This window comes from Hibiscus syriacus, unplaced genomic scaffold (assembly GCF_006381635.1).
Source record: "Hibiscus syriacus cultivar Baekdansim isolate YM2019G1 unplaced genomic scaffold, ASM638163v2 tig00111715_pilon, whole genome shotgun sequence".
Classification (NCBI taxonomy): Eukaryota; Viridiplantae; Streptophyta; class Magnoliopsida; order Malvales; family Malvaceae; genus Hibiscus; species Hibiscus syriacus.
The window spans coordinates 146023-216191 of NW_024063160.1; the positions used below are offsets into that span (position 1 = coordinate 146023).

Sequence of the window (70169 nt, forward strand, 5' to 3'; positions counted from 1 at the left end):
GTTTCTTTGTTCCAGCAGACACTCCTTTGAAACTTGCGGACTATTTCAAAATCGATGGAGTTTATCGTATCGGAAGCATATCCGATAGACCTACCGGTGGAGCGATATACCTTGACACTTCGGTTTTGAACACAGACTACAGGGCTTTCATTGAGATTGTATTTCAGAATGACGAGGATATTGTACAGAGCTGGCATCTCGACGGCTACAATTTTTTCCTTGTTGGGTAAGTTAGACACATCATTTTCAAAATGTGTGCTTTGAATTTGTGATGAATTCATTGATTTCTATTCTTTTGTGAAACGCAGTATGGACGGAGGGCAATGGACACCGGCTAGTAGGAACGGATACAACCTCCGTGATGCCGTTTCCCGTTGTACTACTCAGGTAAAAAAAAATCTCTACAGCTTCGATGTTTCTTCATTTAAGCGATGAACAAGGTTTTTGAGATAATTGGTACAATTGGGAATGCAGGTGTACCCCAAGTCATGGACGGCCGTTTATGTTGCACTTGACAATGTGGGAATGTGGAACTTAAGGTCTGAGAATTGGGCAAGACAATACCTCGGACAACAGTTGTATTTGCGCGTGTTCACAACCTCAACTTCGTTGAGGGATGAGTACCCGATCCCCAAGAATGCACTGCTCTGCGGCAGGGCAAGCGGCAGAATAACCCGACCCCTTTAAGAAGCCACCCACAGAGTATACGATACTACATTGAACGTTAGAGTTTTGGCTTATAAACTTAAATTTATCCCCCTGCTAATCTGAACGGCGTAAAGAACTTGATGGTTACGGGTTTAAAAATTATTTGACCTTTACTCGAGGTCGCATTCTTTCCTTCTTTACATTTGCATTCCCATTGTATTATTATTCAACTTTTCTTCCATTAATTGTTCAGATCATATATATCAATATTATTGTTTATGTTAGAGTTGTATGATCTGAATTTCGTTCGACTCTATTCGAAAGTTTGCGTTACAATTCGTTAGATAAATAAATAAAATAGGAAGAAAATATAGGATATTTGGGGCTGAAAAAGTGAATTTGCATGCATGATATTATCATTCAAAAAGTGAGTTTTATAGACATGGGATAAATCAAAATGAATTGTAGCAAATTGTTGATAATGCCAGTATTCGACTTGAAAAACTACCACTTTGTTATATATGAATGCCTTTAGTTTAAGAAGACGAGATTGTAAAGCTTTGATAGAGAGAATTACCAAGAGCATCATGTAATATTGGTATGTTAAACATGGAGGCTCCAGTTGCTCCTATCATTGATTTTTAGTATGAAGAATTTTGGTGTAGAATATTGTTGTTATCTATGTCTTGGAACAATGCTTAAATATTACAGAATTTATGAGATGCTTGGATTCAAACAGGTCCTTATAAATAGCATAGGTGCAAGCCATATCATGGAGGCAATTGTGAGATCATGACATAGTTGTACTTTGAAATTAATTGATGAAACTTAGGAACTTTAATTGTCCATGATAGACTTATTGTTCATGATCAAGGATGAACTCAAAATTGAACTAAATTGTTTAACTTTATAACAATTAGGGTCTTTAAAATTGGATAAATCATAAAATTTAAAGGAGTTAAAATTTAATTTTACTCCTTTAAATTTTAAAATTAAAGGGTCTTAGAGGTAATTAAATCAAAAAATTAGAGGCAAATATATAATTTTATTTTAAAATTGAAAGAGTCATAAAAAATAATAATATCTTGGAAGGGGACAAAAGATAATTATAACAATTTAAAAAATATTAATGATCTAAAAATAATCAAACCATCAAAATTTAGGCAACAATTACCTTTCAACTTTCATTGAAAGGAAAATAATTAAAGGTAAGTACATAATTTTTATTTTGAAATTAAAAAGATCATAGAAAATAATAAAACTTAAAAGAGACAAAGGCTACTTATAAAAATTTCAAAAATATTAATGATCTAAAAGTAATTAAATCATCAAAATTTAAACAACAACTTTCTTCCAATTTTCATTGAAATAAAATGATTTTGATTTCTTTTGGTGAATTAAATGATTTTGATATTTGTATTCTATGTAATGTAGATTTTGAGGATAAAGAACACTCGTTCATTTATTGTCCTTACTCTAGTGCGTAATGTATATTACAAGCGCCTTAGGTATTTTCCAATTGAGTAAACTACACATTTAGTACTTAAACTATTACTTTTGTACATTTTGGTATCTAAATTTTCAATTTTTTAAACCAAACTTAATGTTTAGTTTTTGTTTAATTTTAGTACCCACCGTTAAAAACTTAACATGTTAGTACCTAAATTATCGGTTTTGATCCATTTTAGTATATAAACTTCCAAAAAAAAATCAAAGCTTAACATTATATTTTGAACATGATACTAAAATGAAACAAAAACTAATTTTTATGTATGGTTTTAAAAAAATAAAAGTTTAAATACTAAAACGAATCAATATTAATAATTTAGGTACTAAACATATAATTTACCCTATCCAATTATATTGTTTGATTGTGTAATTTTATTTGTCTAAGTCTAATAAATTTTTATATTCGTATTCATTTATTTTTGTAAATTACTCGTATTTAGCTTCGGACTTAATTAATAAGATAAATAAACTAAACTAACAACCACATTTAAGCATACCAACAATCAACTAAATAGTCCCTTCCACCTAAATTATTTATTTTGTTTGTGTTTTTTATTAATTTAATACTTTTATTTTTACTTTTAAATTTAAATTTAAAACGTTAACAATTATAACTGTTAAATTAAATTTTACTATTAATCTTTTTATGATATATAATATATATTTAATTATTATTATTTAATTTAATTATATTAAGTCTTTATATTATACAAGTTAAAATTTTAAATATATAATGATTGAAATAAATTAAATAAGAGTTCAAAGACTAGATTGAATGTTATATATATAAGGAAAGGTCTAATAACGAATTTAACCTTAAAAACAAACCTTGAGAGTTTATAGCGTGGATCAAGTAGCGAAGCCCCACGGCCGAAACCCAAACCCAAACCCTGCTTCTGTTATCTGTTCTGTCATCTGTGCTCTCGACGGGATTCGTATTTCCATTTTCTCTCAAACATCGCGCATAAGATCAGGTGATAACCTAGTCAGTTCCACGGTTTCTGAATCGTTTGACCTTTTTTTTTGTTCCTTTTCACTTTCAGTTTTTTCAGTTAGATTGCGGTTTTTCTTGTAAAATTTACTTCGATTAGATTCCCTCTGAAATGAAATAAAAAGTACAGAAGACAAACTTCGACTGTTCATTTTTTGCTAAACTGGGGCTTATTTCGCAGTTCTGTAGATTCGATCTTCTAGGTTTATTTCATTTATGTTGTTGATTAAAGATACTTTTTTTCTTGCTTCAGGCTTGTTACGTGCACTGAAACTCCGAGCAACTCTTGTCATATTTATTTTCCATGGCGGTGCGTTATTTGCCTAATAGAGCTTGTTTTCAGTTTGTTAGATTTACTTCTCGCATTCTTTTTTATTCCCAGCCTTTGAAGTTGTATCTTGCGTATGCTTTTCTTGGTAAATGTGATAGATTGAGAAAATCCTTAAAGATGATGCGAGTGAAGAGAAGGGGGAACGTGCCAGAATGGTAAGTCGTTATAAGATATATGAAAATATATATTATATAATGCTGATAGTCTGATTTAAAGGGGGAAAAGCCTACTTGTTTGGAATTCTATGATTATACTTTCATTGAATTCTTGCGATTTTGAGTATCTTATTTTCAGTAATTTAAGATATATTTGTCCTTTATTATTTTCAGGCATCGTTTGTTGGAGCAATTGCAATTTCTGACTTGGTTAAGACAACCCTTGGACCAAAGGGAATGGTAAATATTCCACTTTGTCTATTCAAATTAGAAGAATATTAATGTTTCTTTTTCTCCTCTACTTTAAATTGTGACTTTTATTGTTGATGAATTATCTGGCAGGATAAAATTTTACAGTCAACAGGCAGAGGACATGGAGTCACTGTTACAAATGATGGAGCTACCATCTTAAAGTCCCTGCATATTGACAACCCGGCAGCAAAAGTCTTAATTGGTATCCTTACAGTTGCTTTTTTATCTTGATTACTCTACGGCTAACATGCTTACTTCTTTATTTTTTAAAAATCAGTTTGATGAATTGTTTTTTGTTGCAAAGATAGCTGTTATGTTTTTATATAATGATCATTGATGCAAAATCCAGATATCTCGAAAGTTCAAGATGATGAAGTTGGAGATGGGACAACCTCTGTTGTGGTTTTGGCTGGAGAGCTTTTAAGGGAGGCAGAAAAGCTAGTGGCTGCCAAGATTCACCCTATGACAATAATATCAGGTTATTTTGGATTCGTGTAGTACATTGCTTCCTATTATTCTTCTTTTATATCGACTTTTGGCTCTTGCATGCTTTTCTTTCCCCTAAGTGTTGTATTACTGCAATGGCGTGAAACTGCTGGAAATCTAAATTTGTTATCTAATTTCCAGTTTCCACACTTGTGTGTATATATATATATATAGCATTATAAAAGGATTCAGGGATGTTACCAGTGAATTCTTTTGTGTAATATTTTTCAACTTGCTTCTATCTTGGAGTAATATTTCCTGAGAGTTCTGGAGGAAAAAAAGAGATGAACCTGACAAAATCTGTTAAACTTTGATACTTCTCTAGCTTTCCTTTTGATAGTAGTCAATTTCTCCTCATTACATTTTCTTTATTATTTATAGAAATCTTCTCTGACTTAATAGCAGTGTAGCTGCATTTGTCTATGGAGTATGGAATATGTTTGGTTTTATCTTTTATTTTGTCGGTGTGCCAATAACCAAATAAATTCTGTTTCAGTGTGTGTAACAATATTTGCTGGTTTTGTAGGTTATCGAATGGCAGCTGAATGTGCTCGCAATGCTTTGTTGCAGGGGGTTGTAGATAACAAAGAGAATGCAGGTTAAGATTGCTGGATATAAGATCATTCATTTTATTTGTTGATTGTATAAGACCTCTTTCTTTTGCATTCTGCTCAGGGATGGCAGCGGGTCGGGTTTTTGGTCATCCCAACCCGACTCAAAAATATGTATCCTCCACCCAACCCTGACCCGACCCTAAAATTTTATATCATTCATCCCACCTGACCCCATTTTTTAGAGTATAAATCTGACCCGAACTAGAATAAAATAAGGATTTAATAAAAATAATAATAAATTTTTAAGGAAATTACATTATTATCTTCGGGTCGAGTCGAGTAATTTTTTCACCCTCTACTGGAACCCGACCTGGACCTGATTTTTTTTATTCAGGTTAAATTGTCATCCCTAATTATGCTTGATGTTTTATGTTTCTTGTTCCTTATTGAACTCGACTCTTTAATAAGCCTGCCTTGATGAAATTTGTAATGGAGTAGCTCTTGTTATTGGGCCGTCTTTTTACTCATGCAAGTTGCATTTCTGAATATTGCAGAGAAATTCAAGTCAGATTTGATGAAAATTGCAATGACCACTTTGAGTTCCAAAATTCTCTCTCAGGATAAGGAGCATTTTGCACAACTAGCCGTGGATGCTGTTATGAGGTTAAAGGTGATGACTTTTTTCGTCTAACATTTTACAGAAGTTTTCCAATGCTGTTTGATTAATATAGGAATGTTGAAGGAAGTCTCCTGTTATCTGTTTTATCACTTAAATTGAATTTCTTCTTCCATTTTTATTTATCAAGTTTTTATGGCATGCTATTTGTTATTCCAGGGGAGCACAAATTTAGAGGCCATCCAAATTATCAAGAAGCCTGGAGGATCTTTGAAGGATTCTTTCTTAGATGAAGGGTGAGTTCTTATGAGCTTCTTATACTGTTCAATATTTATTATAATAGTTTCTTGGTTGAATCAGCTGGGTCTCTTGTACACCATCCTTCCCCTTTGTTCTCTGTATTCTGCAAAAGTTTATCTTCCATTTTATCACACTTGTTGATAAAAATATATTGCGACTACAAGTACTTGTCATTGAATGGTTTAAGGCATTACTTAGGATTAGGAGTGTAATTGAGCCGATCTTGAGTTCAAATAGTAGCAAGCTTGAGCTAGATTCAAAACTCGGATCTTGATACTTAGCTTGAGCTCGATCAAACATCAATTTTCAACCTCGGGCCCGGGTTGAGATATAATCTAGCTACTTGGACTCAAGCTTGATTAAACTCATTTACTAATTTTTGTACTAAAGCTCAAACTTGAGCTCACTTAAGCTCATTCGTATTCAGTGATAATGATGTGGAAATTAAAGTTAATATTATAAAAGTATAATTAAAATTGAAAACCTCGACTAGACCCATGAGTCCGAGTCATGTATTATGGTGCTCGAGTTTGGCTTGATCAATTACTCGAGCTCGTTTTGATAATTACCTAATCGAATTCAAGTTTTTTCCAAGTTGAACTTGAATAGCTTGCGAGAGTAGGTGTCTCATTTACACCTCTACTTTGTTTTGTTAATTTAAGCATAATTTTTATGCTTTCAGATTCATTCTTGACAAGAAAATAGGCCTTGGACAACCAAAGCGAATAGAGAATGCAAAGATTTTGGTGGCAAATACTGCAATGGATACAGATAAAGTGAAGATATATGGTGCACGAGTTCGTGTTGATTCGATGTCTAAGGTGGCTGAAATTGAAGGGGCTGAAAAGGAAAAGATGAGAGAGAAAGTGCAAAAGATCTTAGCACATGGGATTAACTGCTTTGTTAACAGGCAGTTGATTTATAATTTCCCCGAGGAACTCTTTGCGGATGCAGGCATACTTGCTATTGAGCATGCTGATTTTGACGGGATAGAGCGTCTGGCTTTGGTAACAGGTGGTGAAATCGCTTCAACCTTTGACAACCCAGAGTCTGTTAAGATTGGACATTGCAAGCTTATTGAAGAAATTATGATTGGTGAGGATAAGTTGATCCACTTTTCTGGTGTTGAAATGGGTCAGGCTTGTACTATTGTGTTGAGAGGGGCAAGGTATATTACTGCAGTATCTCCTAGTTTTCTTTTGACATGTTTGCATTCTCCATAACGTGCTTCTGTTTGTGGCAGCCACCATGTTCTGGATGAAGCTGAAAGGTCTTTGCATGATGCCTTGTGCGTGCTGTCTCAGACTGTCAATGACACTAGGGTACTGCTTGGAGGTGGATGGCCTGAGATGGTAATGGCAAAGGAAGTAGATGAACTGGCACGGAAGACTCCTGGGAAGAAATCTCATGCTATTGAAGCTTTCTCACGTGCGCTTGTGGCCATCCCAACAATTATTGCTGACAATGCGGGTCTGGATAGTGCTGACTTGGTAGCTCAGCTTCGTGCAGCGCACCACAAGGAGGGATGCAATGCGGGGATTGATGTTATCACTGGATATGTAAGTGCTGAAATTGAATTATCAAAAATTTTTAAGTAGGATCAAATATCTTTATCTTTTGTTGGTTTTTTCTTTCTTTAATTTATTTTTATAGTAGCTGTAGATTTGTTAAAGGATTTTATTATTAGATTAAGTTACACTAGCTAAAATATGGCTGCTAAACATTGTTACAGATACATGAATGCCTTTTCAAGAGTATTATTCATCCTAATGTTATAGATTCCAAACAACATGAAATGCTTGTAACCTTTTAACAGGTAGGAGATATGGCTGAGCGAGGAATCTCTGAGTCCTTCAAAGTCAAGCAAGCTGTATTGCTCTCCGCAACTGAGGCTGCTGAGATGATTCTTAGAGTTGATGAAATTATTACATGTGCTCCCAGGCAGAGAGAAGACAGAATGTGAAAATGACATAGTTGACGGCACATTTGTTGCAACGGATTTGACATTTGCTTTGTGGGTTTTGATTTTTTTCCTCACTGCAGTATGGTTGAATCATAGAACTGAAGTTTTATGGATTGCTTCTGTTTTGACTGAAAACGAAATCTAATTCTAGCAATGATAATTTCTCCATAGTATGTTTTTTTGGTTGCTGTTTCATAAAAAAATGACAATAACATAAGGGAGAACTGGTTACACAATTCTGATGTTTATTCGTGGAGGGGAACAAAGCCCGACAGAACAGTGAGCAATGTGGCATCAGCATCGGGTCTCTGTTCATCTGAATCATCGGTTTCACCAAGTGTCCACTGAGAAAAGAATGGCAACTTACGCCATGAAGCCACATCTCAGTGATTAATGTCGAACCAGATACACATGCAACAGGAATTGTCCGGATATGGTTTTGATCATGTCTGGATCTCCCCTGCAAATACGTTTGATTATCGCTCGAACTGCAAAAACAAAGGGTGCAAAATCCAATGGCCTTGGGCCTTGGGAATCTATCAACATGGGACAATTAAGAATACATCATCGGTATACTATACAATTTAGGCCTTGGGTATCCAACAAATGAACCAAACAACTTTAATAACAAGTGTGCATGAGGGCACACACACAGTTTAGTTGCACTAACTCAGCGACTTTGGCAGCCATAGGGTCCGAATGCGGAGGATTATAGTCACCAGACTATCTATACAACAATGCCTGCCAAAGCAGATAAGAAGTTCAAAATACTTGCCATTAATTAAAAAAAAGCATCTTATAGGCCATTGAAGGAAGTTAATGTCAGATCAAGCTCGATTACAGCATAATGTACAAATTAGGCTTATTTAGGATAATATTAAGAAAAAAAGGAAATAGAGCAAAGACAAATTATTTAGAAAAATTTGATACAATGTTTAATAAAATCATTCCAAATGAATATGATTTTATCAAAATTATTTCAGTAATTCTTTATTAGTGACCTTCAATTTTGTCAATTATGTAATCAAATTGTTCTCAACGTCAGATCCTAAGGGTTATTGTGTGATGTCTTAACGTGGAGAGATAAATTGCAGTAAACGTCACGTGCTTTTCTCTCCTTCAAGGCCCTCTTGAGACGATTAAGGATAGAAAAACAAAACCCATATATTTTAAGATAGTGTTATGCCAAGAATATAATACTTTACTATTAAAAATTCAACCGATCATATAATTAAAAAAAATCCTTAAACAATATTGATTTTTAAAGTTTAACCTGAAAATTGGATAGAAGCAGAACAAGGTGTTTTGTTAAGGAGGAAAACGATGGATAATATATAGGAAAATCTAAAAATTGAAAAGAGAATGGAGAGGTGAAGAATGGGGGCCTTCGTTGTTTATTTTGGTGTACTAAGCTTTCAAGCAATTATGGCTGGTCTGGGCTTTAGGCTTTCAGCTGTTCAGACAGGTTTTATTATTAGTTATCCAGAAATAGGTTGTTGAGCATTTTTTTTTTGCTTGAGTTTGGACTATGGAGGTCTATTGGCCCATGGATTTGATTGTCATTGAACTACTTGTCATTACGGGATTAATGGGCATGACCACCTCTCTTGTTCAAATCAAATTCATCTAAACTAAAAACTCCGCTTCTTAACTGCCGCCGTCTACACTAAACACTTAAACCCCTCCTTTCTAGCACACCGGCTGTTCGAAAATGTCCAACGAGGTCGAATCCGCGCAGGTTAGCGACGCCACGGAGGTGACGCTGCTGAGTAGCTCGGCAGAAATAGAGAGCCACGCCGGTTCCTGCGACGAGGAGATGACGTTACAGCTTCTAAAGGACGCCGTCCAGTCATTGCCCCATCACGTGGTCAAGGACCTTTTGTCTGTCGGCGTAAATTTCTCTTTTCTTTTTTATAGTCAAATTACCTAATCAGAACCGTTTTTATTATTGCATCGACATTTGAATTTGATAAACTAAATGAAAAGCAATCAAATTCGGCCTGTGTGTGTTTGTTTTAGGTTTGTTCGAGATGCGTCCTACGGATACTCGGCTCCGAGGACCGTATTTATTGTCATCCATTGTTACCACAATCTATACTCCGTTCAATTCTTGAAGAAGTAGCTGGTTTTAAATCAGAAGGCAATTTTCAATTGTGCAGCGTTTGCTTGGGTATATTACAGTTAAGTTATTGCGATGACAAAGAAACAATGGTGAAAATGGAGAGTCCAAATGATATGGCTTCCACCATTGCGGAGTTAGTGAAAACAGAGGGCCATCAAATTGATGGATTTTCTCTAGAAGTTTCCGTTCCACAACTTATATTGGAAAACGAATCCTCGCTGTTGTAAGCCTTATTTTTTGCTCGTTTTGGTGGGTTTTATGTTAGGATTTATAGTTTGGCCATTAATATCAACCCCCCCCCCCCTTTAGGTCAGGTATGAAAAAGATAAATGAATCAGAGCTATGGTTTCAAGAAAGAATGCTTTCCAAATGTGTCTCCGTGAAGGATGTTCTGAAATTTGCTATAACGAAACCCCTTGAAACATTGTTGGTAAGTAAAATTTTCCTGGAATTGGTTTATTGTTTCGAAATATTGCTGGTTTGAATCCATTTTAGGAAGATAGTTGTTTTTCTATTCATGTTGAATTATACACTGAATGAGATAACTGCACAAGATGTCCCCCAAATTATGACCTCATTCTGAATTGGTCCCTAAACTTTATAACACTCTATATCAGTCCTCAAACATTCTTTACTGAATGAGATTATTGCAAAAATCACCTTAATGGAATGATGAAAATGGAATGATACCAATAGTTTGAGGATTCATATAGAATGTAAGTTTAGGTACTAATTTAGAATGGGTCATAGTTTGGGGATGGATATAGAAAGTTTTAAAGTTTATGGCCAATTTGGAATGGTTGATCATTGTTTAGGGACCACTTGTGCAATTAACTTATACTGAATTAAATTAAAGTTTTGCAGGATGTTAAATCTACTAGTGCAGGCTGTTTCCGGATCCGTCTGACTTACACTCATAAAAGAGCATCCGATAACTCTGTTGAGAGGAATCAGGGATTCAAAAGGCGGAGAATAAGTATTTTACATCCATTGAAACTACCTAAGACTTGGTTGAATCTAGATGGCCATAATATTCAGATTGATTTCATTGATGATACAGGCACAGGGAATGGGTTGCACAATGTATATGACAAAGCAGTGATTACGAGTAAAGTTTGTTCTGATTATTCTACCAATGAAACAATTTCCGTTACTGGAAGATCTTCTAATATTTTGCAAGATCAAGAAACTTTTGAACACTTGAGAATCCCCATAGATAAGGTTGTTATCTATAATAATCTTTTGATTGCAGTTTCCTTGCTTGCAAAGCTTTTTATTAGCCTTGATGATCTTGAAATTCAATACTGTTGCTTATGTTGATGCTTATTATATATTTTGGAATGTGCCTTTCAGGTCAGTGAACCCTGCCATTTGGTATACCTTTGCTACAGGACACATATTTACCTGTGTGGTAGATATCTGAAGGTAAGTCAATACATTAGAGTGTATTTTACATCAATATTCAAGCATTATAACTTGTGAGATTGCAAGAAGGCAATTGTTTGTTTTAAACCATTGCTTTTTCTAGGATCTCCTTCAACCGTCTTTGTGGAAAAAGGCAAAAATATACTATTATTTGGAGTTATTTAGATCTTGAACAAACCTTGTATTTTGTTTTGATTTCCGGTATTTTGTGTGCTTCTTTTATTGCAGTACTCAAGGAATGTGAGCCAAACACGCTGGATAATTGATGAGGAAAGGATGGGAGAAGCATCTGTCGAGGTATTGGATATTGCTTTGTTTTTCTTTATAGTCCCTAAAGAGGCTACTTTGCTTATGTATTAATATCTGAAACTAACAAATCTAATTGTCTGTTATTCAGGAGATTATAGGTAGCAACATCCTCCCTATGTGTCGGGGTGATAATTACAAGTTTCACGCTGCTGGCAGAGAAGATATTGATGTGATGAAGTTCTGCTTTTTTCAATTGTTCGTTTAAACTTGATACATTTTGGGGCCTAAAAAAATCAATGGATGTTTTGCTTATCTACGGAACTTATTGCAGGTTCGAATGTTGGGTTCAGGCAGGCCCTTTCTGCTTGAGATACAAAATTCCTGCCAAATTCCATCCGAGGAAACCATTAAGGAAATCGAATCAAAGATAAATGGCTTGGAGAATAAACTCGTGAGTTCTAATGCAATGTTATACGGATGTTTCCCTTCAAACACCCTTTAGTGTTTCAAACGATTTAGAGAATTAGTTGCATATAACACATTCTTGCAGGTTGGAGTTAAAAAACTTAAAGTAGTAAGCAGTCAGGGTTGGACACTGATGCGTGAAGGAGAAGCTGAGAAGCAGGTTGCTTTGGATTTTATATTTGTATATTGTAGTTAATTCTCTTATCATTTGGATTGAAATATGAAGTTTCAATAAAGTTAGACTTGACAATATCCTCCTCCTCCATGCAGAAGCAGTATTGTGCATTAGTGTGGATTTCTCGTCCACTTGAGGATGAGGATGTGCAATCAATATCATTGCTTAATGACATGGTTAGCTGTTCTTTGAGATTTATTTTTCCTTCTTCACAACATAACCATCGTCTTAGTGAGGGTTTTCTGCTGTCCTCCTGCAGCAAATTCTGCAAAAGACCCCAATACGGGTGCTTCATCGTAGAAGTCCATTGGAACGCCAGAAAATTATACATTGGTTGGCACCAGTCCTTTGTACATCTTTTTTCCACAGTTGTGTATTTTGTAAATTCGAAAGGCTTAACAATGTTTCTGTTTTCCTTTCTGAATCATGTATAGGATGAAGATTGAGAGGATTTCTGGAAGCCCTCAATATTTTCTTTTGCATCTTTGCACACAGGTAATGATGTTTTCACCTGAAACATGGTCAAATATATCCAGTTTGTTTAGAGGGGTGTGGAGGGTCCTCAAATAGGTGAAATTCGTAATTTTTTCGCCTTCTTGCTTTGTTTTATGAGGACCATGCCTTGGTACTCAGTAGTCACACACCCACTGTATGAAATTTAATACTGACTAGACTACTCCATGTTGCATTCTTCTGCAATATGTTCTTGTTAGACAAAGATTTGGGCCATGATATACTGAGTTACAAATGGCGTCTGAATAAATGCTGGTCAGACCGGGTCAGGAGAGGGGTTAGCATAGTATCAAGATGCCTTTTGCTTGTGTATGGTGCTTTTTTTTTGTTGGGGAATGTGCAACACACTGACATATTTGGAATGCAGGCTGGAACTTATATCAAGGAATTTGTTCACGGTGATCTTGGGCGCACCCAGCCTAGGTACTTTGCTAAACTGAAAATAGAGAGGGTTGCACCATCAGTTTTTGACGATAGCTGAATGATTTGAGCCTTTGAGCTGGGATACGTTTGTGATCATGTGTGTACTTGCAGTCATGGAAATCTAACAATTCTACTCTTTTTGCAGTATCGGATCAATCCTGGGATGCAGAGCAGAGATTATGCAGCTCGATGTTACAGACGTGAAAATGGATTCTTTCTGACTGAAAGAAGCGGAAGTGTACAAACTCCCATATCCAGGGTCCAGTGATGTACCACACTACACTACACATCAAGTTTGTTATATAGTGTGTGGAATACCATTGCGTGTTACTGTTTTCCCTCCTCTCCTTTGAAGTGAATTATTCCGAGTCTTTCGGTTTCTCTTTGATCCCTTACGTTTTGACTTAATGTGAAACATACGTTATTATAGAAGGTTGGCATTCAAACTTCAAAGGCCAATGTTTTCAAGTTGCTTCTCTCTGAGGGCAAGTAATGCCTTAGGTTGGGTTGTAGGAAGGTGTTAGTTCCAGAGATTGCTTCCTCTATTTTCTGGGCAAATAATGGTGTTGTAGTTATTTTATCACTCTGCCCTCAGGTGTTAGTTTATGTTATGTCCTTATGGTCAAGGCAGTGGCTGTTAAAGATTTGTCCTCATCTCATCTCTCGTTTGCTGTTTTCATTATATATTCAACAAAAGCTTTAATAGGCCAACATTTTCTTTTTAAAAAACATTATATATTAATTTCCAAACTCAGAAGGCTAAATATGTGCATGAAAAACTGCTCTTATGCACCTCATGGCTCAACCGTGTTGCAATCAGTTCATAATGTGCCAATTCCCACTTGACGAAAGAGCCGCAGTTAAGTATAGTAATTGTACCAGACTCATCATAATGGACCAAATTAAAAGCAGTCGTAAAGTTGGTGGGGGATCCATAAATTTTAATATAAAATGATGATCTCGCTAACCAGCTCTACATGTGCCATCCCATTAACACATCAACCCAACTCCATACGGTAATTAAACAGCGGCACTTTAACATTTCTAACCAATCGAGTGAAACAAATATTCTTCGCAACCCTACACGCGCGTGTTTCTCACGCCCATGATCACCCGCCAACTAATAGGGGAAACCGCGACTGGCTTCCATTGCAAACGGCAATATGCACTCTAAAGCCAGTTGAAGAAACTGCGAATGCAGTATCGTTTGAATCTTTATTTCTTCGTTATTTTACTTTTCTTCTTTTCAACTCGACTGTACGGCCCCATAATGCTGGCTAGAATCCCGTTTAACTTGGGAAGTTTGTTGAGCATTTGATCTTTGATTTGAAGAATGGGGAGCGTTTCGTCTGAGGAATGTTTCGATCAAATAAGTGAGCGGTTCGAGAGTTACAGCTTGAGCGCCGACGTGAGCGAATCCGAGAGCTCGTGTGGGTTTTCCTGTCGTCGTTTTGACCGAGGTGGTTCGAGTTTTTTGACCTCTTCGCCGCCCGTTGGTTCAGAGTTCGTTGACGTTTCTAGTTTATCGACGCAAGTTCCCGTGATGTTACCGGTTGTCGGTGGTAGACACGAGGACATTCCGTCGAAGAAGGTGGAGGAACCAGAGGCCGTCATGGCGGGTGCGTTCACTACACTTTTGCTGTATGTTCTTTTTAGCACTTAGAAATTGGGAGTTGACTTTGTTTCTTCATTGAAGGTTTTGCCGGCAATTTTAGTTTATATTTATAATGGTGAAGATCGAAGACTTATGGACGAATATTTTGCTGCATTTTTAACGTACTTAGTGACGGTTGTTTAGATCTGTTATATGCATTTATCCCTTAAAGATCTGTTATTTCGTTTCAGTCTTTAACTCGGCACCTAGTTCTCTTTTAGTTCTTTCCGTTTTTTGGGTACAAATTAGACTTCAACCTTAAATATTTTTTCCACGGAGTCTGGGTTGATATCCCTATTCGTCTTGCTTAGGATTAGTTGTGTTTTAATTTCTATCGATCTGTTTGCAGAAGTAGATATGATGAAGGAAAGGTTCGCTAAACTTTTGCTTGGAGAAGATATGTCAGGTGGAGGAAATGGAGTCTGTACTGCTCTTGCCATATCCAATGCCATTACAAATCTTTCTGGTTAGTTTCTTGTACTTGATTTTCATTTTTGTTTTTCTTGGTTCATCATTAACAAGAGGTTGAAATCCGAATCTTTTTTTTTATTTCCTTCAGCTTCTGTGTTTGGGGAACTATGGAAGTTACAGCCATTATCACCACAAAGGAAGCTGATGTGGCGTAGAGAGATGGATTGGCTTTTGTGTGTAAGTGATTCCATAGTGGAGCTTAAACCATCTTTGCAAGAGTTTCCAGGTGGGGGAACCTTTGAGGTTATGGTGGCCCGGCCACGCTCGGATCTCCATGTTAGCCTCCCAGCACTCAAGAAACTTGATGCAATGCTGATAAGCATTCTTGATGGCTTTCATAATTCTGAATTTTATTATGCGGATCGTGGAGTAGTTATCAACGATACTGACGGAATTGAGGCATTTCCTTCATCTTCGCCATCTGGTAGTTCATCTGTTAGACTGGAAGAGAAGTGGTGGCTCCCATTTCCCAAGGTTCCCCCCTCTGGTTTATCCGAAGATTCAAGGAAGAGATTGCAGCAGTGTAGGGAATGCACAAACCAGATCCTCAAGGCTGTTAAGGCAATAAACAACAATGTGTTGGCTGAGATGGAAATCCCAGATGCTTACCTCAAAAGCTTGCCCAAGGTTTGGAGACTGCTCCATACTATACAAAATTGTTCTATGTGGCATGAGAAAGTATAAATTTACTTTTAGACGGAGCATCCATGAGGCGAATTGCATCAAATATTCATGCATCCCTTTTTCTTCTTTCTAGGGAGCATATTGTTCACTATGCCTTTTTTTGCTTGTGTTCCAGTGTGGAAAGGATTGTTTGGGTGAGGTCATGTACCGTTACTTAACCGCTGACCAATTCTCGCCCGAGTGTCTTCTTGATTACTTAGACCTATCATCGGAATACACTGCTCTGGAAATGGCCAACAGGGTTGAAGCTTCTGTGCGTATTTGGAAACACAAATACTTGAAAAGGCACTCACTGCTTGCAAAAGTGGGAAAGACAGCATGGGGTGGCAAAGTTAAGGGTTTTGTCGGTGAGATAGAAAAGACGAAGATTTTAGCTGAGCGAGCCGAGACACTCCTACAGAACTTACGGCTACGGTTTCCAGGCCTTCGTCAGACTTCTTTAGACATGAGTAAGATTCAGCATAACAAGGTACTTCATCTTATTAGCATGAATCAGTTCTTAAAGCAGTATATAGTTCATATGCACATGTTTCCATCGATAACATTTGTCTTTCTATTCTTTAAAATGTAATCATGATTTTTTTTTATCTAGAACTCGGAAAAACAGCAATCTGTTTGAAATTTAAACATATAAAGAATTGTTGAAATATGCTAAAGGGCAAAGAGATGAGATTAAAATTGTTGGTTTTTGTAGGATGTAGGACAATCAATCCTTGAGAGCTACTCGAGAGTGATGGAAAGCCTAGCATTCAACATAACGGCAAGGATTGATGATCTTCTATATGTGGACGATGCCACAAGGAAACGAGCGATTGAGACAGCAGAGTCAGTGTCTGTTTATGAGGCGGGGCGGTTTGATGTTGGTCTTCCTAAACAAAGTCGGATATCAACCGATCCTCTCTCGTTCCAACGTCCTCCATGTGGGATGACAGCATCCTACGATTCAGATGAAATAAGTGAAAGCTCTGATAGGAGAGTTTATCAACAATAAACAATGGCAATCTTAGAGAGCCATTGGATGGCTCACGGGTAAGGTTAGCTTTTTGAGTAATGAATGCAATAACGTCATGCACCACAAACCTGGCAAAGATTGACTTCATCACATGCGAATTTAGTTGTACTGAATCTTGTATATAATCCCTTTATGGTCAGACATTCAACGTAGACAAATTTTTTTGAAGGGATATTGGTTTAGTTGGATCTCTTTAAATTGTCGCCATTGTAACAGGAACTATTGGCATTTTTCTTCTTTCTCAAGATTAGAGAAGCACTGCGATCAACCGAATCCTAGATTTCGGGCAATGATTAACGGCGTTAAAAGAAACTTGAACGATATGTTAACCATAAATTAATAACATGTTGTCAACCACCATTATCACCGTGGAAGCTGGCTTCAATGTAAGCAAACCATCCTTCTGATGGGCTAGCTGCTATGACACGTGGTGATTCCATTGGTGTTACCGAGTTTACGGAGCCCCCGGACGAACAACTGACTGGTATTCTAAACAAGGATCGTTTGGAGTCTAGTTAATTCTAGCTGGTTCAGTATTACAAAATATATATATTAGCATTCAAAGTGAATACGATGTATATCTCTTTTGGTTTCAAATCCTTTGTTATATTTCTCATAGAAAAAGACATTCAATTAACTCCGTCTGAATCAGAAAGTGAACAGATATGATTGCCCCTTGTTTGAGGTCCCTGAGCTGCAACCAAATGAGAAGAGGCCATTACGGTCGATAAAACAAAAACCCTATATATTTTTGCAGTACCAATTATTCACCAGAACTAACCGGAAGCAAAAAGGTAAGGTAAAAAGGGAACTACATGGCAATGAAAATATATGGGTATGGTCCCCCATTAAATTTGTTTTAGCATCATTATAACCAATCTTTTCATCCCCAGTACTGCTCTTGACCAAAATTCTTTGACGCATTGACCCTAAGCAACGGCAAGGCAAGACGATGGTCCGCTAACTCCACCCCCTCAAAATCCAAGGTTCCTGCTCCGGGGCAGCCACCGACTTGACTAACGCCCTCCATTTAGTACACTTTCAAAGGCCATTATAACCTATACAACATAGATCTAATGAAAACACATCGTCATCCACATTTATTTAAAAAGAAATTGTTCGTAGTTACAGTTGAAACTTGAAACCCCATTTCTTTTTTGTTTTGAGTTTTTAAAAATTGTTAATATTTTTGTCAGTATTCAATCATGAGGCTAAGAATAAGGTGCTTTAAGAGAGCGTAGATGCATCCACTACTAGGGCTAACCGCCCTGTGCCCCTCATATAAGAGACCCTTCCCTACAGATTCATTAGTGTACTGTATATGATTTTTATTAATATACATAATATATTATATAACTAAGCAAAATAAAATATATAAAATGTCTTCACTGACATTTTGAAATTGGTGGCGAATCATGCATGAGAGGCCTTTGAACATGAAATATCTTTTTTAAAGTGGCAATCTAATATCTGATGACAATCAGCGTGGATATAAACAATATTTACAGTATCAGATTAGTATTAATTCAAACACCTACACCGGAGTCATCATTTGCGTCTGATGCAACTCTGACAACATCTTCTTGTTCCTGTCCTTTGGTTTTTTAGGGTTACTATGCAAATTCCACCCTTTCGCTTTTGCCTTTGAAGGGAGTTTACTTGAACTTGGATATCAAATTCACAGATCCATCATTAACATATCTTTCTCATAAAACCTTAGATGGAACACATGATAATAGTTCCGCAACTGTTAAAAAAAGTATTTGATTTCTGGGACAGGAGAAGTGCAGAAAACAAATATGAAAAGATTAGTTAGGGTTATCAGTTGACAGTCAAAACCTCAAAGAAGATCTCAAATAGGACAAGTTTAGAAACATAAGTTTGCTCATCATGTTGCTAGCACGAACCCTCAGGCCTCAGTTGAGCGGTCAATACATACGATCAAACCCTGCAAATAGCAGAAGCATGATGAAAGTACCAACAAAATAGTAAAATGTAATTTACTCCCTTTTCGTATAAAATTGTAGAGTTAGAAGTTACCTAACCAAAAAGGTTGAGACTGAGAAGCCACCAAATATAGTATCATCTCATTGATGTAAAAACTGCAGAAATATTGATGAAGATAACGGGAGGATATGAATGTTTGGTAGTTACCTGGAACTTTAAAGAGGGAGAGGAAAGCTGGAAGAAATGCATCACGAGGATTTTACAAAGAGATGCCAAAAGAGCCCAGTTGGCAGTATTCCCACCTCCATGAAAAATCAAATAAGGAAAAAAACTGGGTTTTTTTTTTTGCTATGATGAGGAGGTGGACAGAATGCCAATGAACTCTGTAAGAATCCCTTTGCCAAACCCCCATGCGAGCAAACAAAAACATTAATAACAGTCCTTGTATTTCACCATAGAGAGACATGCAGAGGAGGCAAGTGAAGGGAGGAGAAGAGTGTTAATGACAAGAAGGAAAACAGGAGAGTAGAGTAGATGCTGACGGTGTTCTCCTATTTAAGATGCAATGAAGGAACAACGGTGAATAAGTGAGAGAAATGGGTGTGTAATTAATTAAAGAGGGAGGTGGATGAGAAACAAAATACAACTAAGATTGGATGGGTTCATTCGGAAGGGCATATTTAGAAGGATCATCATCACCATCGTTGTTATTCTCTCCTCTCTTCCCTCGTTATTGGTGTAAAAACGGCCCCGCACACCCTGTAAAGATTAGCAAATGATATCTAAACTATGAGAGCAAGAACGAGAAACAAAACTAAAGAGAGAAATCATTCTGAATTTTATCATCTTCAAGGGTTGAGTTTTACGAGTCTTAAAGAGTGTATTTATAGTGAGTACTATAGCTGTAACTAATGATGTAACTAATGATGTAACTAACTTCAACATACTAACTGCTCCAATTGATTAGTTGCAATGTATCAGTTGTAGGCGCAACCATCATGCACAGTTGTCCATCATGCACAGCAATAGTACGTGTGCTCATGTCCCATGCACAACATGTAAAGATTAGCAAATGATATCTAAACTATGAGAGCAAGAACGAGAAACAAAACTAAAGATAAACCATTCTGAACTTTATTATCTTCAAGGGGTTGAGTTTTACAAGTCTTAAGGAGTGTATTTATAGTGAGCACTATAGCTGTAACTAATGATGTAACTAACTTCAACAAACTAACTGCTCCAACTGATTATCTACAATGTATCAGCTGTAGGCACAACCATCATGCACAGCAGTCCATCATGCACAGCAGTCCATCATGCAAAGCAGTCCATCATGCACAACAGTCCATCATGCACAGCAGTAGTACGTGTGCTCATGTCCCATGCACAACAACTTCATTCATTCATTTACACTAACATTCCCCTTGCAACTTCAACTTCAAACCTCCTTCAAAACTCAAATTGAACTAATGTTCATTTACACTAACATTCCCCTTGCAACCTTCAACTTCAAACCTCCTTGAAAACTCAAGTTGATATATTTTAAGTTGTACCACCAGCAGTCGTTGTCTGTGTTTGAAAAATAAAGGCGATGATAAAGGCTTGGTCAGCACATCAACAACTTGCTCGACTGTAGGTACTTCATGTACTTGTAGTTGCCCCATAGCCACCATTTATCGAACGAAAAACAAGTCTAGCTCAACATGTTTGAACTTGGAAAGCAGTACGGGATTAGCACATACAGCGACTGCACTTGTATTATCATACCACAATATGGCCTTGCCATGTGAAACTACATGCAATTCCCCTAAAAACGATCGAAGCCACACCATCTCAGCAGTTGCACATGCCACACTTCTGTATTCAGCCTCAACAGTTGAACGTGCAACAACATGTTGCTTTTGAGAGCTCCACGAGACCAGGTTTACCATAAAAATATATACAGAACCCTGAGGTCGATCGCCTATCATCAATATCTGAACCCCAATTCGCATCTACAAAACCAGTCAAAGCCATTCTTGAGGAAGGTGTGAACCGTAATCCAAAGTCAACGGTGCCTTGTAGGTAACGAAGTATTTGCTTGACTACCTGAAAGTGAACATCCAGTAGGGCTTGCATGAATTGACACACCCTATTCACGGCAAACGCCACATCAGGTCGAGTGATCACAATGTACTACAGGGCATCTACCTACGATGGTTCTGTATCGTGCAACATCTTCAAGTGGTGTTCCTTCCTTGGCTGACAGCTTGATGTTAAAGACCATAGGAGTGGGAAAACTTTTCACTTCACCAAAACCATGCTTTTGTAGAAGGTCTTGAATATACTTTTTTTGAATCAAAACAACATCACAACCTTCATAATTGACTTCCAGTCCTAGGAAAAACTCAATGGTCCAAGATCCTTCAACTAAAATTGAGCATTCAGTTTGTCTATAACACTTTGAACAACCACCTCTTTATTCCCTATTAAGATGATAACGTACACCAAGCTATCCGAGGTCTTTCGAACATAAAGAGACATCCGACTTAGCTAGGCAAAAACCTTCAGACTCCAGGTACGCCTTCAGTCGTTCAAACCAGGCCCTCGGTGCTTGTTTCAGCCCATAAATCGCCTTGTGTAACTTGCATACCAGCTCACCATTTCCTTGCTCATACCCTGGTGGTTGAGTCATGTACACCTCTTTAGTGAGCAGCCCATTCAAGAAGGCATTGTTGACATCGATCTGTCTCAGCTTCCACCCTCGTGACAACGCCAAGGAAATGATTACCCTGATCGTTGCAGGCTTGACCACCGGGCTGAAAAATTCATCAAAGTCAATTCATGGTTTTTGAAGAAAACCTTTCGCCACCAAGTGTGCTTTATACCTTGATATCGAGCCATCATCATTTCGATTTACTCGAAAGATCCATTTACAATTTACTGGCTTCCTATCTCTAGGAAGAGGAACTAGAGTCCACGTGTTATTCCTTACCAAGGCATCAAATTCAGCTTGTGCAGCTTTTTTCCAATGAGGACTCATGAAGGCCTCTGTGATATTTGTTGTCTCTCGATCTGAATTTGCAACATTATAAACTTTTGGCTTCCAGATTTCATGCTTACTCTTGGTAATCATAGGATGTACATCGGAGACAGCTCGTGGTGGAGACAGCTCGTGGTACACCACTCTCCACATTGCATTGAACTTCAACACACGGCTCTGTTGTACCATTTTCTTCTTGAACCCCACGTGAGTTGCCATCAAAATTATTCCCATTATTCATGTTTGTCGCACCTTGGTCTCCATGTGAGCTGTCACCACCATTATTATTTATGTTTTTCGCACCACTATCTTCTTCTTGGACCAATGTGTTTGTTGAAGTATCAACGTGGGTGGGCACCATGCCATGCGTATTACCATTAATTAATTCTTGAACTTGAGTGGGCACCATGTCATGCGCATCAATATTTAAATCTTCAACATGAGTGGGCGCATTATTGTTTAATTCACGTGTGCATTCAACAATCTTATTCTTGGACTATACGGTGTGCTTGTACTATGCGCACTAGCACCATTATCATGGGCGGCCCCATTGCTTGGACTTTGAGCACCACCATGCGCATTATTGTGAGTAGTTATTAATTTAAATGGTGTGACCCCATGTCCATGCGCAATATCTTGCATAGCTCCAGGCGGCGTGGTCTCATGGTCATGAGCATTGTCTCGCATAGCTCCAAGTTGTGTGGTCCCAAGGTTATCACCATGTGCAAAAGGCGATGTGGCTCCATGTGCGTCATTACAAGTATCCCCAACCCCATGCACATTATTATGATTGCCAAACGGTGTGGCTCCACGCTTATTATAAACTACTGGTAACTGTCCAGCCGTGATAAATTCTTGTCTATGACATTTGCATGCGAGTTGGCTCTTATCAAAAGGAAATATTTGCTCATCAAACCTTACATGTCGAGACACAAAAACTCTACCATCACTGTCTAAACATTTGTACCCATGATGTAAGGTGATGGCCCAAGAAACACACACTGCCTTGACCGAAAATCCAATTTATGTTGATTAAACGGCCTCAAGAAAGGGAAACAAGCACACCCAAAAACTTTCATACCCGAGTAGTCAGGAGCTTTCTGATAAAGAACTTCAAACGGGGACTTGCTTGAAACGGTCTCAAATGGTAGTCTATTTATGATAAATACTACCATAGTGAAAGCATGACTCCAGAACTTTGTTGGCAGTGATGCTTGAGCTAACATGGCTAGTCTCATCTCAACAATGTGGCGATGTTTATGCTCAGCCTTCCCATTTTGCTTTGACGTGCTGGGACAGGAGATTCGATGTTGTACACCATTGGTAAAAAACCAACTCTTCAGAGCTTGATATTCACCTCCACCATCACTTTGCAAAGCTTTGATTTTCTTCCCAAACTGAACCTCGGCTATTTTAACAAGGTTGAGAAAGCATTGGCTGACTTCAGACTTCTTTCTAATTAGATACACCCAGGTATGTCTGCTAAACACGTCAATAAATGATACATAATATACGTAACCTTCAGTCGAAACTACAGGTGCAGGTCCCCACACATCTGACACAACCAACTAAATTTTTTTTTGTATTCAGTCAAAGAATTACAAAAAGGCAGCTTGTGAGCCTTGCCTTGTAAACATGCAGAACAAACATTGTTCAATTCGTTTTCACTAGAAGAAACACTACAAATTTTCATAACATCTTTGACAGTCTTCACACACGAGTGTTCTAAACGCCTGTGACAAAGTTCCAAACTGCTTGAAGCCTTGGACACATTGTTCACTATGCACCTTGATTCATTCTCTTCATTCGGTAGCAGCTGGTATAATCCTTCACGTGTGAGCTTCCCTCTCAAAAGAATGGTTCGAGTCTGTGTATCCTTCACCAAGCATTCAAAAGGATGAAACTCAAAAAACACATTGTTATCACGAGTGAATTGAGATACAAACATTAATTTATTCTTAATATGTGGGGCATGTAGCATATTTTGTAACACCAGAGGTCTGAGACTAGAAGATAGAAAGCCTTGACCAACATGGTCAATTTTAATTCCTTCATCATTTCCCATTAGAAGAGTGTTGTTACCTTTCTATTCCATACCTGAATTGAATGGTACAAGATCATTTCATATATGATGAGTGGCACCCGTGTCTGGATACCACAAAGCATTTGAGTGTTTTGGAACACTATGAACTGCTTCCATATTATGCACAGTGGATACAAAAGCGGTAGGTGCAGTATGAACAAATGACTCTTGTCCTTCTGTTGTTGTAGGATGAGCTACACAATCCCCAAGAAAGGCATTCATTACCTGATTCGAGGAGTAAGGCAGTCCTTGACGAGTCAAAGCATAAGGTATACCATGCATAGAGCTGGATGGATAGTGGTAGAAAATAGGAGATTGCAACGTGTGATTATACGCATGTCCATTCACAGGAACTACCTGTTCAGCTGGTTTCTTCCACTGCTCAGGAGACTGATCTTCATTGACAACTCCAGTGAAATCTCGATCAAAACGACGATAGCACCGCTGAACAGTGTGCTCAAACTTTCCACACAACTGACACTGTGGTTGATTTGAATTGTTAAACCTTCCTCTGCCTCAACCACGATAGCCTCACTGTTGACCTCTCATGGAATAAAACTGATTTTCTGTTACATCTGTTTCAATGACAGCCTGAGACTCTTCTTTTGGCTGGACAGCCATATTTGCTGCAATATCATCGCTTAAAAAAGCTTTCTGCCTAGCCTCACAATCCAGGAGCATTTCAGTGAGACTATCCAAGGACACTACATCACGAGATGCTATAGCAATAATGGACTTGAATTCCATTGACAACCCAGCAAGAATCACACTTACTTGTTCTTGTTCAGGTACAACACAACCTTCCGCATCCAACAAGTCACAAATTGTCTTGATCTTGCCTAGATAATCACTCACACTCAAGCCAGCTTTCCTCTGAGAGTGCAAACTGTGTCTAAGAGAAGAAATCTTGGCACTAGAACGAACTCCAATTAATCTTGATACTGCATTCTAGATTGTGCGAGAGGATGTGAACCCCGTAAGATATGGTAAAACCTCTATGCTAATCGTTGTCAACAACCACGAAGCGAGCAACTTGTCTTGATGCATATGCATATCATACACTGGATTTTCCTCAAGTTGTCCTGACTCATTTGTAACAAACTGAGATGGAGCAAGACTATCACTAGAGATGTAAGCCAACAATCCATAACCATCAATTATAAGGGTCACTTGATGCTTCCAAAGAAGGTATGTTGACTCGGTAAGCTTTATGACATCCTGTTTAAGTATATGTTGTACACTAGACAGGACCGAAGAGCCACAGGACGATGAATTGACTGTGGTATTCACCGGAGACTGAGCTTGTTGCAAATCCACCATCTTCAAAGAAATGCAATAACCTTCAAGAACCTCCAAGAAAAGAAGCAAACTAGAAACTGCAGGACCGTTTTGGCGACTGATACCATGTAAAGATTAGCAAATGATATCTAAACTATGAGAGCAAGAACGAAAAACAAAGCTAATGAGAGAAATCATTATGAACTTTATTATTTTCAAGGGGTTGAGTTTTACAAGTCTTAAGGAGTGTATTTATAGTGAGTACTATAGCTGTAACTAATGATGTAACTAACTTCAACAAACTAACTGCTCTAACTGATTAGCTGCAATGTATCAGCTGTAGGCGCAACCATCATGCACATCAATCCATCATGCACAACAGTAGTACGTGTGCTCATGTCCCATGCACAACAACTTCATTCATTCATTTACACTAACATTCCCCTTGCAACTTCAACTTCAAACCTCCTTCAATACTCAAATTGAACTAATGTTCATTTACACTAACACTCCCACTACTCCCCCCACCCTTTCCATCATATACCAGCTGTTTATATATATATATATATACACACACTTATATGCAATTGAAGAAAAAGGGTTTTGCATAAGCAAAGAGACACTTTGGTGGTAATTAATCCAATAGTGACAGAAGTACAGCAAAATAGGTTTTAGGTTGAGGTCTGGGATCATGGTGGAGCTGAGCAGGATAGTGTTTTTTACGCGTTGGAGTAGCACCAGAATTAGTGTTTTTAATGAAATGTCGAGCGACTGAAACCTCCAATTACACAGTTGTTTAATGGTTGCTCGATCGTGTTTTTTACGCATCATTTGAATTAATGTCAGCATTGAAGAAGCAATAGTCGGTAAAAAGTAAAATCAAAAGTGACAGCGAGAAAAAAAAAGCTTGGAAATTAGTGCTTTCAACAATATAGCCAGCCCCCTAAATGCAATAACAGGTCTTCCACCATCAATGGTAAACTATTGAATACTAAGCCAATTGCATTCATCTCTGCCATTCTTCATTAATGAGAAAATGACACCTGTAAAATCAAATGAATTAGCAATTAAGTGCATTTGAGAAAATTGAATTCTCGGGCAAACAGTTAGCTACTAAGTATTTATCAAGTATTTATGGACTTTGTTTCCTCCTTCAGCATCTCATTATTAATTTGCTTGCGTGGGAAATAAAATAATTCAACCACTACTCTACTCATTACTAAATTTCCTGCTTTGGACTGCCCCGGAACCCCCCCCCCATGTTTTCTATGGTTAGCTTTAGAGATGTGTAAAAACATTCAATCAGATCAATTGATCCGGTGATTTGATTTGAAAATTTTGATATCTATTTTTTTTCAGATAATTTAGATTGAATATTCAAAAAAATTCAGATCATCAGATCGAATATGAATTGGATAAATTCTAATTTCGAACTATCCGAAGATTAAAAAAAATAAGCTTTTAGATTTTAAATAAGTTTTAGCCCAATAAATTAGTAACATATTAACCCAGTAAAACTTTAACCCAAGAAAAGTTAAGATATTTAATAATTTATATTGTGCAATTATTATATATATATATAATATGGTAGAGGTATAAAAAAATTTAGATTAAATCACAAAATAAAACATTTAAAATTAAATTTTTTGTTAAATTAAATTTTATATTTGGATCTAGATCGGATACAGAACTGTAATGTCCTGGATCCCGGGTTAATAGTTTTGGGTAACCCGATTGGGTATATAGAGCAACTTAGGAGACCAATTAAATGTTTAGGGTTAGATTTGTCGGTGTTAATCCATAATGGTAAGGAGTCATGGATCCTACGAATTATACCGCTTAGAGTGGAATCCTGTGTTTTTAGTAAATTAATTTGTTCATCGTTTTATATTTTTTTCTTTAAAATTTTCAAATTCTGCTAATCAGGTTAATTTTATCTAAAGACCCATTTTTTTTTATCATTTTACCTAAAATAAGATGATTGTGAAAGAAAAAAAAAAGAAAATCAGAAAATTACAAATGGTGTTGGTTCCTTGGTTTAGACAGACAAAGAAGTGAAATCTCAGAATAAATAAATAAAAACTTGCGTTTTGTCGACTGATACGTCACACTCATCACTCGCACGACCTCAGCTAGCTCCTTAAACCTTTTGTTATGACTGGGATTTCATGTGCAAGAGTTTGTGTTATGTGCCTTTCTTCTTATCGGAGTAGAGTATATTTGTTTCTTAATTCCCAGAGCCAGCGTTTAATATTTAGGAGAGAACAGACTCCTGCGTATACTTTGTTGTATAATGACACACACCGCCATTTATTGCTTTGCCCAACGCCCAACCATATCCAATTAATTGTTTAACGGAGCAGAGAGTTAACTAGGCATTTATCGCACAGCTCGATGCATGGAAATCAACCCTTTTTAATGATTGCGAGCTGTGTGTGTTATTTTTCTGCTTTTACGGGATTAGTTTGTAGGGTGCTGCCTGAACCGGCGGATGCCATTATATTTATACCACTGTCATTCTTTTCCAATAAATCAACTCTCAGTTTAGATTAATAAAACAATAGTGTGATTTGCGATGACATAATTGGGATTTGATATCGTTGACTACAAGTTAGATACACTTTGAATTTGGGCTTTGCCATGCTATCCACTTCCCATTAGAAATGTCCTTAAGCCTCAAGGAGTCTCTACGCTTCTTTCTCCATATCAATGGCGAATTTCAGAGAGTTTTAGAAACTAGAATTTGCTCATAGGTACCATATACATATATAAGTTATATTAATGTTATAAGTTTCGAAAATCTCTTTCCATTTACAAAATGGGTATTGTTGTTTTTTTTCTCTTTATTTGTAACTGAATTTGCAAGAAGAAACCACCGGTGTTAAGCTGCTTGACTTGCTTATAAGGACTTGGTTTATTCCAATTTCATTTCTCTGCTTCATACAATTAATTTATTATATATAACAAATATTTTCTATGTTAAATTTGTTAAACAATAGAGTTTTAAAATTTTGATTTATAACGTAACGATTCATGGAGTTTTAATAATAAGTGTTTAAGGAATATATACGCCATAGAACTTCTTTAAAAAAATAAATTAAGCCTTTATGTGAAAAATATATTTAATTGAATTTTTAAATTTGAAAAGTATATCAATTAAATTCTTTAAATAATAAAAAGATAACTATTATAATTATAAAATAATTAATAATAAATGAGAGTGATTTTTCGAGTTTAGTCATGCAAGTCTGCCTGATTAGTTCTGGTACTAGTTGGAGGGATGTAGTTCTTCAGGTGTAGGATCATGGAGGGGAAAGCTCTGCGGGTCACTGTCATTCGTTTGGCTTGGTACAGTTGTCTCTACTATGTTTGACAAGAGATAAATGCCAGATCTCATGGAAAACCTTTGAGTATGGCTGATGGAGTTGCATTGTTGAAGTTAAAAGGCCGTGCGAAGGTTTCCTTTACTTCCTCTGAATTTGCTGTAGAGTGGGGGTTGAGTTAGTTTCCTCTGAACTCCAATCGTTGATCGGAATGGATCCATTTGTAAATAATTCAAATAGATATGATAACTGGGGCATTAAAAGGCTGCAGCACAGGAGATACGAGGGCATGAGTTTATAGCAACAATTAGTGGCGAGACAAGTGGATCTGAATTTCATGTAAGAATGAAGTTGAGGCGAAGAGCTTGGAGATTGAGAATGCAAAGGCAAAACAGTTTTTCTTCTGTAAAGTTGAACCAGTTGGTGTGAAAGAGTGCTAAAAAAGGGACCTACTTTTCTCTTATCCCACATCCCTCGAGAATGAGGTGGTGATGGCTCCTATGTTATATAAAAGGACAAGGGAGACGAGGGTTAATGTATCTTTGCGCTTGGGGCAATGACGCAGCTCATGAGGTTCTAACCGAGGCGCGTCTATTGCTGGTTGAAAACTATTTCCAAACCCCCTCTTAGGCCTGGGCTTGTCCCCGGCCTTCGAGAATTTCTGGAAGGGCTCCCTTCGGGGTAAAGCCCTGCAATTATTAGTTTAAATGTTTTTACTTCGCAATGTTTACTACATTGTCAGACTTGGGCCCAAAATAGATTTTATATGGCCTAGTAGGCTTGGATAATCCTACACACAATGGATTGCAGTGAAGCATTGTATGAATCTCAAGTCAAAATGTCCTATCGGCTGCAGAGAAAATTATCCTGCACAATTTTAAATGTCTGGTCAATATGATTTTGATAAAATTAGTGTTATGGGCTCCAAAATAACCCATGGATTAAGGAATTGGTGTCGTCACTTGTTTTTTTTTTTTACCAAATCCGAAATGAAGAAATTAAGCCCACGAGTAAGAATGAACTTGTCATTTAGTCACGGACAAACTTTTATAGATTCACAGACAAAGACCATACTATCTAGAAACAGATACTGAGGCAAGTGCTCACTCGTAACTCCTCGAGTTTAACAGCCTTTCCAGACATTATTCAATCTTCTACATGAGGAATAAACTTAGTTCACACAAGCACTCCAGTTTGAAGGCAGCCTATGTGAGACCAAAGTCGGCATATTTCTCACATTCACATCCATAGGCAGCAACCTATATTCAATGTCAAGCTCTTTAAGTATCTTAATCATTTCTTCAAGTAAATGCCCTCTCCTAATCCATCTCTCCGACATGTTTTGGTAGTTCATTCTGTGCTTCGACGCCACATATATCTTCAGTTTGTTCATCTCTTCTACGTCCGTCACAACCACCAGCGGGTTACCATGCCAGTGGTGCTCCCTACTCTCGATATACCTGCTTGCAAACCTCAAATTCATACATACACTTTGTTTCACAATGACAGAGAAGATAAATCTTAAAAGGTTTTTCTTACCCTGTAATTCTTTCTTTCATGATGGACATCTTCTCTGATGGAGTTGAAACGTGGATGCAAAATTCGATTGTTTCGACCATGTCTGGACTTCGGTAGAAGTTGCCGATCGGCTTGGTAGACAATACGCTGTTCGGATATACGAGCTTTTGGCGGTCATGCCTTAAGAACACTGTGGTTAATATATTCATTTCCTCAACTATCATCTGAGGCTCAACACAACAAATGTTTGTGAATAGTAGTGATCAACGGATTGACACTGGAAACAAAGGAAAAGGAAGCAAGTTACCTGCATTCCATCCACCTCGCAGCGATCTCCGACATCGAATGGATGCATTATAAATAAAAAGATTATGGCTTCAAACACTGTCTTGCATGTATTCCCAAAGATGAACATCACCAACAGAAGCTGAGCTTATGAAAACGAGGAAGTGGGCAACAGGGATACCGAGTATCATGAGCCAGATTATGACAACGATAATGGCTACTACGATGTTCAACATGTTATGGAGTTCATCCACGGCAGTTTTTGTATCATTTAGGGACAGTGTGAGTGCTTTTCGATCTCTGAAGGCATTCACCTTGAAGAGGGAAAAAAGTGTTTTAGTGTGCTTCTAAACAAATCAAGACAAAATATGAATTATACTCTAATTACCAGCCAATTGTTGAGTGATGCCTTGCTGATTCCTTCTTCTTCCGTTCCTGCTCCTAAGAGATTCAATGCTTTCAAAGCTTCGTCTCGATCCATAAACCGCATAATGTCTGTAAGGTAAATGTATCTGATAGGAGATTCATTTCAATTAAGCTAATTAGCATGACAACATCATTGAACATCAATAGTTTACAGTTTGAGGCAGGGGAAAGAGAATTTTACTGGGAATCTGGCTTAGCAACACTCTGGAAAATCTTCTTAGATGCTTCGTTTGCTTGGCATTCACTTGTAATATGCACTGAAGATTCATCATCTTTCTCAGAGTTGAGTATCTGCTCATCCAGGGTAGTCAAGTGTCCGCGGCTGACCATATTAATCATCCTCCTCATATTCCAAGCTGATATATTCTTCTGATTCAGATTACGAAGGTGGTCGAGTTGGATATCATCATCTTTCCTCTTAGATATTCTCCTGAGTTCTTGGACCATTCTCAACTACACTGCTTTTTTGTTGTTTCCCACTTCCTACTTCTGCCTGTGACTCGTCGTTCTCGGTTACATTATCCTCTTCCTCTGGTTCGGCGCTATTTATATCGAACAAGGGTGGACCAGAGAGCATCTCAATGACATGTTGATTGAAAAGAGCTTCCTGGATTCTGTCGAAGAAGGTGTTTACATGGAATGATGAAGCGAGGACCTTAACAAGAAGAGTTTTGACGAGCCATATCAATGTAGCCACCAAGAAACATATGATAATCTTTGTCACGTAGGGTAAAACCTTGCTGTTGGTCTCGTTCTGGACTTTGTCATCAAATATCCAGTTCCACACAAGCAATACCAGACCCAACCAGAGGCTATTCTGAACAGGCCTCCTCAATCCGTAAACGAAATACAGAACTCGTTTCCGCAGAAGAAAATTGCGCTCGATAAAGATCACAACTAGCCGAATTCCCCAACCCGAAACAAGTCGCCCACAGATTAATGCCAAGACCATGATCTCCCATTTCCATAAATGAAGATCCCAGAGCCTTAGTCTTTTGAGACCAGGGATGAGGACGCTACAAACTAAGGCTGCTATAAGTAGAACCAGACTTAACCACTGAAGTATCGTCAATGCACTGAATTTCAGTGCCTTGTATTCATCTGGATTGTCTTCCTCGTCATGGTTATTTTCGTTGAACTCTTCTTCTTCGGAGTAGCTCCTTCCGTATCGGTGCTCAACTGGGTCGAGTAACCTGGACTTGGTTTTGTTCACCAGTTGCCTCCATGAGTTCTGCCGAAGAAAATCTTTTGAACCACACCTCGAAAACTGCCCTGCCCTAGAACTGAAGGACCATTGGCGTGCTTCACTTTGGCCTGGCAAGTCCTTGCCCTTCTGCCGCGCAGCTTCGGTCAGCACTTCGTGAAATGAAACTTTGGATTTCTTCGATGAACCTGAAGGTTGTCGAACCTTTGAGGTGTTCCCATTTTCTTTGGCATAGTTACTGTCTATGTTGACAACTACATCTCCTTGGCTCTGCTCGCAAGCATCAACCGACTCTGCCGTCTCACTGTCGTTGGAGTGAATCAGGAGGGGTTGCTCTTCAGGGCCCTGTTGTTTTGCATTAGAACAGTATGATTTCAAAGACTTTCTCAATGGATCCATTTTAGGAAGTTAATCTTCAACTTGTTAGTATGAAGTACTATTGATGACCATTCAATGCACCTTTTAAATGGCGGGACAGACAGTAGGAGATTTTTTTTTTTCCTGGAAAAATATTCGAGCACTGTGGACGACGGAGCCAAGCCAAAATTGCATTTGTGAAAACACACTTGTCATGAGTCATGTGACTAGAAAAGTTCCTAGAGCATCTTATGGTGATGGAGTTTTTTCCTCTTTTTTTTCTTCGTTTGCATGTAGCATAAATTCCAATGTCCAGGCAGAAATTATCATGCAGATTATTTTCATGTGGTACTTAGGGTTCCGCAGGGACCGAGCTCCTTAGGGCCCAAGCGACTGTTAAAATTTGTATATTCAATATAATTTTGGTTTAATAGTATTTTGGTTCTTATGAAAATATATATATGGTTGTCCCTTGTTCCCATATGTAATGGGGTAAGGGGGAGGTAAGATAGTAGGCTGTCCCCAACACCAGGTTGAGAGCAACTTCCGTAGAAGACCTCCGAATTATGAAATGTCCTCCGTGGGACTCGATCCCATGACCTCAAGGTTAAGAACCTTATGAAAATAAATATTTAAATTTAAAAAAACTAAAAATTTATTAAATATTTAATCAAGTAGTGGTCGAACTAAAGAATGATAAGTACGGGTTCTCAAATTTTTAGTCTAATTACAATTTAGGTCATTGTAAGTTTAAATATTAGACAAATTAGAAGTTGTCTTGTGAATTTTGAGTTTTTTTATTATAAATTTAAGGTGAATACAAGATAGTATATGTACAAAGAATTTCAACTATTTGACAATGAACGCTCATACCCCTATATAGGCAGTGCTTGAACTGAAGATCTCAAGGATAATAATAATCCCCTTAATCACAAAGATTGTTTATTCATGCTGAATTTTGAATTTAAATACCTAATAAATCTTCATATTTTTATTAAATAATATAATATTTCAACCCTCATCAATATTTAATTTTGACTCTGTCACTCGGATTCCGTGTAAAAATGAAACTCTCCACCGTTGTTTCCTTCGAGAATTAAGAGGCTGCCACTTGGATTAGTTTTCATATATAAAGTTATTGTTTATTTTTTAGCTTTTTAATACCTGCATATATAAATTTTTAAAAGTTTTACTTGTACCAAAACCATGAAAAAAATCATTTTTCTAATCAAAATAAAATTTAAATTGTTTGATATCAAACCTTACACGTCCGGTTTAAAGAATGGTTGATTAAGGCCTAATAGAGCGAATCAGTTATCTGGAAAGATCTTTATATCGCTCTATTGCATATATTCTCTGTTGACAAAGCTTTTTTCAGATAGAGTCAATGGAGGTTGAGCAACAAGCTGCCACGTACGTGTTTATGGTCTTCCTCTAATAAGTGTGATCACTCTTTAATCACTCAAAATGATTTAACAACCATCACAATGGAGAATCCATAGCCGGAGCTTAAGAATAGATTATGAAACAGCAAATTCAATCTGCAAATTGGAATAATTCTCCTGCAAGGTAGCCAAACTGCCAAATATCCATTTCATTCATGAAGTGCAGTAGATGATTATCGAGCAAAGGCATCTCCTCCTTTAAGTGCAAATTCTAGAGAGAGAATATACTCACAGATTGTATACTAGACTGCCACGTTAGCTTTGGTGTTTATTACTTTGAAAATATTGCGTTTAAGTCCACACGTGGAAAGAAAAGAAAAAAAAACAAAATAGCATGCATATTACAAGCCACTCTCCTCCCATTTTTCACGTCTGCAACCCTTGTCAAGGTTATCTGACATTTCTTAACGAAAAGAAGCAAGCAAAGGATGATTTCTCACAGCTTTCCTCTATCTACTGGCTATGTCTTCCAAAATATATGAAATTTCAGAGAATTCAGGTCTCAGAGATGGATCCTGTTGCCAGCATCTTTCCAGCAGCTCCACAAATTTTGGGTGAGTATGTTTAGGAATAACAGGCCTTAGACCCTGAAATTCAGACAGGGAAAGCTCTCTGTCGGTTCAACTCTATTATGTTGCTGGGTAGTTATGAACCGGAAATCTTGTAGTGAAACAATTACCAAAAACCCTAAAAGACAATAACACTGAATTTTCCTAATACTTCATGCATGTGAATGAAGGGATATATACATCATACACACATGGATATGCATGTCACTCAAACAAGAGAGTTATGCTCGCTCTATCTTTTAAAAGAATACCTTCTGGACTACGCCCACTGCTGCTTGTAAGGGTGTTAAATTCTCGTATGGAAGCTGGCATCAATTACAAAAGTTAGATGTTTTCGTCTGTACATACATAAACTACGACAAGAAAAGATAAATCAAAATAAACCTTAACATAAAGATCAAGTAAACTTCAGTGAAGAGAGAGAGAAAAAAAATATGATGAAAAGAGTTGCTTTCTTTATAGCCAAAATATTGCCAAAAAATTACCTTTCCAGTAAGCAGTTCCCATAGAACAACTCCGAAGCTGAAAACATCAGCTTTGTGATCATATGGTTTGTGCTCAATCACCTTCCATGGACCAAGAGCAGATAATATGTCAGAGAGCAGGAAAAACTGCTAAGGCAAATAATGTAAATCATCAATACAGTCATGGTCCGGAATGTCAACAAAAAGGTCATCTCATAAATTTATAGGTGTGTGCTTGAAATAGTCATAGTTAAAAGAAAGCTGAATACGATATGCAACTCCTATTTGTAGTACTGAATGAATAATCAACTCCAAGTTTCAAGGTTTGCTTATGCTATACTTGTAAACGAGATTAAGGACTGGAAACCGAAACAAGAAACATAAAATCCACACCCTTTATAGGTGTGTGCTTGAAATAGTCATAGTTAAAAGAAAGCTGAATAAGATATGCAACTCCTATTTGTAGTACTGAATGAATAATCAACTCCAAGTTTCAAGGTTTGCTTATGCTATACTTGTAAACGAGATTAAGGACTGGAAACCGAAACAAGAAACATAAAATCCACACCCTTTATCCAGAAAGGAGTAGAAAATCTGTAAGGTCATCAACCAAAATAATTCTCAGCTTGGTTTAACTCATTAAAGCTATGCACCAACAAAAAATAACTCGATCAAAACCTTCCTCCTAGTTCTACTCAGGTTCACTTTTTGTTAATTAGACCGTCACCTCTTACAATCTCAATTCATGCTCTGGTAAATGCAGCATAACCGTTGCTGACCTTCAATTTTCACCACAGCAAACAATCCCTTAAATCCTTCACCTATTCAAGCATTCACTGAAAAGCAATTTAGACTGCCCTTAGTGGCCATTAAATGATTTTACAAAGGCCCGTAAGGGCAAGCATCCCGTGGATTGCATGCTAGAACTGGCTTTAAAAAACTTGATTTGTTATGGAGCCATCCAACGATATGTGTTGCAAGCATTCATTTTTACAAAGCAACCAAAATGTTAAATATCCAGGAAAGAATGAAATATACAAGAATACCAACCTCTGGAGCCATCCAACGATATGTTCCAGTTTCTGCAGTCATCACACCTGGCTGAGCTACCCTAGCGACACCAAAATCAGCTACCTTGACAACCTGTGACACGGATCATTAGGGGTGTAAGGGAAGATTGAAATCAAGGGCAAGTCATTGGGTATATATTGAGCATACATAATCTGAATGCAAACAAATAGACCAAAAATGGCCATACTTCATGTTATAAGCATCTAACTCCTCACCTCCATAAGAAATTAAATTTCTTTTAAGAAAAAAAATCTTTCCTAGTTTAATACGTTGATCGAGTTTGAGCGCTAATACCAAATAAATAGCAGATACTAAGACACCAAATCAGAATATGGTCACTGACCAAACGCCTAGTAGCACATACAGAAATTTCAAATCCATCAGGTGCCTTGCACATTGGGAAAAAGAACCAGCCTCCCCCTTCCCAAAAATACTAATACTAATAATAGGATTATTATCAAGCACATCCCCAGTGGAAAGAAAAAATAGTACAAGCATGGTTGAGAGAAGACATGTTCTATTCATTATTTTTTATATTTTTGAGGGACACATGTCATCATCCCAACCCTACTTGTGGATTTTTTTTTCTTTCAACTGGTAGTGTACCAATAATAACCCATAATAATAAGAAATAACATACAACCGGTTAAAATTCTTCTCAAATCTTAATCCTCAAGGTGCCATTCGTTATAAACAAAAATTGTCAGCTATCAATACTATATATAAAAATAACAAATTCAAAGGTGCAATGCAAATAGTAAACGACACATTTACTTTTGATAATTTAATAAATTAGTTGTTTCAACTTTAATTATCGATTTTCTCATTAAATTAATAAAATACCCCCTCATTTTTAACTTTTCTTTTAAAAAAGTCTTTATGAAATTAACTTTTCTCAATTGAAAAGATCATCTAATAATAAATTTTATATATTAAAATAATTAATATTATGCATTATACTATTTTGATTGGCAGCTTTCAAATTTTGATTAGCAACGAATTTATCAGTAAATAACATAAACAAGTGCATCTCTTACTCCATTTGCATCCATCAAAAGATTGGCAGCTTTCAAATCCCTATGCATTATACTGCTTTGGTGCAAGTAGCTCATTCCCTTTGAAACCTCAATTGCTACTTTGAGCAAGAATGGAAGCTTAAAACCAGATTTTTGTTTATGTAGAAGATCATAAATGCTTCCACCAGACATAAACTCTGAAAAAAAAAAGATATATAATTGAAATTGAAAATGAACTTGGAAAGACAATGAAATTACGTCTAGTCAGCAACTAAGTCTAAATAGAGAGTAGCATAAAACAAACCTGTCACAATGCACAAGCTAGGAGGGCTGGTACATGCACCGATAAATTGAACAACATTATTGTGCCTAATTTTCCTATAAATTCCAAAGAAGCAAAAACAAATTTCATGATTGTAGGGTGCAGATGGTAGTTTCTTAAAGAATCAAAAGGAAATTTAATTAGCTCATCATCAATAGGGAATATTAAGGAAAAGGAAAAGTAGATGAAGAATGCCTGCAATAACTACAACGATTAAACATACCTCATGATATTAACTTCTTGAGTAAATTCCTTTCGTAGGTTCTCATTTTGATGCTCAGTCCTAAGAACTTTGATAGCAACATCTTGACCACAGAAAGTACCTTTATACCTGCATGCACCACAATATGATTTACAAGTATCATGCACAAACAGAGGATGACATTAAGGATAAAGAACTCACAGATCACCATAAGAGCAGGAAGCCAGTTTACTTTCATACTTCAACAGGCTAGTGTCAATTTCCCGAACATCATTTCCAATACCATGTATGTTTACATGATTGGAGTTAAGTTTATTTCCAGTCTGCTCTAGCTCCCTAACATGATATATGGCATGAGACTTTAAATTGGAAAGCTTCTGCAAAGCAATTGAAACTATGAGAGGCCAATGCATGGCTAGAAAATCATAAAAACTAGGTATTTCAATGTTTTGCTTGATAATGATTATCCACTTCTTTTAACAAGATAATACATATGTTGGAATGACAAGAGAAAAGAAGCAGAGGCAGGAGCAAAAGAAAAGGATAATAAAAAAGGAGCAAACTCTATTGTTAAAATTTCCCAGATAATTAGGACATATCCTCCGAAAGAGAATGATATTATATCACCAAACATTTAATGCACAAAACAATACATACGCATACTGCACCTAGATGCACACCAAATTTTTTAGTACCAAAAAACGAAAACACAGTTAATTTTTCATTATCAATCAAAATCATCATCAATGTCGTAAGATAAACGTCAGTACAAAATAAAATATTTTCCACGCTCACTTCAGGTGTTTTTCTTTATTTGGTGGATGGAGTGGAGAGAATACTCACTTCAGATATAATACAAATTTAGAATCTGGTCAGCTAAATTTCTTGGGTTGAAATATAACCATTAGAAGCAACATACCTTAAAAATTAAAAGTAAACGTAAAAGGTGACAAACAGACCCTCCTTTTCTACCATTAGTATGAAAGTGACATCAAAATAATGAATTATAGTAGTTAAAGATAGAATAGCAGCTCAGCATACCTCAACTTTGGATATCTCCTTTATCAATACATTTCTGAGTTGCTCGGTATCCTACAAACCATAAATATAAAAGTATGTCAATCACAGTGAGTAATAGGTGGAGAGGCACACAATTTAGAAAAGCAAATGTCTAATTGGGCAAGACATAAGATATATATATATATACATATAGATACACAGACACACACACATATATACTACTACTTCAAGACTAATATAAACAAGAGAGACAGAAATCAACCATAGTGCCATAAATATGCAGGTTAAAAGGCTGATGCTGTGATGCACATTTTATTAACACCATCAGTAACTCTGTGATGCTCTTCCCAAGTGATAATGACTTGGTGTGGCATAATATCAGGAAAGAAGAAAGGATTAAATACCTCAAGGGCCCAACCATCAACAACAAACACATCCAAGGAATAACCATCTGTTGTGGAAAAAGCATGTGCTTCTTGTATGTTCAGCCCAAGTTCAGATAATAAAGAAGTCAACTGAAATTTCAACATGAAATATCTTAAAATAATAAATTGTAAAATAGCTACTGACCAGATATTGTTTCCTAAAAATGTTAATACAACTAGAAAAAGTAGGAGACAGCGACTACCTGTGTTAGAAGTTTTGGTTTGTCATTTGTTGAAATAGTTATCTCATGCATCAACCTAACAAATGAATTAGAAAAATTGTTTCACAAACACTCAAATACAGACTTCCAGAATAAATAGAAAGACTTACTTTAAAAGTCGTATAACTTTCGTTCACAAGTGAGAATCCAAAATAAGTTATAATATTAGTTAGGAAACATAAATGACATTGTTGACAAGAAAGCATACAACACCAATTATCCTAAAGAACGGAGAATCAGTGTACAGAGTTTTCCGCATAGCTAGTAAGTTTACAGACCAAGATGTTGAAAACAGTTTAATGCAGATCACAAACAAATACGAAAAATACCAACCAGCAGGGGAGAGCTGCTTAAGAAGTATTTACCGAAAGCGAATTGGTTTGGCATTAAGTATATTTTCTATATCTTTAGTCACTCTTTTAGCTTCATGCATAAGCTCAAGATCTGACGATGTACCAAAGGCAGGTGGCGGATGAACCCTAAAATAGAGGGGAAAGTAAGAAGAGAAACAAAAGCATTGAGGACATTAGAAATTACCAGAACTTTGATTCCTTAAAAAGAGAGAAGACCAAAAAGATGTTTACATAACCATGCCTCTTTTTGTTGGGATAATCTGAAAACTGAACATCAGCTTTTCTTGCAAACTTCATATGCACCGATTCAACCTGGTTTATATCTGAAGCAGAACGAACCTGTATAAGAGAAACATTTGAAAAGATGAAAATGGCTGAGCAAATTATTATAAGTCCCTTCTCTAAATAAAACGGTAAAGCTTCTCCACATTTACATAAAAGAATTGGACAACTCTTTCATCAACAAGCATCAAATATCACTAAATAAAAAAAGGGTAAAGCTTCATCTGAAATATAAATAAGAAGATCCCGCAAAACTACTTGCACAAGTCGAACTTCGATTGCAGGTCTGCTAGCAGGATGGCGTGCCTTCAAAAGTAATCTTTTGTGCATAAGAACATCCTCTGCCCTCTCCACATTTACATCAAACGCATACCTAAATAAAACAAATGAAGTGCATCTTTAACTAATTAAATCAACACCAAAAGAGCCAGTGAATGAAAATTATAGTTAACTACTCTTTCTTGACAAAATAAAGGGAAAAGCATGGTATTGTTGACGCTCAATTTGTGAGCTAAGAAATTAACAACGAAAAAACAAGGAACAAAAAATTAAAAGTCAAGCAACTCTGTTAAATTACAGTCTCTTCTCTAAACGAAACCTCGCTGATGATTATAAGTCAAGCCCGTATAGTTTTCTTTTTGGAATGTGAGTCCGTAATTCCGTATAGTTAATTTGTTAGATTCAGCTTCTCCTTTACTTTGTATCCGAACAAAACAATATATTATGAAAATTTGAAACTCACTCAACAAATCAAATTCAACGAATAATAAGCGAGAGAGAAAGAAACGAGGATAAGCACAAGACCGGACTCGGCGTTGGTTACCTCGTGGGAAGTATAGAGAAATGAGCCCAAAGTTCATCTTCAAAAGCAGGGAAGGTTGACTCCTCAATATTCAAGTCCCTAAGTCGACAAAGAACTTCGTTATACACTTCAATCTTTTGCCTCTGGTTTCGTCTCTGACTCGGGGCGAAATCCGCCGCTCTACTACTGCAACTCTCCGTATCCCCCATTACAAAAAGATGTGGTAAAAAGCATATGGTCCACACACAAAAAAAACACTAACAAATTGTTCGGTTAAGATTCCACAACGTTGGATAAAATATTTTTGCTTCAAGGATCAGAGATGAACGTATTGGCAAATAACCGCATGATGAATCCAGCTTGCCGCGGCGCCCATGAGCCTGTGTCTCTGAGTGATTCTCCTCCTCCGACCGTCCGTCCTTTTATAGATTACAAAGTGATGAATTTGGGGGAAAACAAAAGGAAAAGGAAGATAACGTTAAAGCAGTGAAGCATGATGAGTGGCGCACCAGCACAAATCTACATGGATTCTAACGATGCTATTGCTTGCCTTGCTTTGTTTATATCACCCCCGATTATTAAAATTACTAATAATGACAACTATACGTCATTCGCTTTTTTATTAATTTATGCACGTCCTTGTCATTCTTTATTTTATAAAATCCCAATGTGCTTGGATGTGACCAAACCCACTACGACTAGTTTTTCTAGTTTCATCTCCCTGGAATCTTTCTCTAATCTCTTTCCTAGTTTTAAAGAGTCTATGATGGATATTCTCCTTGGACTTATTATAATGTCACCAATAAATCATAAAATACTATCCATTATAAATTCATTATTTCAGTCAAATTGTATCAACTTGATTTATCTATGGTTCATATAATTACATTTTTCTAATTATTTATAATATATAATTATATAAGAACGATACGACAACCCTTTGTATATTTAATTAATTAAACATGTAGAATAGTTATCCATTCGCTAAATAAAAACGGAATCCGCACAACGTCAATTTATTGGAACGACAGAGAGGATGTGACATGACATCTCATGTCAACTTATCAAGGGTTCGAAGCCTGGGCCTGGGCCTGGGCTTTTCTAAAGCAGCACCATGCCTATTGGTTCGTACAAATGGAAAATAAATAGGTATAATGTCAAATTTAACTCTCAATGTTTATTAAAATTATCGTTTTAGGCCTTATTCTTATTTGGAGATTTTCTCTCTCAATGTCTCATTTTAGAGTAAAAAAATTTCTATAGTTTATTTAAATAGTCACTTTGATCATTTTTTCTAAAGCATTCTGAAACTCTAAAATACGACATTGCGGGTCAAAAAACTCAAAAAAATCAAAGTTAAATTAATTATTATTTTTAAATAGACCAATATAATTATTTAATCAAACGTTATTAATTTTTTAATATCATACCAAATAAATAATACAATGATATTTAATATTTTACTATTATGTTACGTATGCCTTTTTTTAAAAAAAAATTGTATGTATATTGACATAGTAGCAGTACGGGAACTTCAATGAGAAGGATGGTAATGTGCAGCCCATTAATCTTTCGGCCGTATAATTTGATATTTTATCAAAAGATAGTGTTAGGAAAGCAATTAAAGAAACTTTAAAAAATTAAATATCCATAATATAAAAGATTACACGTGAATATGATCCTCTGATTTCGACGTTTTGTTAATATTACTTGATGCTTGGGTTATCTACTAGTAAAATTAATGAATATAGTATACCAAACGACAGAAGACTATTATTCCATGAAAATGAAATTGATATTCCAACGATAAGGTTAGATTCTTATTCTATTACAATGGTGTGATCCCTCTAACAGTAAAATTAATAAACATAAGTTGACATGAAGATAAAATTATAAAAGTCAAGTTTTTGTTGGTAAAAATGAAATAAAAGAAAAGTTTAAGGGTTATTTTTGTTCTTTTAGTATATTATTTTATTATTTTCGTCTTTATTTATATATTTTATCAATTTAGCATTTAAAGTTGTTTAAGGCGCTATCAACCTAGTCCTCGAATTTCGTTAATCGTTTTGACTAACAGAATTGCGAGTCTTGTGAGTATGTGGATTAAGAGATTATGTTAAAATATTTACTAAACACAATTATTAGAAAACATTTCCAAAATTTTATTATTTATTTTAGTGAGATTAAGAGATTAAGTCAAAATTTTAGAGGGTTTTAACCATTATATTCAGTAAATATTTTATTATATTATTTAATAAATATCACATCATCATCAAGTCACGTTAGTTATATTGACTGACATGAACATTATTGAATTATATAAGAATGTAAGACTAATGATTTTGTTAGTTAAAATAGATTTCGAGGGCTAAGATGATGTCCCTAAAGGATTTTGATGGCTAAATTAATACGAAAAAATTATAAGAATGAAAGTAATAAATTTGATTCACTATAGGGGTAAAAGTAACTCTTAAACCTTAAAAACAGAGAAAATTAAATATAAATCACATGATTTTCAAATCATCAAAAAGCATTTGTAGTGTTACCTTGTTAATTTTGATTTATTATCGGCAAAAGGGTAACTTTTACCACTATAGTAAATCTAAATTATCATTTTCATTTTTAACGTATTTTCGCATCAATTTAGTTACCGGAGTTACTCAATTGCATCATTATATACTCAACCTCTAATTTAAACCCTAAACCATAACTATATAATCTCTAAACCACAAACCTTAACCCTAAACCATATATTAGGATTTTAAATTAGAGGTAAGGTATAGAATGATATAATTAAACAATTTTAATGACTAAATTAATGCGAAAATACGATAAGGGTGACAATGAGATAAAAATTAAACAATCAAATTAACTTTTTAAGTGATTAAAATAAAATTATATTTTTAACTAATTATATAATAGCTAAATTATTTATATTTGTGGTTATTTTGATCACTTAGATTATAAAGAATATTTTTACTAATGCCATAAAATTGATAAATTTAACTGAAACATGTAAAAATATCTTAAAATGTGATTTTAAGTTATATTACAAAATAATAAATTATGAAAATAATTAAATTTGTGATATATTTTAATAATTAATTTTTTAAATAAAAAAACCACACATGTTTAATGAAAACCAAAGTAGTATAATACATATAACATATAAATGCCGAGTGCAGGTGAAAAGGAGATCTATCGGAGTCATGAAAGCTAGATTCTAAAGGCATTTTTACCTAAAAATTACTCGAATAATCAATAATTATCTGGAAGACACCCATTGACCAAATTTTATCGATCTAACACTCATTTACTTACATGGACGGAAGGCACGGATTATCAAATGCGTCTTCCTGGGTTCCGAGCTAATGCCACGCAGGCAAAGCGCGGATCACCATCCGCGCTTTCACAGGGAAAATTAACACGAAGTGAAAGGCGCGTATCACCATCCGCGTCTTCTATAATAACCCCTAACCATCCGTCACTCTCTCTTAATTGCCACCTACTCCTCCCCTATAAATATCACCTTATACAACTATCAAACCACACAAAAAAAACATTCTCCTTCTTACTTTTATCATTCATTCTAACAAGCTTAAATTGGATTATGTTATTATTTTTAGTAGGTAAAATTATTTTATTATATTATAACCATTAAATAGTGTATTATTTTATTATATTTTATTGTGCTTATTTTTTATGTTTTGCAGTTATAAAATGGAAGGTGGGTTATTGCATTTAGATATGAATCATACCTGGAGTTATTTTTATCGATATATTAACAATTTTAAATTGTGTTATGTTAATTATTTTGAATGTTTTATTTTTTTAGTATTAGTTTATATTTTAATTTGTATATTATTTATTTAATTAGGGGAATGATCGTATAATATATATATTTATTCGTAATGCTAAGTTAGAGATACCGAATTGTGATTGTCCGAATTTAGTCGATGGTGGATTCAGTTACATAACTAGATATGAATGGCATTGTAACCTTGAATCAAACCTTATTTATGCACTGGTTGAGTGGAGACTAGAGACACACACATTTCATCTTCTCTGTGGGGAGTGCAATATTACGTTGGAGGATATTTCTTTACATTTGTAGTTTCCTGTAGATGGGGATGTCATTTTTGGTGTGGCGGATAGTGATTAGCATTCGGCGTGCGAGGAATATCTTGGAGGTATCCTGCCCAAATTCAATAGTGGTCGAATATCATTATCAAGGTTGGCTATAAATTTTTTACAGTTGAGTGACTGTTCTGAGGAACATGCTAAAATATTTGTCTGAGCTTGCATATTACGACTCATAGGAGGAATTCTGATGCCCGTTAAATCTCGTAATCAAGTTTATTGTATGTGGTTGCGTCACCTCGCAAATTTTTGAGTTGTCGGCTCATTCAGTTGCGGCTATGCTGTTTTGGCATCTCTGTATAGAGAAATGTACCGAGTAATTGATTATAGAAAAATACGATCGACGGATGTCTCATTCTTCTGCAGTCATGGGTGTGGTATCGCATGCCTTATTTATGTCTGATCGTGAAAAAATCAATTAGTCTTACCGTTATTGTTGAAGTAACTTTAATACTGAGTTTCGTATATAAATAGTTTTTTAATATATAATGATTTTTTTACACTGAATATGTGGTCATGTATAAGGAAAGATCATCGTGATATTCCAGACAAATTAGAAGAAATTCAGCAACTTATTGATTAAAAGACTAGTACATGGGTATGTATTTAAATTTTATTACTTATCTGTAATTATCATTATATAATTAAAATATTATTTTGATAAGAAATATATATATTTCTTTTAGTTTCAATGGAATTCTTATGCTATTGAAGAAATGAGGCATTGCATAACACCTCATTTGAGTGGCCCATTAGATGTATAGATGGTGGTTGCCCCCTAATATGTTATGGTATTGTTGAGTGACATCCCACTGATCGTGTGCTCCGCCAATTTGGTTTCATATAATATATTCCTGAAGCACCTATGAATCTCGACAATTTGCATAGCATCGATAGACTGGGCAAAAAATAAATCAACTGACTGATGAAGCACAGCGAGTGGGTAATGATATGGGAGGATCGACGTGGACGTATTCCCCGTAGGGAGTTGATTTATGTGGATCATTATTTGGTTACGAATGACTATTATCAGAGGTTCAACATGAACGAAGTCGTTCATACTTTCCAAGGAAGCACGAGGCGGGAGCATTATCGAGGTCAAAAAAATCGTCCACCGTCACAGCATCATCGTCGCCCGACTCGTAGACGCATAGCAGGCGCTTCTGGTTCATCCTCAATTGCAGCACCAAAACCATCATAGCATCCATCGTCTACACCGATTTATATTCCAAAAGTATTTTATATACAACCGCAGCCGGTTCAAACGCTACCGCAGTCATTTCAGATGCCACCGCAACAGATTCAGATGTCACCGCCGCAGGGTTTTATGACACCTCCTTACGGATATTATGGTCCCATGCCTGGAGATCCAACATGGGCTTCATATGTTGCTTATTTGGCGGGTGATGCTTCACCACAGACTCAAACACCTTCGACCCAATTTTTGTAGTTATCGATGTCGATGTTTTAGCATTTTTACGATTTTCTATGAGCGGTGAGATGGTTAGTCATACACCTCTAGGATTCTTATTCTATGGAGGTGATTCATCGTCATCTGTCCCTCATCACAAAATGTAGATGCTATTGTTTACGACGATGACGATGAGAGTGAGGAGGAATAACAACTTATATGAATAAACCCTAATCGAAATAGACAGCCATCACCCTGTGGAACACATTCAAGATAAAGACATCGATGGACTTGTTTTTTTTGTAATGTTTTTATTTAATTTTCTTTATTTATTAATAAATGTAATGGTTTCATTTAATTATGGACTTTTTATTTATTTTGTTTGTTAATGTTTTCATTATTTAATTGTTGAATTGTATCATTTGTATTTAATGTTTCTATCTAATTGTTTTTATTTTTTATTTGTAATGTTTTTACTTAATTTTCACTTGAGTAATCCATTACTTAGTGATGCTCAAATGACATTAATGCAAGGAAAACGAAAATGAATAACACAAACTGAGATTTTAGAAACAACCATTTCATCATCACAGGAAAAAATGGTTATGTGGTGATAAAAGAGATGGAAATTTTCCCTATTGTGGTATAGGTTTCTACAATGCTCACATATTTTGTTTTCTTTAAATGTCTCTCGAATATCCATATCACAATGAATTTGAGTGAAATTTAGACGACCTGTCTCCCTTAATAAGGACAGATCTAGTACAATCGGAAGCCAATTTTGAACCTTATTTGGGTCTTTCTCATTACCCATAAGGAAACTCAAATTAGTATACCTTAAATACTTCTGAAAGTAGGTATACGATATCCACAAAACGGTTATAGTCTTAACGGGTATAAGAGCAAGCTGCTATGATATGGGAGCATGGATACTTCAGAGCTTGAAAAAGCTCACAGTCACACCACATGTCTTCTAGATTAACTCTGAACGAGTTAGCTTCAATCTCTTGAAGAGGTCATGGCATTTTTGTGACATGAAATAATTTAAGGGTTCGATAAAAGCTTTTTACAGACATTCTATTTGAAGCAACAATTTTTTTGTAGATCTACAACTAATCTTGGTCAATAAACATGACCGTTTTTGCATCCAAGTTTCAGCTTGTCCCCCGAGCTTGGTAAAAAGCGCTCCCAAACGAAAATACGCCATTTAATCCAGAATTGTTACTGGTAAATAGTGCATCCCCTTTAAGGTCGAATTGATAGCCTCAGCCAAGTTGGTTGTCATGTGTTCATATCGATATCCACCATCATATGCATTTGTCCATATTTCTTTGTTGATGAGGCTAATGTAATTGTATCCTTGCTCGTTTTTTACTCACAAATCTTGAAGGATGGACTCAAATATTTGAGGAAGTAGCTCGTAACCTGAGCATCAAATATAGTATTTACTTTTAAGTTCGCAAAAAAATGATGGAGAAATGAAATTAAGAATTGTGACATATTTATGCGCACAAGTAATTGTCATTCATCATTCTTCTTGAACTTTCCATGATAGTTCGCTGCAATATGTCGAATACAGTGCCGTTGTTGGACATAGGGTGGTTGCCACCCAAAGGCTCCATTGCTACTTTGATCCTAGCTTTGCGATCTTAAATGACACAGATTTTTCCCTCGCGATAACATGTAAGTGTATGTTTTTTAGGGAAAAAAACCCAATAATATATATCTTCTCCTTCAACAATGGCAAAAACAAATGGAAAAATTTTACGATTACCATCTTGAACAATTATCAATAGTAGAACTTGTTTGTATTTTCCATACAAGAATGTCCCATCAATTTAGACCATGTGCTTGCAGTATTTCACAACATTAACGTATTGTGGGAAAGTTAAAAAAAGCTGGTAGAATTGACATCGATCATGAAGCACTCAATCATTTTGGTATGCATGGCAAGTTTCGAAGTCGACTATTATCCCAAGATTCAGTTTGTGCACTACCATAAACCAACTTGATAGTTCGTTGTAAGATGAATCTTACTCACCGTGAAGTTTTTTAATGATATTTTGTTTTGCCTTCCATGTTTTTCTATTGGAGACGGTGTACCCATATTGAGACTGTATAGATGAAATCAGCGCCACAATAGCTATATGGAAGCTTGTTTTGACCATGGTATGATAGCTTGACAGATAATGTTGGAGTCCAAGTTGGGATGATCCTAGTTGATCTCTCTAGCACTGTATATATGAGGACCTTTGTATATTGTTAGTTCACATATATTATTTTTAATCTTCCTCTTCGATAAACGAACCATCCAGTTGCATCCGTTATCATGTTGAACACAATAGCAAACATACTTTTCCGTGGTGGATCAGTCGACTCTAGAGTGAACAGAATTACGAATATTGTAATTCTTAATTGCAATAATTGCTTCTTATTTTGATGGAAAATCCATTTTGATATATAACTCACCAACATTGACTAAAGAGTTAAATCTGTAGTCATCAATATTAGGCATATCTGTAAATTATAACTCATACATTGCACCATAGTTAACTTCATACATGTTTGATGAAGGTTCGGTGTGTACAATATTTGTGGGAACTTCATCTACATTATCATCATTGGAGTTCATATTAAACTGCGGTGATTGTGGCTCAACGAATAGTCAAGTTTCAGCATCATATGCATATGGCTCACGAAGAGGTTCCTCTGGTAAAGTTGAAGTTTCCTCTGTGATGCCTATATTTAGGTAGAACAAGTTGGTAGTTGAATTCCTTCCTTTTAAACTTAAAGGCATCGTATTATACGGGTTTTGAACTGAGTGTTGTGTCGTAGACATCTCGACATTAAGGTCGAAGAAGCTCGCAGTTGAATGCCTCCCACTGGAACTTGAAGGCATCGTGTTAAATGTGTACTGAACATATTGTTTTGTCAAGGGCATCCCCATATTCAAGTCAAAGTATTTGGTAGATAAATGCATTCCCCTTGAACTAGAAGCGATGTTGACATACATTTGTTCGTTGGCTCAACGAATAGTTAAGTTTCAGCATCATCTGCATATGGCTCACGAAGAGGTTCATCTGGTAAAGTTGAAGGTTCCTCTGTGATGCCTATATTTAGGTAGAACAAGTTGGTAGTTGAATTCCTTCCTTTTAAACTTAAAGGCATCATATTATACGGGTTTTGAACTGAGTGTTGTGTCGCAGACATCTCGACATTAAGGTCGAAGAAGCTCGCAGTTGAATGCCTCCCACTGGAACTTGAAGGCATCGTGTTAAATGTGTACTGAACATATTGTTTTGTCAAGGGAATCCCCATATTCAAGTCAAAGTATTTGGTAGATAAATGCATTCTCCTTGAACTAGAAGCGATGTTGACATACATTTGTTCGTGGAGCTACCTCGATAGAGATCATAACAAGTTGTTGATGAATGTCTCCTCATTGAACTTGATGGAATGGTACCAGGATGCAGATTTCCCATTTACGAGTTAAATTCATTACACATTACTTGAGTTGGGTTGTCAACTTGATCAGCTTGTTGAACTAGCCCATAGTAGGAGTATAATGACATACCACGAACCGTAGACACTTCAACAAATATCACATACATTTTTGTATCAACGACTGGATTTTGATTCTAAGAATCAACCATCATAGCAATATCATCATCGTTGGAGAGTTCGATTGCAATATAAGTTAACAAAAATACTGCAGTTGGAAATCAACAATGAAGTCAGAACATTCTTCTAGTACTTCCAACATAAACATTCATTGAAATTTTAGTTTGACAGAAGGAATTATTAAAAGGAATAATGTGAAAATAATTTTAGTGTGATTTAATGTTGGAATTCGGGGGTATTTATAGGGGTGAGAATGGGTGAATCGTCGAACTTTAAGGCTTAAATAATAATGAAATACCCAATAATTCATGGTGAATAATGAAAGACGTGGATAATGATACACACCTTTCGTCGCGTATTAATTTTCTTAGCAAAAGCGTAAATGGTGATCCGCGCTTTGTCCACTTAGTGCCAGTTCGGACGAAAACTAAAGGAATATGCGTTTGGTGATCCGCACCTTTCGTTCGTATTAACAAATGGGTGTTAAATCAATAAAATTTAGTCTATAAATGCTAGACATGTAATTATTGATTATTTTAGGTGTTTTATTTATTTATTTATTTTTTTGGGTAAAGACGCGAATTTTAAAGAAAGCTTTCGTAATGACTGACCTATGTAGGGAAGTACGGCCTATATATGGGTGTATGGACCAAGGCTGCAACAGAACGTCGTGGCATTGACTGAGTGGTCCGATACATCGTCCTAAGCAGAGTTAGACTGACAACTGACAATAGTATCTCTTTATACGATGTTGTCTGGTGTTACCATATAGTACATGACAGAACACTGGCGGGTTATAAGCAATGCCTTTTTCTGTATTTTATGGGTTGTAAAGTAATTTGCGAACTCTTTTTTTTCTGACTAGAGAGCAATCTAATTTCTTAATGTCTAGGCCCATACAGTCTCATATACCAACCCATCTTCTGTTCTGTCTGAACAATTGCGCTGCTATTTAGCCTAATATATTACGTCCACTTGGTCCAAAGTTTTTAAGTCCAAAAAATCCATTCCCTTAAAATTCCCCGGGCCTATTAGGCTTGTCCCAGTTCAAAATACTTCAATTTATTTTAAAATATGAAGGTGGCTGATTAAGTCATGAAAGTGGACCGACCCAACATGATTATACAGTTTATACAACATGAAACCAACGAGACCAAAACTTTGGTGCCCCTCTCACTGCTCCCTGGAGAACACAACATTCTAAGGAGGGAGAGTCTCAGTACACTCACCGAAGTTCACCAACTTGTAGGCTAGTGAACTAAATGATAGGAAAGCAAGGGAAAATTTTTGTATCGTTAATCTGATGATTCTACAAAGAGTAATTAAGGTGCAGGCAGTTGGCAGAGTTGGAGATACAACATAGTTACTTATGAACTTAGGGGTCGATTCCCCTTATTAATTATGCTTCAGTGTTTTCAGTCTGTGCCTTCTGAGACTCTGGCTTGTTGGTGTAAACAATAGAAAAAGATAAAGGATTTAAAGGCCAATTCCATTATAGGGAGTTTGGTATTGTGAAAGAGAGGGAATATTAGGGGGATGGGTCAAGGGTTGTTATTAAATGCTCTGGTCCTCGATAGTCCAGGGTTTTTAATGCACCCACTGCAACACTCTTTTGTTTTATGTCCTTAAATTAGATCCAACAAATTCCACTTTCATCTCACACTTCTCTTCCTTTCTTCTCCTTCGAAATCACTGCTAGCTAGCTACTTCTTTCAGATTAAACAAACTCATCATCTGTTTTGTTTTAACCTAAATGAACTGCATGCTATTCTCCAATATGGTTGAAATAGTCACTGCGATGTTGGCTCGGTTCACTCAGACAAAACCGCTTCAAAAGAGTTTTTACGTGTAATTTCTCGTTGCTTGCTGTGCTTTGATTGAGCCGTGCCAATATCCTAGTGCTTTTTCATCTCTGATCTTCTGATTTACAAGGCAATCCATCTGGCCAGCAACCGATTGTAAGGTACAATATTCTCCCCTACCATCTTCTGCATTACCCTTTCTTTTTAAACTCTTTATGTTTCAGACGTTCTAGCATTAAAGTTTCTACTGTTTAATGTTTCTTGTTTCATTTTTTTTTGTATGCAGGCTCAGCTAACCTTTTTAGCTTAAATTGATGAACTTCTTCATTTTCTAAAGAGTGAGCCCATTAATGGACTTGCTATAATATAACCTTTTTAGCTATATATAGATATATACCTCGAGTTAATTATATGCATTCGACGTTAAAATATGTTTTGTTATACGTATTACGCACCTTCAGAGCTAGCATGCAGCAAACTATGACGGTGATGGAATTACGATCCAATCTGGTTTCCCTGTATCCAAATCATCGTCCCTTGATTGACTGAAGAAAGAGTCGGTTGTCATGGTATACTCAACGATGAGTTCATTTGTCATTAAACCACCGTATCCAAATGCAAGTAATGTAATTGATGCCACATAACGTCCAACTAGATTATTATCTTGGTTCCGGGTTTACACTGGTTGTAATGGGCATGATTCTTTTACATTTAATGCATGTATTACCTTTTGTTTTGTTTAGCAGTGAACAAAAATACAAGTTAAGCACTAATGCTCTCCTCTTTAATAACCAACGTCCGGTGGGGTCTCAAAAGCCATTCTTCGCCAATAGACATGACTCATCTTGGTCGAAGTGTCTGCAACAACATTTTACTATCTTTTGATCAACCGGATTCGTATCTCTCAAAAGTGTAATGCATGTATAGATTTTATTGACATGCATCTAAAGCATTACTACAGTAATTAATATTTTCATCGATTATTTACAGCCAATGAATGAATGTAAATTAGCACATTTCATCGACTAATTAAGATTTGAAAATAAAGTGTCCAACAATTGTGTTTGAATGAGGCAACGGAGCGAGTCGAGGATAGTTAATGCGAGAAGCGGGGAGCGTTGGCAAATCTTTAATAAGAAAATAAATTACATAGGTGGGCATTTATTTACAACAACAAAACCTGCAGTTATGGACGGTAAGGTATATAGTTTTATTTCTCATGTTTGTTCTCTTCGTCTTTCAAATATTTCGTCCGTTTCACTTTGTACTTTCATCCGCATTAAAAGAAAATTGCTGATAAATTTTTTCCAGATAATTTTAAATTAGTGATCTTTCTTGCATTAAGTTATTAGATTAAATTTGAATACACGATTTGTGTTTGTGGATATAGATTTACGATTTGTTGATAGTCTTTTAATATGTTCATTCCTTTTGTGATTCGTTTTTCGATGCGATCGTATCTATTTGTACTTACATTTTATTTGAGTTTATTTGGTTAGATTTTTTAACATTTTCTTTGTATGGTCCATGTGATCTTAAGTGACTAATTTTCTCATATTTAGTTTACGATTGTTCTTGTAAACTTTCATTGTAATTTGAATATTTTTATTTTACAATTAAAAATAATTTAGATATTTTCTATTTTTAATAAAATTAATATATCCTATAGACAAACTTAATTAATTTTTAAGTAATCTGAGAACATTATAAACCCTTAAAACTTATATTTATAACATTTTCTTTCCACCATTCTGTTGCAAAATATTGAAAAATAGTGTTGTAGTATTACAATTTAAAAAAATTTCGTTTCAATAATAAAGTTAAAAAATGTGAAATTAAAATAGAACCTGTAATCGGATGAAATTGAATATGTAGAAGAAGAGTTTTGTTGAGGCCTGAATGAACAATTTCCTTAAGACAGATTCGTCATCTCCTCGGTGCTTTGAGTAACGTTGGACGTCGGTCTCCCAGGATACAACAACAAACGTTCACAACAGTAAGCACAACCGTAGTGAACAATTGAACACAATCTTTGTCTTTATCTATCACCGGAAAATGACTTTTAAAGAATCGGAGAATTGAAAGGAAAGTACTTGAAAGAAAATAGTAAAAGTTGTATGTTGAAATGTGTCACAACTTAGCCTTTATATAGGGAGATGATTGAAAGGTTAAGACCTTTATTGAAAGGTTAAGACCTTTATTGAAATATTAAGACCTTTAAATGAAATAACTTAACCATTTGATTAAAAACCATAACCTTTTAATCAAAAGTTTATCATGGAAAGACATGACCTTTATAGTGAAATGAAATAACTATTTTCATGAAAAGACTTAATTATTTTTCATGAATAGTCATGATTCAATCAATTCATTTATATTTTTCCTACAATTCCCCACATGAACGAATTTGATTGTTTAAAACATTGACTCGATATGGTGATAGATTCTACGTTCGATATTTGTATAGGATAGGTAGGCGTCCCCCTTTGAACCTTCCATTGTGAAAATATGTTTACCTTATTGGCTGTCCAGTAGACGTGATGTCCTTGAACTGTCCTACCGTTTGTGTAAGCGATGACATACCTCACACAAATAACTTACTGAAAAGAGTTTGGTTCTCATGGTTATGTCCATATAGCCGTGGACATCTCCTGGTTCTGTAAGAGCTTAGAGAACTATGCCCCAATAGTCTCTTTGAAGTGGCTCCACTTCACTCTCACATAGGTAACTTATGTTGTTCGGTTCAACGAAACACATATTGGTCATTAAAAGCATTGCTTAACCTTATCCACATTTTAGTCATTGTTTTAATCATAGGAATGGGCTTGGGGATAAAACCCCCACAGTGAGCTCACCAGGTCTATGCAAGTAGGTTGTCCCATTGAACCTAGATCTTGGGATCTCCAGTCAACTAGGTTGGGTTTTCCTTCACATAGAGCCTTAACAATTCATGGGCTTTAGTCTCATTCCTCTTGATGTTTTATCAACTTGATCTCGATTCAACCCTTTGGTTAGCGGATCCGCAATGTTATCTTTTGATCTTACAAAATCAATAGAAATAACTCCAGTTGACATCAGTTGTCTAATGGTATTGTGTCAACGTCGCATATGTCTCGACTTACCATTATACATTACATTTTGTGCTCTACCAATTGTTGCTTGGTTATCACAATATATATATATTTTGGGTACATGCTTTGGCCATTCAGGAATATCCTCCAAAAAATTTCGTAACCATTATGCCTCTTATCCAGTTTTGTCCAAGGCTACAAACTCAGATTCCATCATGGATCTGGTTATAATTGTTTTTCTTGAGTATTTCCATGACACAACTCCTCCTCCCAATGTGAAAATATAACCACTTGTGCCTTTGGTATCTTGAATATCAGATATCCAACTGGCATCAGAGAATCCTTCTAACACAGCAGGATCTCTAGAATAATGCAATCCATAGTTCGAGTATATGAGATATCTCAATACCCTTACAATTGCTTTCCAGTGTTTCTCCCCTGGATTGCTTGTAAATCTGCTTAAACTGCTTTCAGTGAAAGCAATATCAGGTCTAGTGCAACTCATAAGGTACATTGGACTGCCTATGATCCTTGTATATTCCACTTGATTAACACTTTCACCTTTATTTTTGGATAGATGTTGACTTGTATCTATTGGAGTTTTGGCTACACCAGAATCATCCTTGATAAAATTTTCAAGAATCTTTATCTACATAGTGTGTCTACATAGTGTGTCTGAGTCAATATGAGACCTTCAGATGACCTTTTGATTTGGATGCCCAAAATCATGTCAGCAAGTCCCATGTCTTTCATGTCAAATTTTGAATTTAACATATTTTTGGTACGTTTTATCATTTCATTGTTACTTCCAATAATGAAAATGTTGTCAACATAGAGGCATATGATTACATATCCATCAACAGTGATTTTGACATTCACACATTTGTCACACTCATTTATTTTAAATCTATTTGATATCATAACACTATCAAATTTTTCATGCCATTGCTTTGGTGCTTGCTTAAGTCCATATAATGACTTTACCAACTTACATACTTTCTTTTTTTGTCATGGAGCTACATAACCCTCAGGTTGTTCCATGTAAATTTCCTCATCAAGGTCTCCATTAAGAAAAGCTGTCTTAACATCCATTTGATGTACTTCTAAATTTCGTAAAGCGGCAATTGCAAGTATCATTCTTATAGAAGTTATTCATGATACGGGTGAATATATATCAAAGTAATCAAGACCTTCCTTTTGTCGGTACCCTTTAATAACCAATCTGGCCTTGTACTTATTAATTGTTCCATTTGCTTTCATTTTTCGTTTGAAAATCCATTTAGAATTTAATGGTTTAATTCCATGAGGAAGATCCACTAATTCCCACATATGATTTTGCATGATGGAATCAATTTCACTTTTGATGACATCTTTCCAAAAATTACTTTCAAATGAATATATAGCTTTGCTATAAGCTACAGGTTCAGTCTCTAGCATATAGGTTAGAAAATCCGATCCAAAGGATTTTTCTACCCGTGCCCTTTTACTTATTCTTGGCTCTATCTCGACTTCAACCTCTTGTTGGAAGTCTTGAATATTTTCATTAATAGTTTCTAAAGTTCTTTTCCTTGAACTTGAGCCAATTTCTCTAATTTTACAAGGAAATATATTTTCAAAGAATGAGGCATTTTTAGATTCTAATATCGTATTCTTGTGAATTTCTGGATTCTTTGATTCATGTACAAGAAATTGATATGCATTGTTGTGGTGAGCATAGCCAATGAAAATACAATCCACTGTTTTAGGACCTATTTTCATTTGCTTTGATAAATGAGCCATTACCTTTGCAAGACACCCCCACACTTTCAAGTAATTATAGGAGGGTTTCTTGCCTGTCCACAACTAATATGGTGTCTTGTCTATTTTCTTGCGAGACACCTTATTTAAAAGGTAATTTGATGATAAGACAACTTCCCCCCCACATGTTCTGTGACAACCCAGAACTTCCTAGCATATCGTTCATCATTTCCTTTAATGTTGATTTTTCCGCTCTGCTACTTCATTCGATTGAGGAGAGTATGGTGGTGTTACCTCATGAATAATACCATGTTGTGCACAATATTGACCAAATGGTTCAATATATTCACTACCACGATCACTTCTCACCCTCTTAATCCTTTTGTTAAGTTGGGTTTCAACTTCTTGCTTATAGAGAATAAATTTTTCTATAGCTTCATCTTTGCTTTTAAGCAAATAAACATAGCAATATTTTGTGCTATCATCAATGAAGGTAATAAAATATTTATTCCCTACTCTAGTTTGAACAAATTTTAAGTCACAAACATCACTGTGTATTAGATCAAGAGGTTCTGTATTTCTTTCAACAGGTTTAAATGAAGATCTTGTTAGTTTAGCTTCAACACATGCATGATTATAATTAATGTGAAATGGAGGAATATGTTCTAAGTTAATTAATCTACGTAAAGTATCATAATTAACATGTTCGAGTCTACCATGCCATAAATTTAATGACTCAATCATATAAACAGAAGAAGAAGAATCATTCTTATTTATATTTTTAGCTTTTACAGAGATAGCATTGAGTTTCCACATATTGTTCAATACATATCCCCTTCCCACAAATATTCCCCTTTTGATAAAACTAACTTTTGGGATTCAAACACCGTCCTAAAGCCATGTATACTTAGGAGGGTCCCAGAGACAAGGTTCTTTCGTATATCATGCACATACAACACGTTTTGAAGTTTCAACTCTTTGCCACAAGTCATCTTTAAAATTACAGTGCCTTTCCCCTTGATCTTGGAAGTTGCATCATTACCCATATAGAGCTTTCTCCTTTCTCACAAGAAACCAACTCTGCAAAGGAGCCCTTGTCATAACAAATATGGCGTGTGGCACCAGTATCAATCTACCATTCTCTTGGATTTGAATCAACCATGTTAACTTCAGAGACCACAACACATAGGTCAAGTTCAGATACTTCCTTGGAAATTTCTGTCACAACATTAGCCTATTTTGTTATGGACCTTTTTGGAAGCCTACATTCGGATGACATGTGTCCTGTCTTATTGCAATTAAAGCATTTCCCTTGGAATTTTTGCTTCTTAGAAACACCACATTTTGGTCCTAGTTTAGACTCAATTTGAGCTTGCTTTCTTTTCTTGAAGTCCTTTTTTGACTTCCACCACATTTGCCTTGGCAATGTTATGATTGACTGTTTTGTTTAGCCTTTTAGCCGCACATTGATTGTCTTCTTCAATCCGAAGTCTCATAATCAGATCTTCCACTATCATTTCTTTTCTCTTATGCTTAAGATAATTCTTAAAGTCATTCCAAGCATGCGGAAGTTTTTCAATAATGGTTGTCACCTGAAAGGATTCACTTATAATCATCCCTTCTGCGAGAATACCATGAATGACCAGTTGGAATTCTTGCACCTGATTCACAACAGTTTTAGAATCACCATTAAAAAGTTTAAGAATTTGGCAACTAAGAATTTCTTAGCACCAGCATCTTCAGTTTTGTATTTATGGTCCAATGATTCCCATAGTTCCTTAGCCGTTTTCTTTACGTTGTATACTTCATAAAGTGCATCAGATAAACCATTCAACATGTATTTACGACATAGGAAATCTGAGTGCTTCCATGCTTCGGTAATGTTGAACGCGGTTGCAGCATCCACTTCATCCTCTCTAATAGTAGGAGGATCATCCTTCAAAAATTTGGCCAGATTCAATGTCGTCAAATAAAACAACATTTTCTGTTGCCATGTTTTGAAATTCTCTCCATTGAATTTCGTAGGCTTTTCATTATGACTCATGGTCATAGGTAACGTTTGGCTCGCAGCCTGAGTCTGTGTAGCGACAATCGCATTAGATTGTGAATTGGATGAAGTATCAAACATTTTTTTGTAATCGGAATCAAAACCGAAATAATAAATATAATATGAAACGAAATATATATTTACCTAAATATATTACCACAATAATCTGTATGAGTTTATATTGACACAAGGAATATGTCTTAAGATTGTTACAAAATATTGAAAAATAGTGTTGTAGTATTACAATCTAAAAATTTTGTTTCAATAATAAAGTTTAAAAAATGTGAAATTAAAATAGAACATGTAGTCGGATGAAATTGAATATGTAGAAGAAGAGTTTTGTTGAGGCGTGAATGAACAGTTTCCTTAAGATAAATTCATCCTCTCCTCGGTGCTTTGAGTAACGTTGGACGTCGGTCTCCCAGGATACAACAACAAACGTTCACAACAGTAAGCACAACGTAGTGAATAATCGAACACAATCTTTGTCTTTATCTATCACCGGAAAATGACTTTTGAAGAATCGAAGAATTGAAAGGAAAGTACTTAAAAGAAAATAGTAAAAGTTGTATGTTGAAATGTGTCACAACTTAGCCTTTATATAGGGAGATGATTGAAAGGTTAAGACCTTTATTGAAAGGTTAAGATCTTTAAATGAAATGACTTAACCATTTAATTAAAAATCATAACCTTTTAATCAAAAGGTTATCATGGAAAGACATGACCTTTAGAGTGAAATAAAATAACTATTTTCATGAAAAGACTTAATTATTTTTCATGAATAGTCATGATTCAATCAATTCATTTATATTTTTCCTACCCCTTCCAATAAAAAATATTAAAAATTAAAGTGCATTTTTAATAGATGAAGAAGAAAGCAGGTCAGAGTTAATATCCCTGGCGTTACTTAGAGTTTGGTAGTCAGACAAAGATTCCCTGGTTCATTCATTACTGCCGACGGTCTTCCAATTTTGGTCCACAGTACTGTTCTCATCAATTCTGAATTCATGCAATAGGCAATAGTTGCATTGCATACTTTCCTCGGCACTGGTTCACAATATCCCAGGATTAAATAACGGGATCCAACTGTTTATTTATCCCGGCGCTGGTTCACACTCCCTGTGAGAAAAACAGGTAACTGGATGGCTATAAAATTAGATCTTGGAAAAACATACGACAGACTCGAGTGGAGTTTCGTTCCAGACACATTAACTGACATCGGCATACCAGACTCGTTATGTCATCTAATTATGCAATGCATTTCTTCAGTATCTACTCAGGTTCTCTGGAATGGAGTTTCGCCATACCTATTTGTACTATGTATGGAAAGATTGGCACAATACATTCAAATCAAGATAGAACAGGGGTTATGGAAACCGTTCACAACTTCCAAGCATAGCCCAGGGATCTCCCATTTGTTCTTCTCGGATGATATGATCCTTTTTGCCGAAGTCTCCATGGAGTAGTTCGAGATCATCCGTAATGTCCTAAACCACTTTTGTAAGGTCCCTGGACACAAGGTAAACCAAGCTAAAACTACAATTTTCTACTCAAAGAATGTGGCACCAAACCTTCGCAATCAACTAAATGAAGCATTCGGATATTTGGAGGTGGATGATTTAGGAAAACACTTGGCTGTTCCATTACTCCACAAACGGGTCACTAAGGCGTCATACGAGTATCTAGTAAGGGCAGTGCAAAACAAGCTAAACGGATGGTCGGTAAAAAACCTATCGTTGGCGGGACGTGTCACATTGGCAAAAACAGTACTGTCAGCTATTCCAATATATACCATGCAATCAACAGTACTACCCAATATGCAAGGAACTAGAACGACTAATTAAACGTTTTATATGGGGAATATCCCAAGATGGCAAAAGCATGCACCTAGTTAAATGGGAAGACTTGTGCACCCCAATTTTACAGGGAGGACTCGACTTTAGAAAGATACAAATACAGAATGAAGCCTTTATGACGAAACTTGCGTTTAATATTGTTGCAAAAAAAGATGCCTTAATGGGCTTCGAGCAAAATACAAATGCCATGACCAAATGCCGAACACGATTAACAATAAAAATTGTTCAAGACTCTGGACGGGAATTAGCATTATATGGAATGATGTACAAGAAAGCCTTTTCATGGAACGTTGGTAATGGAAAAACAATTGACTTCTGGCGAGATCTGTGTATTCAAGGAATAGACTCGTTAAGATCGTATGTCCCGACAAACCTACTGCCCAACATCGGTAATGATAAGGTAAAAGATATGGTTGATGAAACTGGCAACTAAAAATGGGGCAAGTTTCAACATTTCCTTCCAATGCATATACTGCTGGCAGCAATAAAATGCCCTGATCCTTCAGCTATAGACGACTCAATTGGATGGAAAGGTAGCAAGGAACACCGGTTTTCAATTAAATCAGCCTATGGCATTCGATGTGGCTCAAATGTCGGTTGCAAGGAGATTCTATGGCGTACTATCCACAAATTTAGAGGACTCCGAAGAATATAAATCTTCATGTGGTTGGTATGCTTAAATAAGATTATGACGAATGTGGAACGAGTGCGCCGACATGTTGCCTCGGACAATAGATTCCTCCTTTGTGCCAGGGTCAACGCTGGTGAACCCAGGGAAACTCGATGAATTCCTCTCCATGGAAATACAAGAGTGGGCTATGACTAATCTAACCCAAGCAAATATAACATTAGAATGCAGGACTGGGATCTTATATGGGGCAATTTAATGGAACCTGTGGTGATCAAGGAACGCAGCTGCTTTTGGAACACCTTTGGAAGAAACGGGAACAGTGCTAGAGAGAAGCCGTCGACTCCAAGCAATGTGTGTGAGGGCAATACAAATGAACCGAGCTCCCCTAAGCCATAAAGCAACGAGAGAAATCATTGAACAAAGGAGGCAAGCTGAACGGTGGTCTAAACCTCCTGAAGGGTGGGTTAAAATAAATTATGCAAGCCGAGACAAAACGACTGGAAGTGCAGCATGTGGAGGCAACTTAAGAGACCAGTTTGGACATTGGATCGTAGGATTCTACAAATACATAGGAATATGTTCGATACTGGAAGCAACACTGTGGGGAGCCTACATAGGAATGCTGAGAGCATGGGAAGCAGGCCTATCGAGGATAGAGGTAGAATTAGACTGCATGGACGCTATTCTTCTACTGAAAAGCAAAACAATGCACAGTGGTTCACCTTCGATCCTACTACATATTTGGAAACTAGAGGAAAGAAAATGGAACATGAGGTACCAACATGTACCACGCAAAGGAAACTACATAGTAGATTCATTGGCCAAGCTTGCAAAACACTCGGACATTGAAGTGCTCATACTCATCGAACCCCCAACTGCTGTGTTAGACATGCTGGAAGAAGACAAAACAGTGTTGTAGTTAGAATTTAAGACATTTTTCTTTATTCACCAAAAACAATATATCTAAAAGCTTTGAGAAAGGCCCAGACTGCTACGTTTTTCATTTTGGGTTTGAATATAAATCCGAGTATAGTTGGTTGTGTGTTTGTCTTTCCTTCGAATTCTCAATCTCTGAAAGTAGGCCTAATGGGCTGTTCTTTCAATTACGTTTAAAATATAAGGTAAAATACCTTAGATGATAACCGAACTATGTTGACATTATATGTTTAGCAACTCAAGTTTTAAAAGTTTTAAAATGATTATTTAATTTATCAAATTACTATAAAATATCCAATGAATGTTATGAAGTAGTGATAAATTTTGATAATTGTATAGATCATTTTATAATAATTTGATAAATTTCGACGATTATATTGCTCTAGTTTGATAACTTTTAATGATCATTTTATAATTTCATAATTTACAGTGGATAAAACGATCATTTAAATGTAGCTTAATGATAATATGTGTACTTCACCCTAAAACAAATGAATGGGGTTTAAAGGCGTCACGTGTCTTAGGCATCTGGTTAAGAGGCCCAGAATTTACGTCCGGATCCTGCAAAGAAGACCTGAAAACTGAGAAGCCATTTTTCTTCGAAGCTTCCTCCATCGGCATCGACGCCTGAGCAGACATATCGCGATACCCATGGAAACACTCACCTCCCCGGCCACCGATATGACTATCATCTCTTCATACTCCTCTTCCTTCTCCATCTTCTCTCCTAAGCCGAAACTTTCTCCGCCTAGAATCATACGCTTTCCCGCCTCTTCCAAAAGTATTATTTTTTTTACCTTTTTATTTCAATCCTTTTCCCCCTTTCGTCGGCTATAATGAACACTAATTTTTTTCTTCTTTTAATGTTTTATTTATCAGAGAACAGTAATGATTCCGATCTCCAATTTGATCCGAACAAAACAAGCATCGTTCCTTTCTTTGGCAATCAAACTCTGTCCCAGGTAAACAAATGAATTTGGTATATTTTTTTCTTCTTTTAACTAGTTTCTTTTGGAAAAAAAAACAGTGATTTGGGTTTTGTTGTGTGAGTATTTTGGGAAATTCAATATAGGATGCAGCCATGGGGTTGGTTCTGAGCAACGCGTCTGTAAGAGGGTGGACTACGGGATCGGGTATGGAAGGTCCGTCTATACCCGCCGGAACCGAGGACCAATCCAATACGGAGAAAGTCTCTACCTTTCCATGGTCTCTCTTCACCAAGTCGCCACGTAGACGGATGCGCGTGGCCTTCACTTGCAATGTTTGCGGTCAACGAACTACTCGTGCCATCAATCCCCACGCTTACACCGATGGCACCGTATTCGTTCAGGCAAGTTTTCTAAACTAATAATATTGGAGTTGCATATGAAGATGGAATGTTGATTTTTTTCTCTCACTCCGGGAATTTGCTCTTATTTGATTGGGGAATGATTCTGTGATGGTGGTGGGTTGCAGTGCTGTGGATGCAATGTTTTCCACAAGCTGGTGGATAATCTGAATTTGTTTCATGAGATGAAATGCTATGTCAACCCCAGTTTCAACTATAAGGGAGATCCGGAATGGGATGTCGGATTCAAATTATTCAATGAGGAAGATGATAGTGGCAATGTGTTTCCTTTATGAACTGGTGGGTTGATGGCACATAATCTGTACATTTCTTTGCTCATTCTGGAAAACTGATTTCAATCATGTTTGTGAATAGCTTTGTGTAATTGATAACTTATAGCCTTCTTGTCAGCTAAACATTGTATTTATAAATAAAAAAATCAAAATAATGCTTAGCATGATAGCAATGGCATTTGATGTTCAGCGCAGTATTGTTTTGTTGGTGGGATATTGCTGCATGCACTTTTTAAGCTTTAACATGTTCCAAGTTTTTTATTTGATTTTGTTATAATTTTCAATTTTATATTTGCTTCATTAAGTGGTGTTTTCAACTCTGTACATATGTAGTTACGCCCCTATTGAATTTTTTAGGCACAACTTATCTATAGAAATATTGTTGAGTTAGTTTTGGCAAAAGAAATGCTACTTTGAATTTTTATGCATGTATGTTCTAAGGTTAAATCAGGGTTGTCTAACTAGTAATGATGATGAGTGATAATGTCCTTACTGGGACTACTATCGACATATGATTGAGTTAGGTAGAAGATATATCAATATCATCTTGTTGGGAAGTTAGGGCCTTTGATATGCGTTTCCTTCTTGATAGGTAAATTATAACGATTTCTGCAAGATGGTTGTAAGAATGCTGCAGTCTTTAGTTATTTATTGTCATCGTCAAAAGAGATGGTGATATGTTAATGCCAACTACGTTAACCTTTCCTTAAGACTATTAGAATTGGGTGGCAATGGCATCTCTTTCCAGTTGTAATCTTTCCTCGCCAGTGAAATCTCATCATCTTAAGAGTTAGCTGCATGGATCTCTTGCAAAGTATTATCTACTCCAACATATTCATGGTTGTAGAATGATCAAGTCCATTGTACCTGCTGCACTTAAGAGATTTTGTCTACAAAGTTTTCAAGTTAGATCAAGGACTGGAAATGTTTTAAGGGATGATGAAATCTTGACTTTGTATGACTGGAGATGTAACCAACCCTCTAGAAATGGAATTCAGAATGGTGTTGTAAAGAATCCTATTCCTTAGAAATGGAGTTAGAAGGTAAAATTTTGGATTGGTAGAGGAAATTCAGAGTTTCAGCTTGTAATATTGATATTTCAAAGCTGTACACACATTAGAAGATATAGAAGTCATTGGATTTTCAATGGATGGTTTGTGTATTTTTGGGTTGACTTCATATTGTCTGAGTGGTCCTTCTGTGGCTTCAAATGAAATATCTTTTTTTTGGATAAGTAAATGAAATATCTTCTTGTTGCGCAATGTGCACCACATTTGGTATAGGTAGTGGCAAAAATATCAGTTCCTTGGTTTGGCTAATTGCTGCTTGTTTCTCCACTGGAAAGGATTAAGGCCCGCTTGTGTATCAGCCGTTGAGGATTAAGGTCCTGGTTATTTTAATTGCTTCTGATGTTCAAATGCAGTTTTTTACAGCAAGTAATATTAATATTATGATATGATTTTTTCCATAAGTATTTTTAGTGAATATTGAAGGCAATGGTTAAGGTCGGGTGATTTTGTTCGACTCTCGACTGCTCTTTTTATTATGATCAATTAGGCTCATTTTCAATTCTAAAAAATATAATTAACTTAATTTTCACGATTAAAATAGATATATTAAAATTTTCATGACAAAATGTTGTTAAACACTTAAAATATGAGGAGCGAGAGTTACAAAATATGTTTGTATGTAATAACACTATCCTTTTATCAATTGGGCGTAATTAACCTCTATCCAATCCAACTCTTCTCCACCTCACATCTAAGTGCTAATGCCACGTCGAGGGATAACATCCGAGCCAACCAATCATATCAATATTCAGTAGACGCCGTCCAGATAATCATGAATTCCTCATCAATTTAGAACCACATATCAAGCCTCATCTTATTAAAAGCCAACCTCTTTCTCACTTCACTGCTGCGACTCAGAACTGAGAACACATACCAACTCAACAAGCCTTATCCCAATGGCCACCGTCACCTCTGCAGCTCTCACCATCCCATCCTTCACTGGCCTCAAGTCCGGTTCAGCCGTTGCTAAAGTAAGCTCTGCAGCCAAGGTTGCAGCCTCTCCGGTCCCAAGGGTGGGCATCAAGGCCTTACTTAAGGACGTGGGTGTGGCTGTGGCTGCAACCGCTGCTAGCGCAATCCTTTCCAGTAATGCTTTGGCCGTTGAAGTCTTGCTGGGTGGTGATGATGGGTCTCTGGCTTTCGTCCCCAGCAATATCAGCGTGAGCGCTGGGGAGAAGATTGTGTTCAAGAACAATGCTGGGTTCCCACACAATGTGGTGTTCGACGAGGACGAAATCCCAAGCGGGGTCGATGCATCCAAAATCTCCATGCCCGAGGAAGACCTACTCAATGGCCCTGGGGAGACTTATGCTGTTACCTTGACCGAGAAAGGAAGCTACAGTTTCTACTGCTCTCCTCACCAGGGTGCTGGTATGGTTGGAAAAGTGACAGTTAACTAAGTTACAGCTTTGTGCATGTATCATCTCACACATCTCTTGTACTTTTTGAGCATTAGAGTTTTGAGTGCTGGGGATAGATGAGATCTTCGTGGATTCCTATCTTCATATCTATCCTTTAAATTTGTATTTATATTTGCTTGTAATAGGATTTCTGTTCTGCTTTACCATCCAAGTCCAACCAATAAAGCGATTAGATTCTGATTTTCCTTCGGGAACTCTTCCTCTAGCCATTAACTAAAACCATGTATACTACAAGGTTGAAAGCATATACCCAAATCGAATGATATAAAGCATAAGGAGCCACTCTTTAAAAAAACATAATCGAGGCGCTCATAGAAGGAGGTAACATCATTAATCATTTAGTTCAGTGTGTCGCTTGCAGAGGCAACTGAAAAAAGACTCATTTTCTGGCTTCTACAGCAGCAGCACCGATCGAGCAGGGTCTAAGCTCTATATCTTAATATATAAACCTCAAGTCGAATGGTTTTTTATAGCTTACAAAGCTATAAGGGAGCATTTCAACTTGACTAGTTTCTGCTTCAACATTTCTAGTAGTCAGTAACTATTATGCACGGATACAGTGACGGAAAACGGTAATTTCTAAAATTACAGGATACAGGAACGGTAAAGATACGACATATAAAAAAATTTAAAATTATAAATAGATATAAAAAATCATAAATAAAATCAATACTTCGTAGAAAAATTAGTGTAACACCTTAATTTAACTCTAACTAAAACCTAACATTTTAATTTTTTCCAAATCCCTAAATTAATTTTAGTGTCCAATTTGAAAAATACTAAAATATTGTTTCTAAATTCAAAATACCTAAAAAGTTAAGGAATCAATTAGAAATTATACCAAAAAATCTATAAATCCTACTTTCTCCACCCGCGACCTTCTTCTTCCTATTGTTTTTTTTCTTCTTTTTCGGAAATAGGGGAGTTTAATCACAAGCTTAGGCTCATCATCTGCCCATCGGGGCTTCCTCTTCTTGTTCCCACCGCCCGTCTCACCATTACCGTTTTGTTTTTCGTTTGAATCCGAAGGAGGGTCCCAACGGCTCCTCCTCCGCCTTCGGCTAGTGATTTCCTCTTCTCGGCCCGAATAATTCTTGTTGACGGTAATTACCCCGGGATGTCCCGAAACGTCCCCAGATAAGTTTTGACCGTCCCCGAATTCGATCAGGCATACCCTGCCACCGTACCCGTACCGTCCCCATGCCCGAAACGTATCGGGTAATTGAAACGGGACTCCTTTGCTGTCCCCGTGCTTCATAGGTTAGTAATACATATATGCGGTACCGGTGAAAGATTTCCACAGGCAATGTTAAAGTCCAGTGAAGAATGGTTCTGGGTTGTTAACACACATTCCTTGCTAGGTTGTCTTTTAGTTGTCATTGCCATCTCTTTGGTTTGATATTGGAGGAATGACCATTATCATAAGACTCTGGACACCAAAAATAAATAAAACCCTGACGAAAGTGATACTGGAACGAGGGAAACCTGACGAATGTGATACTGGCACGAGGGAAATAAAACCATATGGTCAACAAAAATATGTCAAATATCAATGAAACATATAGCTTATTTGTGCACAGTTAGAAAATAGCCGCATTGACAACAATCTTTCTTCTCCGAGAGTAGGAGCTAGTACGGGCATGAGTAAGCATATCTTCTATCCAAGGCATGATTTTAAACATCCGCATTTTCTTGCTCGACTGCTCATCCTGATTCACAATGCCATAAAATTTTTCTTTCGAGATAATTGGAGTAGAAAGATTATCATTTGTTGAGTCCGGGAGGAAAACCCTCATGTAAACCGCTGACAGCATCGTCTTTACTGTCGCAATCTAGTGAAGGAAATAATCAAACGCGGTTCATCGGAAAGAATTTACATTTAAAAAGAGTAGAAAGACGAGGAACAGAAACCTGGAAAGTGGAGGCAGTCGAAAGGAAGCGAGTGGACAGTGTTCTGCAGCAAAGGCACAGAATCCGGTACCCGACAGAATCCCAAAGGCCGATGCTTGTCGTCCTTCCGGAACATTGTCTTCCTGAAAAAAGACAACTCAAGTTTCTCACACTCAAAAACATAGATGACATTAGAGGGCTTTCAAGGGACAAATGCAAAGCTCATTTATCCTAGGATAAAACTAACCCACAGCAGATAAAGACAACCTTAGTGTGTTAAAAATGGCTTGAAACATAGAAGTTTCAAAGTCATTAAATCAAGCCATTTAATTTCAAATTAATGTGGTATGAGATAATTAGTGTTTGGTGTAACATCCTCAATACCGGGTTAGTGACCAAATTGTAAAGTTTTTGAAATTGGTGATTAAAGTAGGATAATTGAATAATTCAATGATTTATTGGAAATATGATGAAGGTTATTTAGTAATTATTGAATGAATTAAAGGGTAAAATGGTCAATTGACAAGTAAGATTTTTATATTCCTTTTATAAGATAAGGAACCACGTGGGAAAAGAGAGAATTATCCAGAGTTTTCTTCCTTTTTCTTAATCCTCCCGTATCTCCAAGCTCAAAGGTGAGTTTCTTTGTTTATGAATTAATTGTTGATTTTAAGGTTGGGTTTTGATTATTAGATGATAACTAAGCTTAAGGAGAGCTTAAATTATCTTAAAATCAAAGTATGATGGAGTTAGGAGGGATTAAAGATTTGAGGTTCTTGGGTGAAATCTTAAAATAGAGTTCATAACTAGAGTTGGAAGTTAAATTTGACTTGTCAATGGTCTAGTTAAGAAGTTAGAAGCCATAGAATTGGAATTAAAACATATTGCAAAGTTGGTTTAATTCTTGAGTTACATATGAGGAAAAGAATTTTGAAGCTAAAGATGGTTTATATGAATATAATTTGGTTTAAGCATGTGTATATGAGTTGAGAACATGAAAGGGGATGAAAGATAAAGCATTTGAGTTGATTTGAGTATATTTTCGGGTTTAAAAATGAATTCTGGGCTATGTGCATCGGTGCACATTGAATGTGCATCGATGCATCAAGGGTAAATTTCCAGAAATTGTTCAGTGTGTATCGATGCACAGGAAGTGCAACGATGCACCCTTAAAAATGGAAACATCGAATGCAACTAATGCATCGATGCATAAGGAATGCATCGATGCATAAGTAGTGCATCGATGCACATGTTAAGGGATGCATCGATACACTGTAAGATGCATCGATACACTGTAGAATGCATCGATGCACTTCAAGGGAAATATAATTATACCTTTGTTTTGGTCTAAGAAATGATAGATTAGTGTATATCAATTGGATACTAATATGTATCAATGTATGATTATATAGATATCGAGCACGAACAAGTCCCAGAACGATTATCAAGTTATGATTCGATCGAAAGAAAGAAAATCATAAAAGTGGATTGGAACTTAGTGAGGCTCAGGTGAGAGCATTTTAGTGATGTATGATGAATGGAAACAAGACTCGTGATGAGTCTATTTCCTATGTTAGAATGCATGAATATATGATTATACGTATATAAATGACATGAATTGTATGTATGCATGATTATATGTGTTAACATGCTTTTGAATGTAATGATATGAGAAGTATGCGCTATGTGATGTATATATATGAACATATGTGAAACTGAACTATGTGACTACATGAGAAATATATGATCCATATGACATGATATATGTGAACATGAGAAAACAAAGTATAAGATATGAACTATGTGATCCTACGAGAATATGAAAAGAAGCTATGAGCTTATATGACATGTGATATGAAAATATATATGTGAAATGACATAAATGATGATGCCCATTTTATGTGTCATGAGAGCTAGAGTATAGTTGGCATGCCAAGAGTCGAGGGTTTACACGGTCTTTCGGGACATATATGTATTCTTTGGAACATGTGTGAGGTCTTTTGAGACACATACTTGATCCTTGGCATATGTATATGATTCTTAAGGAATGAGATGTGGTCCTTAGAGACAACCTTATATGGCACTTTGGTGCATTTCTACGCGGCACTACGGTGCAATTCTACGTGGCACTTCGGTGCATTTCTACGCGGTACTACGGTGCAATTCTACGTGGCACTTCGGTACATTTATACGAGCTGTGGTGACAGCATTAGTGCACAACCTCTATAGACTCACATATCTATAGTTCTCAGAAATGTACATGGGCTAGACAAAGATATAACA

The 70169-nt window shown here is 36.3% G+C and overlaps 8 protein-coding genes, 1 non-coding gene and 2 pseudogenes across 18 annotated transcripts; 7 read left to right on the forward strand and 4 right to left on the reverse strand.

The window, feature by feature from the left end:
* The window catches only part of LOC120168245, a 3994-nt pseudogene extending 3083 nt beyond the window's left edge, over positions 1-911 (forward strand).
* A 2125-nt stretch (positions 912-3036) lies between these two features.
* LOC120168243 (T-complex protein 1 subunit beta-like) lies at positions 3037-7975 on the forward strand. Its single transcript, XM_039177032.1, has 12 exons — positions 3037-3131; positions 3402-3458; positions 3578-3634; positions 3809-3874; positions 3977-4088; positions 4236-4364; positions 4899-4970; positions 5481-5596; positions 5762-5838; positions 6525-7010; positions 7086-7401; positions 7659-7975. The coding sequence occupies exons 2-12, from the start codon at positions 3453-3455 to the stop codon at positions 7803-7805; spliced, it is 1584 nt and encodes a 527-aa protein (XP_039032963.1). The 5' UTR covers positions 3037-3131; positions 3402-3452; the 3' UTR covers positions 7806-7975.
* Positions 7976-9393: 1418 nt separating this feature from the next.
* LOC120168221 (tRNA pseudouridine synthase Pus10-like) lies at positions 9394-35114 on the forward strand. The gene is made up of 17 exons (XM_039177016.1): positions 9394-9696; positions 9825-10150; positions 10237-10357; positions 10792-10903; positions 10988-11148; positions 11281-11352; positions 11581-11649; positions 11750-11830; positions 11933-12052; positions 12152-12226; positions 12337-12417; positions 12501-12574; positions 12676-12736; positions 13122-13177; positions 13323-13474; positions 18649-18651; positions 35101-35114. The coding sequence occupies exons 1-15, from the start codon at positions 9517-9519 to the stop codon at positions 13396-13398; spliced, it is 1665 nt and encodes a 554-aa protein (XP_039032947.1). The 5' UTR covers positions 9394-9516; the 3' UTR covers positions 13399-13474; positions 18649-18651; positions 35101-35114.
* LOC120168168 (rop guanine nucleotide exchange factor 1-like) lies at positions 14511-17074 on the forward strand. Its single transcript, XM_039176980.1, has 6 exons — positions 14511-14796; positions 14893-14966; positions 15081-15297; positions 15391-15929; positions 16102-16455; positions 16681-17074. Exons 1-6 carry the CDS (start codon positions 14511-14513, stop codon positions 16975-16977), a joined length of 1767 nt encoding a protein of 588 aa, XP_039032911.1. The 3' UTR covers positions 16978-17074.
* Positions 29190-29340, forward strand: LOC120168247. Its single transcript, XR_005520120.1, has one exon. It is a non-coding gene; the product is annotated as a U4 spliceosomal RNA (small nuclear RNA).
* Positions 29792-32560, reverse strand: LOC120168220 (annotated as a pseudogene).
* LOC120168222 (serine/threonine-protein kinase STY46-like) lies at positions 34273-41161 on the reverse strand. Of its 10 annotated transcripts, none has more exons than XR_005520108.1 (16): positions 40655-41161; positions 40090-40204; positions 39791-39888; positions 39562-39675; positions 39179-39233; positions 38955-39065; positions 38572-38622; positions 37732-37907; positions 37552-37659; positions 37311-37384; positions 37028-37203; positions 35970-36062; positions 35654-35740; positions 34941-35066; positions 34707-34760; positions 34459-34473 (listed from the first exon to the last, which is right to left on the reverse strand). XR_005520108.1 is itself a non-coding variant. In XM_039177017.1 (15 exons), exons 1-15 carry the CDS (start codon positions 40840-40842, stop codon positions 34336-34338), a joined length of 1632 nt encoding a protein of 543 aa, XP_039032948.1. In that variant the 5' UTR covers positions 40843-41155; the 3' UTR covers positions 34273-34335. The 10 variants fall into 10 exon arrangements, 1 of the variants encoding a protein (XP_039032948.1); XR_005520107.1 differs by having other exon boundaries at positions 35647-35740; XR_005520112.1 differs by having other exon boundaries at positions 35647-35755.
* Positions 41162-54853: 13692 nt separating this feature from the next.
* Positions 54854-55815, reverse strand: LOC120168169 (secreted RxLR effector protein 161-like). The gene is made up of 2 exons (XM_039176981.1): positions 55699-55815; positions 54854-55327 (listed from the first exon to the last, which is right to left on the reverse strand). Exons 1-2 carry the CDS (start codon positions 55813-55815, stop codon positions 54854-54856), a joined length of 591 nt encoding a protein of 196 aa, XP_039032912.1.
* Positions 55816-57776: 1961 nt separating this feature from the next.
* Positions 57777-58543, reverse strand: LOC120168171. Its single transcript, XM_039176982.1, has 2 exons — positions 58130-58543; positions 57777-58076 (listed from the first exon to the last, which is right to left on the reverse strand). Exons 1-2 carry the CDS (start codon positions 58541-58543, stop codon positions 57777-57779), a joined length of 714 nt encoding a protein of 237 aa, XP_039032913.1.
* Positions 58544-62414: 3871 nt separating this feature from the next.
* LOC120168207 lies at positions 62415-63805 on the forward strand. The gene is made up of 4 exons (XM_039177007.1): positions 62415-62666; positions 62765-62847; positions 62958-63215; positions 63341-63805. The coding sequence occupies exons 1-4, from the start codon at positions 62537-62539 to the stop codon at positions 63506-63508; spliced, it is 639 nt and encodes a 212-aa protein (XP_039032938.1). The 5' UTR covers positions 62415-62536; the 3' UTR covers positions 63509-63805.
* Positions 63806-65406: 1601 nt separating this feature from the next.
* LOC120168196 (plastocyanin) lies at positions 65407-66062 on the forward strand. Its single transcript, XM_039176997.1, has one exon. The coding sequence runs from the start codon at positions 65472-65474 to the stop codon at positions 65973-65975; it is 504 nt and encodes a 167-aa protein (XP_039032928.1). The 5' UTR covers positions 65407-65471; the 3' UTR covers positions 65976-66062.
* Positions 66063-70169: the final 4107 nt, after the last annotated feature.

Excerpts from the sequence above, each read along its gene's own strand:
- LOC120168243 (XM_039177032.1), top strand. Across the intron at positions 3,635-3,808 it reads AGGGGGAACGTGCCAGAATG|GCATCGTTTGTTGGAGCAAT; the intron begins GTAAGTCGTTAT and ends TATTATTTTCAG. Across the intron at positions 5,597-5,761 it reads ATGCTGTTATGAGGTTAAAG|GGGAGCACAAATTTAGAGGC; the intron begins GTGATGACTTTT and ends TTGTTATTCCAG.
- LOC120168221 (XM_039177016.1), top strand. The coding sequence starts at position 9,517 with ATGTCCAACGAGGTCGAATCCGCGCAGGTTAGCGACGCCACGGAGGTG. Across the intron at positions 9,697-9,824 it reads AGGACCTTTTGTCTGTCGGC|GTTTGTTCGAGATGCGTCCT; the intron begins GTAAATTTCTCT and ends TGTTTGTTTTAG. Across the intron at positions 10,358-10,791 it reads AACCCCTTGAAACATTGTTG|GATGTTAAATCTACTAGTGC; the intron begins GTAAGTAAAATT and ends AAAGTTTTGCAG.
- LOC120168168 (XM_039176980.1), top strand. The coding sequence starts at position 14,511 with ATGGGGAGCGTTTCGTCTGAGGAATGTTTCGATCAAATAAGTGAGCGG. Across the intron at positions 14,797-14,892 it reads ACCAGAGGCCGTCATGGCGG|TTTATATTTATAATGGTGAA; the intron begins GTGCGTTCACTA and ends CGGCAATTTTAG. Across the intron at positions 15,298-15,390 it reads TGCCATTACAAATCTTTCTG|CTTCTGTGTTTGGGGAACTA; the intron begins GTTAGTTTCTTG and ends TATTTCCTTCAG.
- LOC120168222 (XM_039177017.1), bottom strand. The coding sequence starts at position 40,842 with ATGGGGGATACGGAGAGTTGCAGTAGTAGAGCGGCGGATTTCGCCCCG. Across the intron at positions 38,623-38,954 it reads TTGATGGTTGGGCCCTTGAG|GATACCGAGCAACTCAGAAA; the intron begins GTATTTAATCCT and ends TATGGTTTGTAG. Across the intron at positions 37,204-37,310 it reads TAGCTTGTGCATTGTGACAG|AGTTTATGTCTGGTGGAAGC; the intron begins GTTTGTTTTATG and ends TTTTTTTTTCAG.
- LOC120168169 (XM_039176981.1), bottom strand. The coding sequence starts at position 55,815 with ATGATACTTGCAATTGCCGCTTTACGAAATTTAGAAGTACATCAAATG. Across the intron at positions 55,328-55,698 it reads TGGAACAACCTGAGGGTTAT|ATAAAGATTCTTGAAAATTT; the intron begins GTAGCTCCATGA and ends CACACTATGTAG.
- LOC120168171 (XM_039176982.1), bottom strand. The coding sequence starts at position 58,543 with ATGTTTGATACTTCATCCAATTCACAATCTAATGCGATTGTCGCTACA. Across the intron at positions 58,077-58,129 it reads CTGGTGCTAAGAAATTCTTA|GTGCAAGAATTCCAACTGGT; the intron begins GTTGCCAAATTC and ends GTTGTGAATCAG.
- LOC120168207 (XM_039177007.1), top strand. The coding sequence starts at position 62,537 with ATGGAAACACTCACCTCCCCGGCCACCGATATGACTATCATCTCTTCA. Across the intron at positions 62,667-62,764 it reads CTTTCCCGCCTCTTCCAAAA|AGAACAGTAATGATTCCGAT; the intron begins GTATTATTTTTT and ends TTTATTTATCAG. Across the intron at positions 63,216-63,340 it reads ATGGCACCGTATTCGTTCAG|TGCTGTGGATGCAATGTTTT; the intron begins GCAAGTTTTCTA and ends GGTGGGTTGCAG.
- LOC120168196 (XM_039176997.1), top strand. The coding sequence starts at position 65,472 with ATGGCCACCGTCACCTCTGCAGCTCTCACCATCCCATCCTTCACTGGC.